The sequence below is a fragment of the Melanaphis sacchari genome, unplaced genomic scaffold (genome assembly GCF_002803265.2).
Source record: "Melanaphis sacchari strain LSU unplaced genomic scaffold, SCAv2.0 Contig11_pilon_pilon, whole genome shotgun sequence".
Lineage (NCBI taxonomy): Eukaryota > Metazoa > Arthropoda > Insecta > Hemiptera > Aphididae > Melanaphis > Melanaphis sacchari.
In genome coordinates this window covers 2114207-2175079 of record NW_020270469.1, presented here as the reverse complement: position 1 = coordinate 2175079, position 60873 = coordinate 2114207, and the positions used below count along the sequence as shown (strand labels likewise).

Sequence of the window (60873 nt, the reverse complement as noted above, 5' to 3'; positions counted from 1 at the left end):
AAACGATGTCCTACCGAGACGAAATGATATTTTCGATGTCTTCGCGGCGCCGCTGGTCTATATACAATATATTAATACATGGACACGCGATTTCGTCGTTATTTGATTTTTTCAACCAGGTAGATGAATATCGCACAGTGACCCGCAATTTATAATATAGTAAAATGAAGTATCTGTATAGGTAATATAATATATTTTGCACTATATACCTATATTATACGACATTCATCAAAATCGCATAAAAACTAATTGTGGTACTATACGATTTTTATTATTGTTGCTACTTGTAAAAAAATATTTAAAAAAATACATGTGTTTGTATACAAAACGCATCAAAATGATTGAACCGGCCTTGACGTGCTCTGCACCCCGCTACGTGTACCAGTACCTATCTACATATAATATACCTTATACACAATAATAAGTATTCTGCCGCGGGAATTAAACCTATCGGTGGCACATAAGTGTATAAAAATAAAAATACCCGTTCAGGACTCCAGCACGCAATGTATATTTTTTTTTCTGAATGCAGAGATACCATCGATACTATCGATCTCATTAGAATCTTTTCTAAATCCTATATTATGTATCGTACAACTTCAAAAAGCGAATGTTGTGATAGAAAACGTGACATTTTAACAGCGTGTTTATCATTACGATTAGTTCCAGGATTGTAACCAATTTTTGAACAATTGCAGCATAAATCATTTTATGAATACTACTGAATAATAAATATGTACAAAGCGGTACCTATAAAGAATTCAGACAGAAAAAATCTATTCATATTGTCAATTTGCTGTTTATTGGCGAGTTTTCGCAGTAGTGAACATAACTTTATGTAGGTAATACATGTTATATAGGTATAATACAAGCATATTAAAAAATATGATATTACTTTGCTATAATATAATATATTGTTTTTACAAAACTATGTAAATTATATGCATTTTATTAAATTTTATAATAATGTATTAATTACAGTAGTATATTATCTATCTATATTGTAATAATTAGAACTATATTAGAAATAGCGGTTTATTTAATTTAAACAAATAAAACCTCACCTTGTAATGTTTGACAAGAAAATGCTCTTATCAATACTTATAAAATACACATTAAAAAAAATATTGTATTAGGCTTTTTATTGCGATTTATACATTTATTAGACATTAGTACTAACCAACAAAACTTCAACAGACGTCATTATTTTACTTATTGTATTAATAATCCACATAGTTGACTTTTATCTTTTCCAAAACACTACCCACTTAGCTTACTTATAAAAATTGTATCCGGTATCATTTTTATATTCTAATATCATGGTGAATGGTGATTATACATTTTAAAAATTAAAACCAAATTTATTTTATAAACACGGGTAACTTAAGTTAGCCTTTAATATTATATTATAATTGCCAAGGTGTTATTAGTTTTGTCGAAATGAAAAGTATTTTCTGTTGAAATTTTAATAAAAAAAATCAAGTTATTATTTAAACACGATGATCTAAATATTTTTAATAGGGTCCATTATTTTTTTTGTAATCAACAATATAAAAAAAAATCCCGTGATTGTTTTATTTTTATTTGAATTCACTTAATAAAAATTAAATTATTAATAAATTTATATGGGTGAAAATATTTTTTTCGTTATAAGTCATTAATTGATATTTGATTAATGATTGTTCCTTAAAATTTATAGTCATCTAGACATTTTAGAGTCTAGACTTAAGAGCATTAAGACATGGATAACTGGACGAATGTAGTAAAAATCAAACACTGTTCCACGAAAATTATCTACGTAATTAATATAATATATTAAAATATTTATAATTAATTCATATATCTAGGAACTTATATATTTTATTCCATATGTACATATATATATATATATATAATTTGATTAATAATATATGTTATATCAGGTATAATAGTTAGTTATAACGTTATAAGACTCGCCTTTTTTAATTATTTAAAACTACTTGTTTAAAGAAAAAAAGTATTTTACGTGTGTTCATGACATATACTCACGATAAGTAGGTAACTATATTATTACTAGCTATTTAAAAGCGACGCTTAAAATTGTTATTGAAACATTGTAATTCTCTAACAACGGAAACCAATTGAAAATTAAAGTATTAAAAAAATATAACAATGATATTATATATATATTATATTATTATATTAGGTAAATCATAATAATAATTAACTGGAAACTTCTAGAACTTATATGTAATTTATTATATCGTTTTTCGATAAGCTTAATCTTGGAGACTAGAGTTTATTTTACTGCGTATCAAAGTAATTATATTTTACATCATTCACATTTCATAGACGACCAAAAACGAACAAACTCTTCGTTAATATATGATATAATAGTTATCTGTTAAGATAAGAGTTAGGTAAATGACTTCGATGAATAACATTTGAATTCCTCAGAACGTGAAACTGAATGACATAGGGCTTAGGTAAATATATTATGTATTATTTAAAATATATTTGATTTATATCTTATTCTTAGGGTTAGAAAAAATATTCTTTTGAAATTATACTAAAAAATCAGAATATTATTATGCACATGACGTTATACTTATAAATTATAATTAATTATTATGATTAAATAATTTAAGCTTAAGTACTAGTTTTTGAGTGTAACAGAGTTATGATAAAATATTTGATATATATTATCGGATTCAAAACGATAGTGTTTTAGGTTTCGACATCACTATATTTTATTGCACGGACATGAGAAGTAATGAATGCGAAAATAATGGGGTCTTTAAATTAACAACATTAAAATTTCGAAACGCAAAATCCTTCGATTTCAAATAAAAACATTTGCGAATGATATGTATTAATATTCATCTGATGTTTGTGCGCTTAATACATTAATTAATTGTTTTTACATGTACACAACCAATGGTATATTTGGTATTCACGTAAGATGATTTTATAAGGACGGTGTCAAGTACGTATTTTTGCATTGTAACAACACTGCTAGAAGAATCGTACCTACAATATACATTGACAGTTATAATTATTATTGTTATAATATTTTATTCATAAGTATAATATCATTGAGCATAGATATCTTATATGGTCTTATAATTAATAAATTAAGTTGGCACATATCCATAGCCTATACTCATTTAGTGATAATATCTTCCTGTCGTATATGTGTATTGTAAGTATAATTTACATGGGTATCTATAGGTGTAAACAATAGACATGATTTGTATGATAGAAAATAATTCTTATAAAATGCTTGCTTTGGCATTTGATCTAGGGATTAGATATTTGGTTATTATTTAATTTAAACTCGAGGAGGGTGTAGCTTCCCTAATTATTTCATAGCAAATATTTACCATTTTAATTTTTATAATATTTTTATCTGTATTTTGTAATATTTAGCGCAGATAAAGCATATAATTTTATTTGTTGAGTATTTTATTATTACTTATTACCTATATTATATTAAATACTATTTGTCATTTATTTAAGATACCTATACTTATTGAAAAATAAAATCTTTTAAGCAAATATCAGTCAACAATATCATATTATGATTCAATTATTGTGTCTATTGAAGAGATATTAAATATTTGCTAACAAGAACAAATTATTATCGTTTAACTAATAAGAGTTGGTCAACACTTCATAAGTGTTTTATTTATTAATTAAGTATAATGTAATTAGTTTAATTTTTATATAACATAGCTATAGTACTTAACTGTATAATTGATATTATAATACATGGTTTTATGCATTTTAAATAAAACCGAATAATTATTGTGAACATATGACTATAAATAGGTAATATATTATAATATTAGTCTTAAATCTTAATACAAAATTCCAATTTAAAATTAATTATATTATATCTATATAAGTTATTGATTATTATTTATCATATTATATAGTTATACTATAATTTGAATTTATTCCCTACAATGAAAAATGTCATGTTTTATTTAAATAGTGTTCTATAATTCTAGAAATATTATTCATAAATTGATTCCAGATTTTGTAAATCATTTTTATTAACATTAAAATTATTTACATTTTACAGTTAATTTTGGATTTATGAATATTGTATAACAATTAATGAAACGAACCAGAAAATATTATGTGACCTAAACTGTCTAAAATACAACAAATAGTTTTTTAGATACTTTTGTGTTACTTAAATATTGTTGGTGGGTAGAAAATATAGAAGATAAATACCATCATAACAATACCTACTCGTGTAAAAATTTGAACTCATTTTTATTTAAAACATTTTAAAAATTATTAAAAATGTAATCAGATCCAATTCATTTAAAAAAATGTTTAATGTTAAAAACATATTATCTACTGGTTAATAATTTAAAAAAAAATAATAAATATCATTTATAAATATTAACATAATTTTAATATTAAGAAGACATTCGCATGCATTTGTGCTCCATATTATAGACGTAGAACACACAAATTTTCATTCAGCAGTTCCAATTTTGTGTTATTATAAGCTTTTGAGATTATTTATTAATATTCAAATTAACTGAACTGAAGAACTTATTATCATCTACTTATTTTTTTGGTTGTTTCGATAATTTAATTTTATAGCAAGATATGAGCATTTTTAAGTTGAGTTATTTCACACGTTTAAAAAATAAAATATCGTAAAAACCCAAGTATGTAAAAACCAGATAATGTTCTTACATTTAATTTTAATAATAGGTCAATTCACTATTAATACTATTAACACAAAATTGGAACTGCTGAACTCAAATTCGTTTTTTGTTCATTTGTAAAAAAGAGACAGCACAATAATAGGGCAGTATGCAAATCTACTTTACTTAAAATAAAAATATAGGCTAGTTTATAGGACTATTTATAATATTAACTTATTATGGAACTAGTAAAATTTTATTAGTTGGATTTATGTATTTATTATAATGTAAATAAATGTGTATAATCTTATAACTGTATACGCTAATGACGTTGAGTAAAATAGTGATATTCTTTCCTAATTGTGACTCACATTCAAAAATTATCTTATTTACGTATAAAAGAATGTTCAGGTATTCGTGAACTATAACATATAAACTTATATACTATTTCAATATATGCAGTACAAACTACATTACCTAATTTATATTATAGGTACCTTCGATAGGGACATAGGTAAACACTGTATTTTAACATTTAAACTAAATATTGGTATCTATATACGTTAACTTTTATTATAAATTATACACCCAGCATGCAGTACTTTGTTATTAGATGGCTTATAATATAATGTGTACTTATATAGTATTTGGACGAATATTAAAATTACGTACATAGATATAATTATATGTTTTTATTAGCTGTTGTTTTGATTATTAAATATTATTTTTTTGCTTATCATTTTTTATTTAAACATATATAAACTATTACGTGTATTGCTGTGAAGTTTGAGTTATAAGTATCGTGTTATATTATAAGTTTTGAAAGATGATTTAGATACATACAAAAATTCGAATTTCGAACCATTTGTTTTAGTCTAGGTACCTATATGTGTTGTATTATATGAAGAGGGTTTTTAATTGAATTTATAATTGTTAATATATAACATGATTACAATGTGTTATGCTTATTTACTAAAAACCATTTAGAAAAAGCTAGATATCTATCTGTAATAAAGTTTTCATTTTAGAGAAACAATATAGATGGAACAATAACTTCGAATTTATAACGACGACATTGAGTATCAACATAAGTACCAGGTAATAAAATTACGTATTATTTGAGTAAATACGTTCTAGACTTCTAGACATAGTTTTGTATGTAATAAAACGTAATTTGAAAATGTATATACTATATTAAGTAAGTGTATATATAACATATATATGTTGTTGTTTTTTATTATTCATTTAGGCAATATTATTAGCCGAAGTTTATATTATAAACTGTCCCGATAAATAATTGATTGAGTGCTTTAAGATTTAAGTAAAAATGCGCAGTACGATATTTTTGATGCATACTTAAACTTAATTCAAGGAAATAATACAGGTAAAAATGTTGCCTATATATATATTTTAAAAGATATTAAAATTTTGAAGCAGGTATATAATGCTTAATGTCCTTTTTAAAATAAATTTATGTTGTGGTCTTTCCGTGTACAGATTTTAGTTTATGTATATAATATATATAAGGCGAACGGCCTCGAATGGCACTCAGTTTATGATAATGAAAATAACATAATATCCTTGTTATTCGATCCTTAGGTACTCATATAGTCTCATCCTATAATAGTTTCTTATTTTAACAATTTAATAGTTGAATATGGTGTTTTTTTTTATTTAGGTATTATGAGTTATACGTCAAGTTAAACATCTATGTCTACGGGCATTCAATATAAACCAAACCGTATCAAGGCCTTTATTTTACTTATAATATAGTATAATATGTATTTAAGCTGCTGTTTGTCAATTTGTATACTGCTTGGAACAAATTTAATTGAAATTAAACGTAAATATGATTCATTAATGAATAAAAATAATAGTTTTATAATCTTAGTTATAAGCGATTATCATTTTCTGTTGAGTAAATAATACAATACACAATATACATGTTACTAATTATTATTATTGTTTTATAAAAACTATAATGCCGGAGTATTAGCGGAGATATATCTCGATGTATAATTAAAAATGACGAATATATTATTTAAATTTTTATTTTTATCACGACTAATTACAACCCAATTTATATCATGATATGTTTAAACAATTTCACATAGACTTCATCATGTTAGTGTAAATGTTTTAATGTTTTGTTTTAAATCAGCTTAATAAAGAGTTTCTAAAAAAGAAATATAAGTGTTTAGTTATAGATAATTTATTTGATTAAATATTTAGACCAATATTTATAAATTATGTATTAGTGTCCAGAATATAATTTATGGAAACTCGTAAATAGTAACTCTGGCACGACAATCTTCAATTTCGTTAATTTGAATAGTAATTTATTGTAAATACACTAGTTAATTTCGTCGATTATAATTTATAACTATATTAAATAAATTATTAACAATTATTCAGTGATTAATATTTCAGTGTGATAATTAAAATAATCTGCATATATAGTACACATATACTAACTACATTATGATATAAAACCTTCCTGAAATTAGAATATTATACTAATGTTATACTAAAAGGATACTTAAAAAAAAAAATATTATAACTATCAAAGTTGTAAAAAGTAAATTACACTTAAATATTTAACTCTATGCTTATAAATTAATTAGTAATAAAAGAAAAAAACAATAAAATAATAAATATATTAACAATTTAGTTACTAAGTTAAAACCTCTCCACCATTCAATACAGTACATCACTAACAAAAGTAATTGAAATATTTTGTATTTAGTAAGTTGGTTTGTAAATTTGTAGAAATCATTGTTTTTTTCATCGTAATTTTATCAAGAAAATTAGGACAAATCGTGTATGCTATTTGATTACTTTAAAAGACTTGTATTGGAAAGTTTTACCTACAGATAAAGAAATACAAAAAATAGCTTTATTTTCTATTTTATTTTAATTGAAAATATAAATTATTGTAGATAATTTATAGTGTTCAACCTGCAAAAAACAAATGTTGTCTAAATATTATATTATTGAATAGTGTAGAATGTGTAGATGCACAGGCACATAAAATATACACATGAATTAATAGAAATATTTTGTTAAAAATATATAAAAGTTCAATACTTGCTTATTTGAAAATTGTATAACTGATATATTACTCATATATCATATAGTTTATAGATATTATAATAGCATAATTGTATATGAAGTAATTATTATATTGACTGCGTAAAATGTACATATAACTTTTTTATATAATATGAATTACAATAATTTGGTGATTATCATTAACAGTCTAAACTGTTTATGTATTTTTTTCACTTTAATTCTATATAACTATATACATGTTTGAAAAGTGCAAGTATTAAATATCTTGTATAATTATACATGGATAATTAGAAATTTAAATACAAGCTATTATTGATTTTCAGTTAAATAACGTATATGTTCATAAAACTACAACAAAACAAATATGTGTGTACGTTTATTGTATATTATTCAAAGGTTCATAGTAAAACTTAGAATATTGAACCGTTTAATTTTGTTTAGAACTAAATTGATGATCGGATCTAATTGTAATAACCGCGGAAGTCATTACACAAATTAAGCCGAACGAATGCCTACATAAACGTAATATTTATATTTTATACATCAATCATCGCGTATATGAGAAACTCAGTTAACCACATGGTCTAAGGAATTCTTTTAACTGATTTTTTTAATTAAATTAATAATCAAAATACACATCATTACACGTAGACACGTCGTTACTTGTAATCGAAATTTACCTGGAACGGCTGGAACTATATTGATACATGTTGACTAAGCAACCATCGGTCAATTCATTCAGTTAAAAAATATTATAGAGCGATAATTTTAATTTGAAAATATATACATAAGTACACAGTAGGAGCTAATCTCTCTTCGTTAGCAGGGGGTATATTGTTGGGAATCAATGGTATAAAAACTTTTTAAAAAACCAGCTGAATTCTTTATGTGTAAGTATACAAATTACAACAGACACAACCGAACGCTTCTTCAGGAGGTATCTAATACAAGTAGAATAAATCACGAATAAAATAATAAATTGTACAGTATTAGAAAATATTACAATACTGAAACAAAATTAATATCAAACTATTGAAAAAAATCACGATTTTACTTGTGGAAAAACTTTGAATAATGGCTTAGACTTGTATACATACGAGTACATAAAAAAATAACGCCTAATTTGGAATTCATCTTACTGAAATGTATAATTGTATTAAAATAATAAATAATCAAAATTATGTATTCCGTAATTATTAGTAGCTATTTTAATACAAAATTAAAATCAGTAAGAAACTGGGCTGTCCACTTATATATATAGTTAATACTCCCTGGTTCATACAGTCAGAAATACATACTAATATACTATATACATAAGGTAGGTACATAATATATTTAGATTATATCTTAGGGTGACTTGTAACTACGAACATAATTTAGTGTGAGATACAAGCAGCCGAATGATAATAGCCGGTTAAATAATATTCTGTAATTCAATTTTCTGTATTGCCAGCTCGACTACAACGCCAATATTATAGCATTGTGTGAAATAAAATTAGCTAAAGTTTAAATTAATTACTTAACAAATAATAAAATAATATAGTACATGATTTGCATTAATATTATATTATATAGTACTTAATTAGCATAATATTATAAAAAAAAGTATATCGTTTATATTGTGCACTTGACAATGCACCTTGCAATGATGTTCAGAAATTTATTTTCATTTTTATAACAATTTTTGGTTTAATATAGGAAAACAATTATTTATTTTAAAAGTTTCTAGTTATTTATTACCGACTTATTATATACACATATAATATCTATATTAAAGAGAAGTTTTACTGTCAAAACTGAGAAGTTGTCGCTTCGTATTCTATTTTTACTATTCCTGATGCTTATATATTTGAATAACGAAAAAATAACAAAAACATCAAAGTTTATTATACCTACTTATAATAAACCATAAACTAATAATTAATTTAAATAACGAAACCATTAAATAATTTAAATATAAATATTACATCACAAATCTATTTAATACAAACAAATCAATCATGATATTTATATGTTGATTGTGTTCTTATATTAATTAGTCGCAGTTATAATGTATTATGTATTAAGATTTAAGATGTTAGACGACTATACTTGACGACAATAATTTTATTTAGTATAATATATAGGACAACCCCTACATTACTAAATACTATACCATTTCCCAAATTACAATAGGTATTCCACTGAATTATAATCACATTAATTTGTGATATAATATTATATACGTGCTTACAGAGTTACAGTACCTATTATATTTCACATCATAATATGCGTATCGGCGTATTATTATACACTTGTATATTATGCAGGGATATTATAATATCAATAATTTCCCCGATAAACACTATTCATCCTTGGACTTGATCATCTACTATATATATTATAATATATATATATATATATATATATACATCATGCCTTAATCCCGTTTATGAAATAGCTTACCGCTCAAATCCACACTTCAATGAAATCACGCTAGTTGATTTATCTGTGTGTGTAACCGATTATTTTTAAATATTTTTATTTGTAGAACACGTGCCCGGCACGTATGATGTACACTTTAGTATCATGTGCGTCGTTCGTATAGGTAATAACATATATACACATAATATAATAATATATATGTTTATGTGGCAGAGACAATGACAAATCAAGGAATGCAATATTATTGTGGGTTAGGCGCATTTCATATGGAAGTAACTATGTACCTAAGTAATAAAATATTGAACGTCTATTTAAAAAAATGTATGTATCTATGCATCTAATATTGTTATATTGTACTGTTTGGTTGATGCGGCTATCGTTATACTGCCGTGGTGTCGTGATATAATGACATGACATTACTGCAAACGACGAGTGACGATTAAGCACATAATAATAATAACAATAATAAAAACAATAATAATAATAATTATTATTATTATTGATATTATTATATTACATGTGTTATGTACAAATGAAAAACGTGCAGCAAGAAGGATAACCGCAATGGAGGAAACGAAATAAAGTAAAATATATAATTTTAAATGTACAATGCACAGTGTACACCAATAAAACACAATATATGATATATATATATCTTTAATTAAATATTATATTATACATATCAAAATGTTTCCAAATTCGTCCACTAAAATCTCTAAACGCGAGTCGCGATGTTATAATGAATAATACAATCAGTGAGTTGTGACGTCAAAAAAATTAAAGTGTTTATGATATAATATCGTAGATATCTATCGCATTATTTAAAGAAAATATTACACTCAAATAGTAAAAAAAAAGTTACCTAATGGCAGTGATGCGCATGCAAATATCGTATTATAAATATTATTACAGCCATTTGAATGTATCTATAAAAAATATTATTATTATTATTATTAATTTGAAAACAATTGCGTTAGGTTTCTAGTCTGTCAAATATAAAATTAATATTTGAGAGAGAAACGTAAAAACTTTTTTTTCTATTAAGAAAAATACAAAAATTATTGTTTATCTTAGTAGGAGGTGACTTACTAAAACTATCGATTTTCTTGCTAAACCATAATAATTAAAAAATCGAAAGTTTCTCATAATATTTTTCAAACGTACGTATTTATCATTCTAATATTATTAAATATTTACACGTCTGTAAACTACATGCAAGTATTGAGCATTCAATTTAATAATATATTATAAAAAATATTATTGTAATATTGCTATGTATTATCAATTTTCATGTTATTAAATAGCGTCTATAAATATCATTGAAACATCGATAAATCTATCCACGTGTATTCACTCAACATAATAACAATAATTAATAGATATTGATATGAATAACGTTTTAAAATTTATGATGGTAGTATACTATACAGTATATGTTATAATATATGTTATACTCTATGTGTATACTGTATATACATTTATAATTTACTAATTTTAAATGATTGAATCACAAAAGATTAACTGCAGTAGTATTTAAGACGGATAAACTTATACGCGTGTTAGATTTAAATACTTCATGATCAATTATAACTTATGAGCAGAAATAAATATTATAAATTTACTGACATCTTATTATATCTTAAAATTGCTATTTATTTTATCAATACTTGTGTAAAATTAAACAATGAACTCACACGTATGTATATATACATTCGTATAATCTATAATATATTAATAAATTATAAATTAATTACATTTTTATTAGTACATTCAAATTGTTGAAGTTTTTACGATATTGCGACGTATTTATAGTTTGAAATGGAGGTGAACTGGAATATATATATGTTCATTTACATAGGTATTCTTATAAACCAGAAAAAAATACGAGACCGTAGAAGATAGCTCGTGCTCTAATATTTTAATGGTAAGAGAAGTTTGTGATGAATGTTAAAATAGTAAAAATAATGAAATTTCTTTATTTTTAATTCTAACAAAATAAACAGGGGGAAAACTAAAAAAATTATATACTAAATAGGTGCAATAATTACAGGTACTTTAATTATAAAATCTTTAAGTTATTGGTTTTCCAGGCCGAAATATTAAAATTATGTCAAATAATTAATCATAACTCATTGATGAGTTAGAGAAAGTAATTATAATTTTTGCTATAAATATTAATGACTATGAGTTTTAATATTTATTTATAGATTATATAATAAAGTAATCATGTTTAAATGCCATATATTTTTTATGATAAGTATTGTTTTTTATCAAACAATATTTCACTTCTCTGGTACCTAATGATCTGTATAAAATTTTGGTATCACATCGTGTAATTATAATAATCCACAATCATTCAGACTCATATGAACCCTTAATCAAAAAATTTTCTTCCGCTACAATACCAAGTATCCCCCCTCAATAGGCCAAGACATTTAAAGCCCAAATAATGCAATGATTTATTATAAGATTTGATAGAAAATAATTTTAAAAAAGCAATACATTAAAAAGTATTATTAATGGTAGCTCCTTTAAATAAAAATCTTATCATCGTGTCATATTTGTTACTTATTTTAGTCTAAATGTTTCTTATATTTAACAAAAAAATATTATTTGCTGCACATAAAAAAAAAAAAATATTGATAAAAATAATAATTATATTATTACATTTTTAAATCAACTACATATTGAGAATGATAGAGATTCCATTCTACCCTCCCTACAATACAAAATTCTAAATACTTCACGATATACCAAATATATTATAAAAAATTAGATATACTTACCTATACACACAGTTGTATAAAAATATTTCCAAAAATACATTTTAGTGTTCCCAATATCGCGTTATTTTTTATTTACCTTACTGTAGATAATGTTAACAATTTGCTTACTACTAAAAAAATGTAATTATTTTTATTTTACTTAACTGTGTTCAACTATAAGTACATGTGATATTTATACAACAAAAAAATAGTTAACAATAATAAAATTACTTTAAAATACCTCATGCAGTAATAAATATTTTATATATTCTGTTATCTCAATTTCCAGTTAGATAATTAAAATATTGCAACATGTAGATAATATAAATCATTAATTAGTTATCTGTATACTATGAATTTCTATGATATGTTTTAATGATATAAAAAATCAATTTTTAATAAGTTAAATAGTGTAAAAAAATAAATATTTTATAATCAGAAGTAGGTACTTAGTATAGATCTTGAAGGTTAAATTAAAAAACCCCTTAAATGCGATATAATGGTTATTGCATATAGACGTAATTCCAATTTTTCTTATAAAGAGCTGTAAATAATCATATCCTATCACCGTGGTGGGATCTCCTAACTTAAATTAAGTAATACAAATATCACCATTTAACAATTATTGTTTAGAACTTAAAAGATTTGTTTATCACATTTTATTATTACATTGCCATTATGGGGACCATAAAGTTATTCTGTAATTAACCTTGAGTTTCATTTCACCTGAGTATACAGTATATTATAAACAGACCCCCGCAAAATAAATTACAATACCAATTAAGAAACAATTAGAGAATAATGCTAGCTAAAATCGAAAAAATAACTGCCAATGGACGACATCACGAATCAATACATTTAGTAGGTACTTATTAAATTAATACATTTTACACATTTTTAACGATTTATATAAATAATAGACTGTAACAGATAACCTCTATATATTTAATTTACAATAGCTGTGTTTGAAATTTGGTTAGGTTTTAATGATGTTGACCTAACCGGCTCTTTAAATTGTGTTTATGAGCTATTGTCTATTATAGTACCTTAAAAGTATAGATTCACCTTCAAAGTGTGTACTAAACTTTAATTTTTTTTCTTTTACAGATTAGATGCTATTCATTGCTTGAGAATCGAAACCAGAAGGCGAAAACTCAGATAGATATACGATTTTCGTAAAAGAAGAGGATTCATTTTTTTATTTAATATGAATGTTATTAATTTTATTAGAATAAGAAAATAAAAAACGTTTTTCATTGAAAATTTTTTGTTTGATTATCAATACTTTTGTCTGTTGATATACTATAATATTTTAATGAATTTTTATGTTTGTGAATTCTAAATAAACCTTTTCTATTGTGTTTGGAAATGTGTTATGTAGTTTGTTCTCTTTATTAAATATATCAGTAATGGTTATAATAGTTTTAAATATCTAAAATATAATAAACTAGAAATTTTGCAAGTCATAGACCCCTTATTTAATTAAATTTTTTAACAAAATTCCTTGAAATCACGAAAATATGTAAATTATTTTTGATTAAAAATATATAAGATGACAGTTTTTATATTTAAGGATTGAAAATTTAATAAAATATTGTTCATAAGTAGTTTATGCTAAAACAAAAATATCTTAATAATATGTTTAATATGTATATATAAACATAATTTTTATTTATAGACATTTGAAGTAAAAATTTAAACTAAATTATATATTTTAAATTTTAAACAAAGTACAATAATAATTTTAGTTATTACATTATTACGTAATTATGTTACGTACATAATGATTGCATATTTGCATCCAAATTTAATATATACATTACAGTGGCTTACTGAATGATGAAGTACATGCACACGACATCTACTATACAGCATAGCGGTTACTTACTTCCACTTTTTTTGTAGTAAGTAATTATACAATGTATAGTTATTCAATACATGTTGTTAATGTTGATTCTACGGATTATCTGTTTATATTACTAAACTATATTTTCTTAAACATTTAAATATCTAATCATCAAACTATAACGTTTTTGATAATCCGTTTTATGGCACTCCGGTTATTCAAATAATGAATAGTTTTTAATTTAAATTAATAATACGACATTATTATTATAGTTTTAGTATAGTGTTAATAATCACGGCAATGTACTATGTTTTAAAAATAGGGATATTATAAATTTATAAGCATCTAGATTAAAATTTACGGTATAATATGGTTATAACTTATATAAACACTAATAACATGTTAATATGTTATAAAACTATAAGTATATAGTTTGCTTCTATAACAAAAATATTATTTGTTTTGGTTGTGAATATGTTTATGATAATAATATATAGATAAATTCAGTATTTACTAGTTACTTCGTGTACTTTGTTTTTGTTTACAACCATTTAACCAAATGTAGGGTATTGCGTTTCAAAATAATAGCTGGAAATAAATCTGTTTTTTTATAAAAACTATTTCCATAACTTAAGTAAGCTTATATTATAGATAATTAAATTTTTACCTGCAATGAATCGCAGAATGACTGTAAGCGTTAGGTATTCTGGTTTTTCCTTTAACAGATGTCTTTATGTTGGTGCTGACAGATGATGAGTTAGTACATAATATAGATACTTTAGATTCGAATCAAGAGGTGACAAAATCAGAAAAGCAATCGATGTTCTACGAATCCGTAATTAATGCACTAGTAAATAAAACGGGTTTGTGAAAATAATATATTTATTGAAAATGATATTCATGTGTACGAGCTGCGTAATATGACGTTTACAATAATGTACACAGATAATATAGAATAATGATTGATGAACAATTTAAATTAAATTTTTTTCTTGTTTTTTCTTTGCTTGACTATCCTACCACGTATGAACATAATATTGTAGAGGTTTATATTATGTTGTAGTTCAGTAATTGTATGAATACGAGATCAACCGATAAGCAGAAAACAAATACCGGTAATTGTTTAATCGGAATAAGGAGGCGAACAAAGTTTACCGGATCGATCTCATAATAATCTAATAATCTATAAACAATCGCGTGAAAAGAGAAAATATAATTGCTGTACATAAAACGGTATTGTGTGCATTAGATAGGTTAAGCACTTATCGGTATATACTTTTTAGCTTTAAAATAAATTAATAAGCTAGGCACTACTATATAGGATGATCTATTATTAATTTAACGTAAGACATTCAAACATAATTTTAAGTCATTATAAAACAATAATTTTAGAAAAAAATTATATTACTATTTTTTTATCATCACTGTTAAAGATTTTTACTCTTGAATGACAATATGTATTTTTAATTTCGTATTTCGAAGAAGAATATTATTTGAAGTATTTCGATCAAAAAAACTTAAAACGTTATCTTTGTATTATTATTTATTTTTAAACCTTACTTAAGTAAAAGATTATTTATTTTACAGTTAGATTTGGATCAGAATATTCTTATATACTTCACATTTTATTTTCCAAGAAGCGGTTGCTTCTCTCTTGCTTTGAGTAATGTTTATGCAGCAGATCAACCTACGCATTTAGTGCAATAGTTGTTTAACACGCAGATGACAGAGGAATATTTTGCAATGTAGTCTCTCTATAGTACTCCCGTTGGCGTGTTAAAATAAACAAAAACAAATCAATTCATACAACTTTCACACTTTGGAAACAACAACCCTCACCAGTCACTAGTCACACTAAATTATACACTTAATTATTCCTCATTTTAGTACTGTTCAGTACTTAAGCTTACTATTTGATAAAATACTAAAAACCTTGGTAAAACACATACACCACGAGTAAACTATATCTTGGTCGAAGACTGCTCTCTCTTCTTTGTCACATATCCTAAACAAATCATCTAAACTCAACCTAAAATTAAAAAATATCTATACTTACTCTTCAAATCAATCTGATCCTACGGGATTCAAGCGATTCAGCTATGGGTTGTAGGCGTTGTAGCAAAATTATCAAATACTAAAAAGATCCGAATTTTTCAACCAAAATCACCAACGCTCTTTAGTATGTCTCAAACTATTCCTAAATATTGACCTTCACGTAACCTTAATAAATAAATAATAAACAATACATATTCTACCGAAAATCCCACAACTACACACCCAACCACTCACAATCACTTTTTTTAAATTTCTGTCACTCCCTGATTATCCTGCAAAAAGACTTAAGCACTAATGGCTAAGAGATTTTTCTATATCTTCAAATAAAATATAAAATATGATAAATATAAACACCTTCCAAAATGCTGTTACTATATGGTTCCTTTATCAAATGTACATTTATTATTCATCTAGCATTCATTTTATTGTATCTACCGCCAATGGTTAGTGTAAAAATAGCATGGTTAAAAAAAAGATGAGTAGTGTAGTGGAGTAGTGGAAAAACATTTTGCAGGGTGTGAGTGTTCCTGTTCCATCTCACTTTGATAATCTAAATGACTAAATACTAAATGTAAATAATTAATCGCCCTGTTTGTTTTATCTCTCTGACTCACGAGCAATATTAGAAATTTTATGTTCAGCTGAAACAATTTTGTGTTCTTAGCTTTAGTACCTATTCGAGTAAGTTGACCTATTATCAAACTTAAATTTAAGAATATTAACTGTCTTCTTACATGATTTTCGCGATATTTCAATTTTAATACAAACTATATAAGCTGATAAAATATTGTAAATTAAAAAATACTTATAATATCTCGTTTTAAAATTGAAATATCTTAAAAATAGCAATTTAAGAACAGACTGAACAAAGATAATATTCTTAAATTTAAATTTAATAATAACCCAATTCACTGTATATAAAATATTAAATCTATAATAGCACAAGGTTGGTTCTGTTAAATAAATTAAATAAAGTTGTTAAACACAAATTTGATATGTTGCGTGTGGGTCATACAAAGAACACAAATAATGCACTGACATCCTCTAAAAGTTCATAACTACTCATTCAAAATTCAATTTGTACAGCAAACAATATTTTGGTATAGAATAAAAAATAAAAAATGCATGTTGTAACTAAAAAAAAAAGATGATAAAAATCGTTAAAAAATGCATTTTTTTTTATATAACCTTTGTTATTAAACAATGTGAAATTATGTAAAAAAATATTTTTAAAAATCATGAATATTTTTGAAATAATGAATATCTTACAAAGTTAAATCGATCATTTTAGTATACACCTAGGCTATTATAATAGAGTCTATTAAATAGCCTGATATTTATATAATGTCCTCATGATGCATAATATACTCAATAATACCAACACAATAAAAATAACTATTATTTTGTAACCATAAATACATTATATAGTTATATATTGTGCTTTTACGTTGTACGCTATTATTATTTATTATTATTGTTATTATTGTTATGATAGATTAGGCATTATTATTATACATAAATGCGCTGCGTGCCCGGTAAGTCAGAATAATGCATTTACCATTCAAAGAGGAAAAACGAGTAGCCTTAGGGTGCCCATAAAATTGACAAAATTTTGAAATTTAATACAACATGCAATATACGCTATACAGTATACACACATAATGAATATAAATATTTATCACATATATATATATAGGTAAGGCTCTATCAGTTATGCTATATATCATGCATGTATTTAAGTATTAAGTATGTAACAAGTAAGTACCTATACGTATTTTTAAGTTTACGTAATAATGTCCGACTTGCATTTTTTTTTTTTTTAATTATGCAATTTGCACGATGTGGCGAAAACGTATAACAACAAGTAATAACGTTTTAATTAATTATATAAAAATTATAATTAATTATAATAATAAATTAATATAATAGCCTCTTGACTCTTACCTTTATAGTTATCTACATAAAGGCGGCATTCCACTACCATCGTTATTTGCATAGAACGTGTGGTCCGTGCTATACACAATTTTCTTTCCATTCACCAAATTAAATTGCATTGTTTAAGACTTAAGATATAACAATTTCTCTAGTTACATATTAATATCCACCTATCTAGCTATCCGCACAGTGAAGTAGATGAATATTTTCAAATTTAAATGTTTTGATGTAGCCGTCGTAGGTACCTATTCTAATATTCAATAGGTATTTTAGTAATTATAAACATACAAAAATATTCATGAATATAATAATATAATAGTGATCAGATGTACTTATTTTATAAGGATAGTTTTTTTTTTTTTTTCGTATACGTTTATACCTATTCTACTTTTCTAAAGAAATAGTTTACAAATGTAATAATTAGTAATTAGTTATAAAATACATATAAATGTACTCATTTTAAATTATGTAATGATTACTAATTTATTAATAAAATAATGTTTTTAAATTTCAAAATGCACCATTATTTCATCAAGCAATTTTAAAGATTGAAGATAACAAAATATATGCTAATAAAGTTTTTTTTTTTATTTCTTTGTTTGAAATAAACAATTTATACTTTAGAAGTACAATTAGATTATATAATTAAAGCAGAAAACATACTTATTAATTTTATTAGGTAATATAATCACATACACTATTAATAATAAAAATAAAATAGGTATATATACAGGAGGAACTTTGATGTGAGAAATCATCTATTAATGACACTCAATCATATCAACACACTGTTGACTATTTTTTTTTTTTATTTTACTCTATTCTAGTAGAGTATCTATCCTAGTTTTGAAAGATTGGAGGAGAAGAGAAGGTCATGATACAGCTTTCTTTTCAAACGTCTGGGTAGGTTTCTAGGAAGTAGGAATAGAAGGGATTGCGAAGTTTCGTAATTTCGTATTAATGGGTTACTGTTGGAGGTAATGCTGTTGTGGAAGCATTGAAAATGAATTTTAACTTCTTCATGACGTATTAATTTCATTTTGAGATCAGAATAGATAATGTAGTCTGAGACGTAAGAGGGAGCATTTAAAAGTTTTCTGAGCGCTATATTTTTAAAAGTTTGGATTTTATTTAGGTTTGATTTTTTTTTTCATTGCCCCATAGCTGTTGGTATAGTGTATATCATACGTCTAGACTTATTTGATTATAGATTTATAAGTGTTACTATGTTATTGTGTTTATTATCGTTAAGAAATGTTTTAAGAAAGCGTAATCAAGAATTTAGATGTAATTGTTTAGATTTTATATACTGGGCTCAGGTTAGTCTACGGTCTAAAGTAAGTTGAAGATATTTTACTGTTTGAGGGACTGGAATTTGAGTACTATAGCCCACAGATAAAGATAACTGGACTAGGCGCCGCAAGTCTAAGGGTAAATGTAAATGTGGTATTATTGGATTTAAATTGATTTATTTTAGCCTTCATTTTGTATACTAGTCTTCCATGAGGGAAAGGTGATTTTGAAGGTTTCGAAAAGCAGTTACGGGGTCAGAATTTATTGATATAATAGCCTTATCATACACATAGTCGGCGACCAGCGAGTAAAGCTATGTGGGTTGATCAAAAGCATAGATATTCAGAGTATGGGGGATAGAATTCCACCTTAATGAATACCCGCCAAGATTTTAGATATACTGAAAAGCTCTTTACAGAAACAAATGAAAAAATATCTGTTAGAGAGATAAGATTTAATAATTAAGAATTAGACTAGATGTAAAAATTGATTCAGTTTGAATATGACCCTTGAAATTTCTTTAGAATATTTTAAACTATTTTAAATTATAATTCGTAAGAAGGAAGAATCATTTTTACCCGAAAAAGTTATAGTAAGTATATTTATTGAAACTTCAGGCTTAAAATACAAGTATAGATTATTCTGGTCAATTTTTATTGAAAGCTAAGAAATATGATTTTAACTGTAATGATTATTTAAACTAGTGGTTAGGTTGTAAAATTACAAATAAAGATCAAATATTTGATGAAATTAGTCAGTCAAAGTTGTATTTGACAATAAAAAAAAATGTTTGATTAAAATAAAAATAATATTTATTAATTATTAAATTGGCCGAAGGTTTGGCTAGAATTTTTTTGTTTCATGAAAAGAAAATCTATTTTAGTTAATAGTTGGATACTAATTTACAAAAGTTGTGTGAATTAAATTTAAGCTTTCCAAAAATAAGCGCACCAATTGAAAAATTCTTTTAACAAATCAAAAAAATATTAGAATTCTGAAAAAAACATTACTAGAAATTTCTTCATTCAAATCATAAATAGAGGTTCATATCAATTTTGATGAAATGTGTCATTAAATATCTTATGTTGAAAAATGATTAAACATTACTTGAAGAAATTCATGGGTCTCAAAAATATTTAAAATATTTATGTTTTTTTTAAATTGATTTCTCATTACAAATTGAATAAGTTAAATGTTTGGCCTTCAAGATAATATATCAAAATACTTGTTATTAATTTTTTTTTACATTAAAAATTGATTATTAATTAAATTTTATTTATCATGAAAGTCGTGTGATTTATGTAAGAAATAATAATATTTTTTTTGTTGATCATCAATAAAATTAAAAATCTATGATAGCTAATGTTGTTTCAAAATAATTAAAAGCTGTTTAATTTTTTATTATATTGTATTAATTTATAAAAATAATATTTACTTATTTTTTATTTTTTAAATCTGGTCACCATAAATATTATTAATATTAATAGTATTGTGGTAACGTGCAACTGTACAATATACCACTGCTTGTAATCACTCGCTGACTACCGCGGCGGGGAATCCACCTACATAGCTAGAGTAGTGATATGATATCTTATCAATTTTTTTTAAGATTTAAAGTTTAATCGCTGAAAAATTGAGATTGTATAATTTTCATTTTCGTATTTATACTTACTTAATTTTTTTTAGTACTTAAAATTAAAATACTTAATTATTTACAACACATTTTATTTAATCAAATACAGGAAACCACTCATAGTGGTGCGTACCAAATATTTAATTTTATAATTTTGATAATATTTTATAGTATATAGTACCTACTCAATTTACAATTTAAAGTATTATGTTTTGTAAATAATAATTATTATTTGTAACAAATTATAAATTATATTATCATTTAAGTTGTCTTGTATATTTATCTGAGTTGGGAATTTTTATTAAAAATGTAGGTACTATTGTTTCTATCCAAAATAATTAATTGTCATAGACTTTTTGAGTCTATGGTTATTGTAATTTCTATAATTTTAAAATTTATGACTTGTTATACTTATCTATATTGATTCTGTATTATGTTATAACAGGTCATGGTAAAATAAAGTATTGATTAAATCCAATAATTTTGTAATTATTATTATAATCACATACTCTAAATACAGAATGATTAGTTTGTTGATTACATTCTAAATGAAAAAATAAATATTATTTAATGTTGAAGTCATTGGAAAATAAAATTTCAATACAATTCAATTTTTTTTTTTTTTAATTTATGTTAAAAAATATTTGAATTAACAGTTAGGTTTTTTTTATCAAATTACTCAAATAAAAGTATTTTAATTATTTCTGTTAGTAAGGTAATTCTAACACTTTTTTTTACTTGATAAAAAATTATTTTACAAATTATGTACTTGTATTATAGTCATCTGTTACATAAATTATTATAATTATTAATTTTTAACCATTGTATTAATCAATACCTACTAACATATACATTTATTTAAGAAAAACTAGTATAATATGTCTTATACTTCTTTTTTGATGTCAAGAATGTAATGTTTATAAAATCATTCTTATTGATTTGCAAGCCTACATTAACATTAAAAAATTTCATTTCATTGCATTTGAGTTATAATAAAAAGAAAATGAGTACTTTGGAAAATGTTATTGATGGTTTAAATGATGTTAAACATCGAATTAAAGTTGTATCACAAAAACAAAAGGAGGTAATCATTCACTTTTAATTTATTTATATAAAAAGAGTTTTTTTTTTTTTTAATAAAATAATTAACTTATTATATTGTATATATAGTGCTATGGAGAACCAAGGCTAGTTGCTGTTAGTAAAACAAAACCTATAGAACACATAATTGGTATTTACGAGAATGGTCAAAGGCATTTTGGAGAAAACTATGTTCAAGAATTGATCTCTAAATCAACTGATGTCGAAGTAAGTATACTATTTGACATTGATTTGATTTTTAAGTAATTATCATGATTTATTAATTATTTATAAAGATATTAAATAAATGTCCAGACATCAAATGGCATTTTATTGGTCACATACAAAAAAACAAAGTTCCGAAACTATTAATGGTTCCCGGTTTACATGTTATTGAGACAATTGATAGTGAAAAATTAGCAAGTGCTGTTAATGATGGATGGAAAAAACTTAACAAAGAAAGTAAATTAAAAATAATGGTTCAAGTCAACACTAGTAATGAAAAAGGTAAGTAAAAATAAAAAACTTAATATTATTAGTTGTTAAATTATTTTATTTAATTTACTGTCTAATTAATTAAATTTAATAATAAATATACCTACAAATTAAAAATCAATCAAGCTGTATAGGTAATTAAAACTATATAAATTTAAAAGTATCTACATAATTAATTTTGAATAATAATATAAATATTTTAAGCAACTGCAAAGTTGAACAACATAAGTTTAGCACAAACTGATAAACATGGGTATAGAATGGCATTTTAATTTAACTTCAATACTAAAAAACTACTACTAATAATAATAACTAAATATACTAGATCTAATATTATAATAAAAACATACATTGAGATACATATGTTATTTTGCAGAAAAATTTGGCACTACAACTGATTCAGTAGTAGATTTATATAAATTTATTATTGAGAAATGTGACTATTTAGAACTGATTGGTTTAATGACAATAGGCCAGTATGGTTATGATTGTTCTCAAGGACCAAATCCAGATTTTTTGGTATTTACATATTTTTATACAATATATTGAACATTATTTATGGTTTTTTTATATTTTTAGACTCTGATTGACTGTAAAAGAAATGTTTGCGATAAATTACAATTAAATCCATCCAAAATGGAATTATCTATGGGCATGTCTGATGATTTTGAACATGCTGTAAGTATATTATTTAACACTAATATCAATGTATATAACATATTAAACATTTTTATTTTAATAATATTTATGGGCAAAAGTTTTTTAAACAATTTTTTTATTAATAACAATAAATTAATAATATTAAATAACATAAAAGAACAAAAAATGTTTATTTTTTAAAACATATTTACAATCTGTTATATTAAAACGATAAGTATGTTAGAAGATTATATAATTTACTTCTTATTAATTACTTAAGGAGGAAAATAGTTCAATAACAACAACTCCTCGGAATATTTATTATTATTTTTATCTATAATTATATTATGTGTATTAAAGCAAATTTCTAGACTAATTTTGTTTTAAGCAACATTTAATATTACCAGGAAGAAATAAAGAAAATATATTTTGGATGAGAGGATTTGAGTAATTTATTAACTAAGTGTGGAAACGTTTAAAATTAATTTTTGCGAATTCTTTGACAATGAGTATTTTAAGGTACTTGTAAAATGATTTGTTTATAATAAGCTATGGAGCTCCAGATATAAATCTAAGACTAATAAACTGGAATGTTTGAATAAGATATATGTTAAATGGTTTTGTATAAATTTTTATGCCATATGACCAGACTGGTCTAACTATGGCATTATATTATATAAAAAGAGTATTAAATTTGAGTTAAATTTTAAATTTTTAGAAATGGTCTAAGTAAATTAAGTTGTGTTTTTGTATGTGTTTGGACTTAGTTTGATGGGCCTATGTGAAAAGCTCATTGAGAATAATTTATATAGATGAAAGTTAGATTGGAATTAGTTAGTTTTTTATTTCAACTAGAAAAAAAATTTAATAACTGAAAACAACGTGTCTTTATTGGTAATAGTTATCACTCATTTTATAAGTTAGTTCATCTAGTCATTTGAGTAGTACAATATTGTTTTTTAAATTGTTCTAATATTATTATTGTTATTTTACCTTTAAAATATAACAGTAAAATTATAAATATATATCATTATTTATATATTTTTGATATTTTAGATTGAATTAGGAAGTACAAATGTTCGAGTTGGAAGTAGTATTTTTGGTTTTCGCCCAAGAAAAGAAAAGCAATGATTTATTTATAATAGTAATTCATTAAAAAATATATTTGATTTATCTTATATTCATTTAATTTAAATAAGATACTTTTTTATTGTGAACTAAACATCTTAGTATAATGTTACCCAAGAAATTTAGAAATACCTATATAATTATAAATGTACTTAAAAATACTCATACAACTTACAATTTGGTCAACTGGTTTTCACATATAAAGTGTTTATGAATAAAATAAAAAAAATGTTAAATATTATATAGACAAATTTACTGTAAGCTTATTATCAATTATTTTAATGTTTTTATTTTTTAAGAAGTGAAAGTTATTTTTTTTTAAATATGCATGGCTTATAAAATTTTTGTATATTTTACTGTTGAAAAATAACTTTATTGAAAAAAAATTCACCTTGTAAGTAATTGCTCTATTATATATTAGTAATTAAACTGTTAAATGTATCTTGTTAATCACTAGTTGACTGTACCTAAAGTAATAAAATTGAATTCAATGATAAATAAACAAAAAGATTTTGAATGAAGACAATTTTTTTCAGACTTAATTAATGAAAATATTTTTTTTATAAATTTATATTGTTATTATATTAATTTATTTTACTATTAGGTAATCTATTAATACGTAGGTTGAATAAAATTTTGACAAGAGTATAAAATTTCTTACATCATTGTTAATTACTGTCAATATTGACTTTTCATAGAATGGTATGAATAAGTAAATGGCATAAATGAGAAATGCCTTAAAATTAATCTAAGCATTTTAAAAATGTCATTTTATATAGAAAGATACCTATATAATAATACATGTAAAAGTTTCAATTACTCAATATTTTAAAATTATACCAAAATAACTAAAATCACTATTTTTAGTTTAAATATATATTATTGTTAAAAGTTGATCTTCAAATGTCTATCAAAACATATTATGCTTGCATGTTTTAAGATTTTTGATTTTCAGTAAGAATTACTTATAAGAAATCTTTTAATAATTTTTCGATCATCATCTAGAAATTTTATCAAATTTGAACTTCCAAGATTATAAAAAAAATTGTATTAGTGTATTTTCAATATTTTTAAATTGCGATTAAAATAATTAATATGAAATCTTGTATTAAATTTTCAAGCTTATTTATCAAGCTAATGAATTTTTAACAACACAAAAAATTAAAAAAATATATATGCCTATACTTAGACATTTGTCTAAATATTTTTAAAGTTTCTTTAAAAAGTATAGTGTATAAAAATTAATTGTTGAATGTTTCAAGTTAATACGATTAATATTTTTTGGATAATAAGTAAACTAGTAACAATAATTGGCTGAGGATAAATTGTTATTAGGTATTTGTTTAAATATCTAATATGTATCGTAAAAATTTAAACTTCAATAATTACTCATAAAAAATTTTTATGACTGCTCTTTAACTTTTTTTTTAATTTTCATCAAATAAACTTAAAAGTAATTGAAGTACTAATAAATTTTTAACATTGATTTCCTAAAAGTACCAACCATATCAAGTTTGCTACAAAAAACAACCATGAAGTTGAAATTTAAAGCAGTTTTTCTTTTGTAAAATGTGTACACATAAAAAAAAAAAACATTTCAAAATTTATATATTCATCACTTTGTTCATAATATAGAAGTATATATAAACGTAAAAAGAATATCCATTTATTTAAAATTATAAACAGTAGAATAATTCTACTGTAGACTATTCTATTATTCTATAGACTACTACTATCTATAAATTTATAATTAATGACAGTGCCTAGTAATAGAGGTTTTATTAGATAATGGATTTGCTTCTTTTGAAAAATACTAGATAGTACTTTGACTTTTTACAAAATATTATCTTAATAGCTATAAGATTTTAGTATATATTCATATAATAATTCATAAATACATTTTTATAATCGCTTAGATGATTTCTAATCATATTTTATAGACCTTAGACCTAATTCCAATAAGAAGTTCATTTTTAACAATTGAAAGTATATGGTCTACAATCAGTTATTATCTCTATAGGTATTAAATATCAATAGATTTAAAAAATTAATTCTTAGAATTACAAGACAATTAATCCATCAATTAAAAGTATTAATATAGTATTAAGCATTTGTAATACATTAATTGTAATATATTCTTTATTTTATAGGTAGATAATTTTTTTTGTTTTTATCGTAAGTGTGACAGCAATTGAACTTTATCTTAAGTTATCAAATTTACTTATTGTATTATTATGCAGACTGAAAATTGTCTTTGTTTTTGATTTAAAGACAAATCCGAAGTTGAGACTAAGTATGAATAAAGCATAATTATAATTTTTAACAATTACTAAAAATTTACTTATAATTAATTATTAAAAGGGGCATTTACTTAAGTCATAATGGAATATTATGGTAATAATACGATTAAGTATAAAGAAAGAAAAATAAAATAAACATGAAACATTTAAATCACAAAAGTAAGAAATTCCCAAGCTTAGTGAAAAATTGGATAAAATATAATCATTTTAATTTGTAAAACAGTTTACACTGAACTATTTAACAATTTGAAAAAGTTATTTTTCTAATCAATATATCTTTTTTTTTTATCGATATAAATATGTAATTATATTATTATCTATTATCTTGTATCAAATTTTACTCTTACAGTCTTACAACTTTATAAGTAACTGGTACATTAATAAAAATGTACTTTTAAATTATATGAGTATAAATGTCTTTAGTTGATTAAAATTTATATCAAAGTGAATAATATTTTTTTAAACATACTTATATTAACACATATGAGTACATGACATATTCTAGTATAGGTAATCATAATCCTTTCAAGTTACTTATAGGAGTTAAGATAATATGTACCTATATATGTATAAAATATTATGTTTCATGAATAAGTATTGCTTTGATATTTTTTTTGAAATTATTTTTTTATAATTTGTTATTGTTAAATAGAGTTGAAAAGAGCACACAATAATCTGAATAATCTATTTCAACATTTGTAGAAGCAAGACTGTACCCAGAATAAATTAAAATATAACAATAAACATTTTACTGGCTTTATTTACTTTTTTCAAATTAGAATTAAATTTAAAAAAAAATTGATATCAATCAAGGTAATAATAAAATTTACTCTAACAAACAATAAACATTTTAGATTTAAGTACCTATTTTATTTTTACTAGCTGTTTTTAATTGTTTTAATTTATAACTCATAAATTAATAATTATGTTAAAACGAGGTTAAATAGTATAATAATATGGCAATGGCACTTTATTAATATCTAATAATGATAATATTTATAATACTTAACAAATATCATTTTTATATAAATAATAAATTAAAATAGATAAAAACATTAATAAAATATGTACATGTGTGGTATGGTATGGTATGCAATAAAAATTACACAAATAAATAAATAATTAAATTAAGAGTGTTATAATAGAAAAATACATAAAATGTTTTAGTAAGCACCAACGATATATTTTTGAATGCTTAGTTCCAACGATTAACTATATTTTTATAAGGAATTAAATATGATTGTAGTGATATTGAGCATATTGTTATGTAATAATAAATTTGTTTTAATAAAGTGTGACTAGAATATAACATAAAAATGATTTCAAGTCATTTGACAAGTTTGTTTGTTTTGATATATAAATATAATAGTAATTATTTAAATGTAATAATAAAAAAAATTAAGAAAATGATTTTCGTGTGAAGAATACAATAATGATGATAATTACAATAAATGTATAGGCAGTCTCAAGAGTTCAACAAAAGCACATAAAAATTAGTATTATTGCACAATAAATTATCAATTATTCATTGCAAAAATTGAAAAATATGATTAGATTGTACATTTGTACATTTTTTTAGTATGTTTTAAGAATTATTAATTTAAATTTTCAGGAATAATATTACGACTTTTCATGTATCCAACAAGTTGTGCTGGTATTTCAGCTAAAACTTCCTGGGCAAGGTATGATTTGGCATTCATTGGATTTTCAATTTGCTGAAAATTTTTAAACGGCACAAATTGCACAATATCTCTGGCCGCATAGACTCCATTGACTTCTAGTTTAACTGTGTCACCATCCAATTCTTCCATCGATTGAAAATCAGCATTTCCCACTCCTACAATGATAATGGACAGCGGCAGTGTGGATGCTTTGATTATGGCCTATAGAATATAATCTAATTTATCAATCTAGTTTTCCAATTGTAATGCTAACTATAGAAGATATTCAATATTTTTAGTGAAAATAGTTCTGTATTTATTGAACTCACAATGAATCAAAAATGAATTTTGATCCCTTAAGTAATCAATTTGAATAAATTATAATATATAGTTATGTAATAATATTATTTATCATATATAAATATTGACTATGTACACACAAATAGTTTTTAATGATCTTTATTAGCATTCATAAGTAGATACAATGAACATCACAATATAAACTAAAAAATGTATAGCAAACAACAAATAGGTAATAATTATTAAAATTAACAATAGTAAATTGATTGTGCTCAAAAATATATATCATAAAAAAAACATTTTTCAATCAACCTTTGATTCAATTATTTTTAAGTAAATCAAATAGCATGATTGGCTTTGAGAGTGAAAATGTTTAAAACTAAAATACATTTATAATGTAGATCAACATCTTATATTTATGTGTAATTCAATCAATAAATATGTGATTATAATTATTTTAAGATGGTCCCATTAATATAGTAAATATTTAAGCCAAGAATGAATAAGTATGAGCAATTTGATTACTTTTATAATGTGTGATTAAATGATTATAGTTTTTACAATAGCTTATAAAAAGTACTCTTATGGAAAGTTTTTATTAAACTGCATTAATGTTTATTTAATTATTATAATTTAAAATAAAATACAATTATTTTACTAATATAAAATTGTCAAAACTTTTCAAAATTAATGATAATAGCGTTAATTTTTAAAAACTAAATACTGGGTGGATTCTTGATGTACAAAAACAGTATTAAAACTTTTGAAAATATTTTTGACATAATTCAAAGTCATGACAAAACAACATATTTGAAAAATAATAGTAAATTTTATTTTAATTGTTATAGTTCTTATTTCAAGTTATGAGAGATATTTTTCTAACAATTTTTAAAGAGTAGCTAATTTATTTTTAATATTTAGTTATAAAATTTAGTTGAAAATAGTAGTCAACTTAGATTTTGCATTTTACCTTTGAGTAATAGGACACTTAATTTATTTTTAAATACTTGAAATTGGTAACTAATGAATTATTATTTGTTCAAAATTCAATTTGTATACAAAAAAATACTTAAAAAAATAGTCTGATTTAGAAGACCAAATAATATATATATATATTATATTGTTATTGAAAAAAACTGAACAATAAAAAATAAATGAAATTGTTTAAAAAAAAATGTTAATACTTGAATTTTGGAAAAAATAATGAGTGTTTGATGTTAAAAGAATCAATCGGTATAATAGATACTAATTTTTTAAGCTTGCAAATTGTATTAAACAAATTTAAAATACTAACCTACTTTTAATAATAAAATATAATTTTTAAATTCAAGTTATAGAGAAAGTTCTGACATACTTCTATAATTTTTTTAAATTATAATCTAGATATTATTGATCAAAAAACAGCTAACAGAAATTACATGTATCATTATTAATATATTTTGTATTAAAAATAAGAAAATTGTTTGAACGAATTCATAGATTTATCATAAAAATACATTAGTTCTGTATGAATAAACCATATTCAACATTATTTTTTTTTTAAATTCTTATTTCTAAAAATTGATAGAATTTAATTTATAAAATAATATTTACCAAACTTTTTACAATAAACAATTTTAAGAAAATATAAATCTATTTAAGTCAATACATTTAAATGAAATACTTATCCAATATTTTTAAATTGTATTCTTTTAATATTAAGTAAATGCATTCAACATCTCAATTTTATGTTTTACATAACTACTTTTTATACAATTTTTGAAAAACCATTAATCATAAGAATTAATACTTGAAATTTTTATAAGTAACAATCAAATAAAAATAATTCTACAATAAAGGTAATTATTTAATATTCATTTAGATTGAATTTAATAAAAAAATTTTAATATGAGAAATATTTTTAATTGTAGCACAGAATGTAATTATTCAATTGTTAAAAAATAAATAAATAAAACAAATAAATTAAAAGAAAAATGTTAAAAATAAAACTATATAATATAATAATGGAATGCCAGTTTGCATAAACAACAATCATTAACTATTTAATGTTCTATTTAAAAATCATGAAATGTATCAATTTTTTATGCAATCGGCATAAGAACATTAAATAAACTAATTAATAAAATAATTGAATAACAATAAAAAAAAAAAAAAAAAAAAAAAAAAAAAAATGGAGAGATATCTAAATAATTAGATGCTATATAATAGTAAAATTATAAATATTTCCTTGGAATAAATATATATTAAGTCAAAAAAATTTTTATTTTCACTTATTAAAAATACCAATAAACAATTAACATATAATATTTTGTAAGTAAATAGCACAAACGTAAAAAAACTTAATTAATTAATTGAGTATAAAACAAATGTATAGTTGCATAATTAATTGAAATAGAATAAATATGGTATATTGTGGCACACAATTTAAAGACTAGTGATCTATAATAAATATTAAAAACTTTATTTTTTTATATTCTTTGGAATAATATTTTTAGACTTCATGTAGCCTACAATCTGAATTGGTATTTCAGCAAGTACCTCTCGGGCTAAATTTGCCTTAGCTAAAGTTGGATTATCACATGACTGAAAATCTTTAAATGATACAAATTGTGTAATGTCTCTAGTTGCGCGAACACCATTGACTTCTAATGGGACCGTATCAGCATCCAGTTCTTCCATTGCATCAAAATCTGCATTACCTACCCCCACTATGATAATTGACATAGGCAAAGACGATGCATTGATTATGGCCTAAATAATATTAGTTAAAAATGAGCAAAACCCCTTTAATCTACATTTAGAGCACTTATATTAATCATTTCTATAACTTAAGACATATCATAATAAGCATTTATGATCATAAATACCTGTTTAGTGTGGAACATATCAGTTATAACACCATCAGTAATGATTAGCAGAATAAAATACTGTGTTCCATCTTGATATGCTTGGGCAAATTTTGCAACATGATTGATTACAGGACTAAAGTTTGTAGGACCAAATAACTGAACGCTTCTAATGCAATGATGGTATGCATTGATAACACCTAAAAAGTTATCATCAATTCAAATTAGATTTAAAAATATCTAAAAAAAAAAATTATATTAACATGGGGTAATGAGCACCTTCATCTGTTTTATTACCTATACTGTTTTGTTTTTAAATTATACTCTTACTTAACCATATTTCTAAGTTTAATATTAATGTTTATTGAATATATTAACTATATTGTACAAACTGGGCTTATTATTAAATTAATATTTTATATATTTACCTTCAATTCCAGCACAGTATGGATCACTAGCTTGTAAATTCAAGAAAAACTCATGAGACACTTCACCATGTGGAGGAATGCGGGCACCAAAACCCAAAGCTGGAAACACTTTATCACTATCATAGTCTTGAATAATATCTCCCACAGCTAATAATGCTTGTTCATATTGATTAGGTCTATTACTAAGGTAATGTAATGAATTATAATCTTTTGGATCTCCATTAGATGCTGTTAAATTAAATATCATAAAGATTATATTAAACAGATAAATAATATGACATAAATATTAATTATGTTTAAGTATTTAAGTTAAAATCAGTTAAAAATCTATAAATTTCTACAAATATATAGATCTAAATTTGTTTTAATTTCATTATTTAAATTTAATAGGTTTAGTATGGTACCTTACCTGTAAAGTCTATAGCAAATGTACAATTTATCTGTGTACCATTCATTATGTAATCAAGGAATGTGAATGTTTTTTTTAATTCAAAATGATTCAGACGTATGCTTCCATAAATTTTCTGAAACATTATAAAAATTGATATACGTGGTCAACATCAGAATCCATTATTAGTTTACTGTAGCATATTTCTACTAATTTAACTTCTTTAAATTAATAAATGTAAGCATAGATAGTATCAAAACAATAGATGAATAATGCAAAAAATTTGAAGATAAGTGAAAAATTTTTTTTTTAACAGCTTTTATTATTAAGGGGAGGGTTTAAAAAGTAAAGGTATGTTATCCTAAACTTATTTATTTTACATAATTTTAAACTAATTTGTTTGATAAAAATTATCACAAAATTTATCCATTTTATTTAATAACATAATTAAATTATCATAATTTTTATCTTAAAAGTAGTATTTAGAAAACAATGTTTTATTATTATTAAAATTGAATTTAAGATACCAACGTTTTGGATAATTACACTGTATAAAATATATTAGTTTTTTTAACAAATGTTTATAATCAAACATGCTGAATAACAATTTGTTACTATAGTATGGTTTATTTTATAATTTATATTTTTGATAATAATATTTATCTTAAATTATTTAATTGATTTATTAAACTATAGTTATTAATGTATTAATAACATAATTTTACTTACTGATGACTTGGGTTTGACACATTTATGATCATTTTCTGGTCCCGGGCCTTTTTTTAATTGATTCATTGTAACATGGAATTCTCCTGCAATATTATACTTTAAATATTATGTTGTTTTAAATGAAAGATAAAAATATTTAAATAATAATTTTAGTATTATTTTAACACATATGTTTTAGAACTGGATATTTCTAATCGATTTTATGACATCATCTAAATTTGGTATTTAGATCATCTAACTACTATTATTATTTTTTTAATCAGAATTTTCATAAGGGTTACATCAAATAACCAATAATGAATATAATAACTTATAAATTTAATAAAAAATATAAAAAATAAAAACATATCAATGATTCAATGATTTTGCTTGCAGTGCATAAAATATAAAGTCATTAGTTTTTATTCCAGACAAAAAGAATTAACAGTCATTAGTAAGTGGAATTAAAATATACAAAAAAAAAGCAAAATTTATAAATTATTATGACATTATCAATATTTAAAAGTAATTACAATTGTTTATATATTTAAGAAACTAAACATAATATTTTAAATCTTAAGCTAAATAACTTTTAATTTTACTTAATACTAAATAGTAAATACTTGTAAAACCCAAATTTACCTATTAACGAATGATTTCCATTGTTTCTGAAATGATAACATGATACTTTAATATCTCTATCAAAATCAGTACCACACAAAGAACGAACAGGTAAAATGATTGGTTTCCAAGTAGGATTGTTTGTCCAATTATCAACTTCAGTTCTATACACTAATTGATACTGTCCATCTTCACCAACTTTATATAATTCTAAAAATGAGTAAGCTTTTGCAAACCAAGAAAAAAATCTGAAAAAATTAAGAATAAATATTAAATTGAAAATTAAACAATATTTCAATACACATAGGTACTTTGATATCCAATCACTTCGCACTAAATCTTTTCCATTGAAATGTAAGGAAACTTCATCATGACATGCTGGGAGTTCTTCTGCCTTTACAATCACTTGACCTTTATTATTTGATTTTGCTCCTTTAAGAGGTAGAGTAAGTGTTACTGAAGACACAATCTAAAAAAATGAAAAGATAAGAATCCAGTTAATGACTAATTAATTTAGTATATTACATGTCCTAAAGTAGTTTCACATGATCCTAAAAAATCTTGAGATTTCAGATCATGCAGGTTTGAATCTATATCATATACTTCAAATTTTATCAACTGCTGAACTTCAAAACGATATAACACATGAACCTAGGTAAAGACAAATTTATTATTATGTACACTTTTATTAATACATTTATCATATTACTTTAGTAACAAAATTAGGATTTAGAGAATTATTAATACATTCAGTACGACAAATTTCCATCCATTTGGTAGTTTCTGGTGTTTTCATATACACAACACACATTGGATCAGATTTTGAAAACACATCACAGTCCAATAAATTTCTAAAAAAAAATAACCGGCATTATTACATAATAAAATTTCAATCTTAAAATAATTTATTATTGGAAAAGTTTTTAGAGGTTTTTAATGTGTTATATTTTTATAATTAGTTAATTATTAATTATTATTAACAATTTTTATATCTGTTCTAAAATGAGAACTTCAGATTTTTAGAACTAAAATTGTATATAAATTATTTTAGTATCAATAAAAGAAAAATTATTTTTATATAAAAACATTGTTTGTTATATTTTAAGTTTATCATAGTTTAAGTTATTAAATATTTTTAAATTTTAAACAACAAATTACAAGTTAAAAATAAATTTTAAATTTGAATAATTAAATGTTAAAACCATTTTGTTATCATTATAAGAATGTATTTAAAAAAATCTAAAATTAGTTATTATAGAATGAAATTAAAAAAATTAATGGATAGTACTAAATTATAAATTTTAACAATTATATTTAATGTTTTAGATTAAAAAGATAATGTAGATTTACCTATCTAATACTTAGAATGTTTTTTTTTTTTAATCGCTACAAAAAAAGAAAATTAAGATGAATCATTATTTATTAGTTTACTTATTAATAGAATATTACATTTATGTTTTGCATATTTTATTTCTGTATTACTCATTAGAGATAAGTGTTTTAATCTTAGTTATAATAGACCTTTAAATTTCTCAATGAGTCATATTAATCGTAATTCTATCTTTGACAAACAGAAAAATTCATTCTTGCAAAAACTTACTTAACTATTAAATAAAATATTGTAACAAATATTTTAAATATTTAAATCATTTACCATATATTAAAACTAAAATTAAACTCAATACACAGATTACAAACTATGGTTTTCAAATTTATTAAATAACATAACATACAATAATTTTCTACACACGTTTACTTCAGTAAATATACTATTTTTAATATAAAACTAAAATATATATTTTGATGATATAATGCTCAATCAGTGGCATTTAGAATACATAGAATAAAATAAAACAAATACCTTTACCTCATGTTATAAAAATTATATTTTTAATATGTTTTAAATACTCTATAAAATTGTATGTATTGTAGCATTTATTAAATATATTATAAGAACATATTTAATTTATAAGTATGATCTAGTTGTAATAATAAATTCATAAAGTCTTCCTTTGAGACCTTGTTAGTGAAGCTCCTCCTTGCTCTCTTCTCAAGTTTTTCATGTTTTTTATTTTTTCCAACAATCAAATTTGCTCATTGTTTTAATTTAACAGATTGTAAATAACATTGAATAATAAAATAATGAAAAAAAAATGTCTTCCTAGACTTATGATACGTAAATCTTGAATAATTCTATTAAAATTTAGCATTTTAATGTAAAAATTGATATTTTTCTAGAAGATTTAACAAACAGAATATGTACATACATCCTCATAACTATATAAATGTAAGGATTTATTTTAATAAAATCATTTTATTGTATTAACAACACTATATATATATACACACACACATTGAGTACTTTTGGAGTATTTTTATTATCTTTCTGTAAGCTCTGCAGGCATGACCTGAAGTGGATGCATGAATTTAGAATTAATGTTCCTAAATTGTTATAATATAGGTATTTCTTGGAGTATTTTAACACATCATGAAATAATTTTTTGAGCTTAAAATTTAAATATAATTTTATTCAAGATCATCCTAAAATTGGTTGCATTATTTTCATCAAAATCTGGACCATAATCAATAAATATTTTTCTTTTCCTTGGTATTTTAAGAATCATAAAAATTATATTTTTTAATAGCCTGTTATTAAAAATATTTCTATTGTTGATTAGTTTGTAGATAATTTATATAAAATATCACTAAGTACTAGTAAATTCCACTAACAATATTCAAATATTTTTGCTTAAACGCCAAAAGTTCTCAAATACTAGAGACCCAAACAAATTTTATAAAACCAATAATATCAACAGTGAACAATTCATTAATCAAAACAGAACAACAACAGAATGCTATAATCAAAGGGTATGATAATTTGTTAACGGAAGTAGCAACAGAAAAATTAGGATTAGGTATCATGCAATTCGAGACTGCTATTATGGAAAGATTAACGATTGTGAATTTGATTATAGCTCAGTTTGCATATGAAACAGAAAACTTAGTTAATGTAGTAAATTCAGCCCGGCAAGGTTCAATTCATCCCAGTTTAATAGATTTTAAAATGTTTACAGAACAATTAAAAGAAATAAAAATCATACTACCAATAGACCTAGGTATACCAGTAGACTTGTCTAATAAAGGTATGTCGTAATTACTACAGATAGGCGAAATAAATGTAGTTTATGTAGAAGATGTATTAACATTTATAATAGAAATACTATTAATTGATAACTTTAAGTTTGTAATGTATAAATCTATACCTTTACCTATTAAGATACATGATAATATTTACATAATTATAGAACCCACGTCAGATTATGTAGCAATAGATAAGTCACGTTTGCATTATATAAAGCTAAGTTCTCAGTAATTATCAAATTGTAAAACCATAACAAATGCAATTATTTGTAACCACGATCAACCTATTCAAAATTTAAAAGACTCATGTGAAGCAATGTTATTTTGTAATTCAAAAACAATCCCTAAATTATGTAATGTCAAGTATGTTCAATTTAATCATAATATATGGCATAAGTTAGAAAATAAGAATACTTGGATATATGTAACAAATAATGAAAATATTTTAATCACTTGTCAAAATATGACAAACCCAATAATAGAAAAAGTAAATGGTATAGGAATGTTAAGCTTAGATAATTATTGTGAAACTAACACAGTCGATGACAAAGTTAAATTGAAACCAAATAGGAAAATAATTTCGAAGATGCTTGTAAATTACGTTCTTAGTTTGAACATTTCAATGGACTTGAGCAAATGGGAAAATTTAATTGATAACGAAATGCTAAACTCTCAATCTCCTAAACAAATCCCAATTACAAAAAACAATTTAAATAAATTAACAGAAATTTCTAAATCATTAAGTTTACTTCAAAATTAATTTACAAAAACCCCTGAGGAAGCAATAAGCATTCAAAAAGTTATATCAAATATATTTTAATAATGATAACAGTTATCACCGTAAGCTCTATTTTATTATTATTATATTATATTTAAGAAAGAAAAATATATTTTGTATTAAGTTAAGACAATTAGAAATGGAAATAGCATCAAAAATAAATGAGGACATATTATTAGAAACATGCTCGGAATCCCATGGAAAATCACCACCCAAAATCGTGTAAATGTAGGGCGATGATCTTCCATCTTACCCCGAGGGTGTTAAGAACCCCTTAGTCAGTAATAAGAATATAGTATGTAAGCAATTTCGATGTGTATGCGACATCCATTGCCAGCATATTTTCTTAAGTCAGTCATTCACAAGCCGTAGTATTAACAAGACGTTTGTCTTTCAGTGTAAAATTTAAGGTTATTCATTAAATAAATTAATAAAAGTAATTTAACAACCAAAACTGTATTTGTGATTTCTTTCCTCAAGAAGACCCACTACCAAACAAACAACCGAACCAAAAACTAAATTGGAACAGGATATAACAAGGAAAAGGAACTTCCGTCGATATTACTTCCAATTTATGAACTGGAGAAGGGGGTAAGACGTTAACAAATCCATATTATAATTATTTTGATAAATAATTAACTAATTTCCTTGTTAACCTTAGAAGAATGGTATTACATTTTTTACTAAATAAAAATTCATAACTTAATATTAAGTCTAAACTAATTCTGTTTAAATTATTAATGCCTAATTGGGCTTTTGATATGTATTATTATAAATTGTATTTTATATAAAAAACATATTTGTATATATTTACATGAGTATAAAAATTAAACTAAGAAAAATAATATTGGCCCAAAAAAATCACTGCTAAATGACTTCTTTTAACTGCATACCATTCTTATATTGACTATTAAAATAATATGTGTATTATAGATTGTTTTTTATTACTTAGTATATATTATTATAGTTTTAATGTAAACAAAAATTCAAATTTTCATATTTTTGTAAATAAATGGTACTTTATATGAACAATTTTTAAAAATTATGAAATAAAAAAATGTACATATTAATTAAATAATATTTGTAACCAAAAATGTATTGTATAAATATTATTAATTGTAATTATGAATACATATTTTAAATTTTAATGACAATTACAAGACAAAATAATTATCAGATATCAATAATGTATGACTAGAATTAAAAATACAGGCAAAACACTGTCTACAATATTAATTACAGATATAGCTACTATATTTTTAAATACTTAAAATTTAATAATAATTGGTATGAAATAGATATTGTATTGAACATTAGTTTTTTTTTTTTTAATGAAAGTAACTAATGAAATCACTGTTATGTTCTCAAACTAATTTAAACTTAAGACATCAAACTAATAATAAAAAAATATATATGTATAATTTAAATAAAAATATTTTATTATTGTTTTTTTCTATAGTAAACATTACATCACAAATTTACTACTGAAGAACCTTTTTTTTTTGTCTTTATCTCTTATAAATCATACCTTAACCTATGTTAATTAGTAGTTGTTTATAGCCTACTAATATTTATGAAGGATTTGAATTATACATTTTGTTATAAAGGTATAACATACGCATTTTTAATTGAGTTTTAAATTATAATAATGTTTAAATTGTACTGCAACAACATAACTGCTCTTAACTCATATTATATAACTAAGGCTCGGAACTTAAGGTATTTCTATATTTGTTTAAAAAGTGCATATTGTATTTCTGGTTTGATACAATACAATCTGTATTATGTTTATTTCAAATACAAAAAATTTTGTCGTGAAATTAAGAACTTTTAAATGCATATTTCATAGATTTAATGAAAATAATTTTTTTATTTATAAGTTCATAGTTCAACAAAATAAATAAATTCATCAACGGCTATTTTTTGTGATCACTGAACAATAATATTAAAATCTCTATAGTACTGATTACTGTTAATGTGACTTATTGGTTGGTAAACAATTAAACAAGAATAATACATGTATGTGGGAAATATTGATTGAATAAACTATTATTGATTTTTATAATCTTAAGTAATAAATATTCAATATATTAAATGAGGGGAATTTTTATATTTAGGTTATATCATATCTGAAAATGAGTAATATTTTAAATTTAAACTTGAAAAAACAATGAGAATTTATCGAGAAGTATTACAGCAAAAACAAACTGAATTCTTGTCTTAACACCAGAATTTTAATTAATTAAATATAAAAGACTAAAAAGTTTTCATTAGTTAAAAAACATTATGAGAGAAAACATGTAAAAACTAAACTTAAATTAAGTATTTTGAATACATTGTTGTAATATACAAATTAATAAAGTCTAAATATTAATATTTTTTATATTTTAAAGTTGATGTCAATTTATCTAAATAAAATACTGAATATTTTTCTATAGGTTTAATACAGTTTTTTAGTTTATCAACATTGAATATTTATAAAACATCCTATAAACGAGCTTACATATAAATATAATTTTTCTAACAGTATATTTGAATAAACCATTAAACCATATTACCAAAATACTATCAGCACGGCAACAGTTACAGGTTTCTGTTTTAAGCTATTTATTACACTTTTTACTGAGACACTAATTATGAAAATAATAATCAAAACAATCACCTGCAGGACAATGTCAGTTCGATTTCAGACGTTGGTTCGGTGGACGAACCAGGCTTAAACACGGCCATAGTTTCGATATTTTGGAGATGAGATCTTTGCTTTTGGAGTGAACAACAGACGATGATTGTTTATAATGAATGGCACATAGAAAAATGTAAAAATTATACCACGGTTAACTCGGCCATGACTCAGGTGTGATGTAGGTTCTAAAGTAAGGGGTAATTGACTGAATTTGAAACAGATTTGAGTATGAGTATATTGAAATTAATTATAGCGCGTGATTCAATGAGTTACAGGCGTTATAGCATAGATAAAATGTGAGAGTATAATTAGTACGAGAAATACGCCTTATAAGTATTACAACTAACAAGTGCTCCCTGTATTATCACGAATAAAACGTTATCAACAGAAACGTCGACTTAAAATAATAATAATAATAATAACATGGTTATTTTCTAACGAAAACAAGAATGTATTATTAGGAGAGGACGAAAAAACACGGACTAGTGGACCACTACAACAACAACACGATGTCTGATAACGTGAAAATACGGGTTGGGCGGGTGATAACGCAGTTTCGGCGGCAGCGGTCCGGTCCAAGGAGAATGGGTTTCGTGTTACGTCCACTATAGTCCAGGCTGCGGAGGAACAAATCGGACTGTGAAAATGACTTTGTCATTGAAATTTTGAAGACGAGCAAACCATCATTTTATTGTCAGAGGCCGTGTGACGATCGGACTGTTCATCGAGGTGCGGTGCCATTCGTTAGTTTTGGCGCTCCAGGTTCCAAGGACGTTGTATACTAGTCTACGTTGATCGTCCCCGTGCGTTTCGCCCGATTGGCGATTTCCCTCCTGTCATCGCCTCCGCCACTCATTGCTCGCACGTACTTCTACACCGCGCTCGCGTTAAAGGCGGATGTCTACTCATCAGCGTTTCGCCCGTTTCTTACAAGTCAGTCGTGTGTAAATTATTAAAGCCTCGTACGTTTGGACGAGTGTAAAAAGAACGATTAAAGGCCCCATACATCGTTTTCACGTTTTTTGTTTTCGGATTTACGCCGTTCGTACTCGGCTCGCGTCCGCCCGTGTGTGTTATTAATAATAATAATATTAACACACGCACACGCTCACGCATATATATATATATATTTAAGTATATAAGGTCAATGGTATTCGGTGACGATATCGTGACCACACAGCAGGCTTAAATGTTGCAAACAGAAAGGATGCCCGACCTGGTGGAAGTGATGAGAATGGGCAAGGACCATCGGCTCAAGCATAGGCAATTGCCTCTACAAGTCGACGAGAACTTGACTGTGAGTCCATCCCCCATGGTCCCACTATTGGTTTTTTTTTTTTAAATTCTAATATCCCTCTTGTGAGATCATCCAATGACCAATTCCCATTATCAAACCCTGCTGGCTAACTGTCTCAACAGTTTTGTTTCAAACTCCTTTGATGTTCCTCTTGAAGTCATTACCATTTTTAATTGTCTTTTATCTAATACAATGTTTATATTTCTGGAATTTTAATTAATGTGCTTATCCATGCTATTTTTAGTTGGTTTTTAGTTTTATAATGTACTGGATTAATTTACGATACTTATAATACTTGCATTGTTGCTTTATGCCTTTTGCCTATGATTACATTGACTGTCTTTTGTTTTACAGTTGGTGATGGATCTTAGCAATGAAGATTTGGTACAAGAAGTAAAACAAGTACCGCCATTAAAAGTTCAATCATTGGATAGTTTTATAAAAAAATATCGCATGTTAAACAAACGCGAACTGCAAGATGTATTAAAAGTATCCATTAAAGAAATATTAGATATAATGAGTGAAAGTATTGACTGTGTTGGATGTCGTAGAAGGTAAGTTTTATATTTTGTTGTTAATTAATCTTAATTGTTAGTTACTGAAATGATCATTATTAGTAAAATTATGAAGTTGACCTTTTTCATCTTAAATAACTCTGATCTTAAGACATTTTTTTTTAAAGACAGTACTTTATTTATATTGTCAATATTTCTGTTTTAAGAAATTAAAATTCATCAACTTTTAAAGCATTTATTTACACTCATTATGAAATCTAAATTTTCTAATAATATCTGAGTTTAATAAATTAATTTAAATAGGTATTTCATTTATTTACTTAGGTTTATTTTTTCAACACATTTATTCAATTATAATTAGTCTTAATTTATTTAATTTATAATAGTTGCTCAACTATTTTATTTTTAATTAAAATATTGATTTTAGTCTTAAACCAAATGTTATCATTTATTTGTATTCAATTACTTAATTATTCCACATCTTAATATTCATTTTTTCATTTCAAGGTTTATTCTAAATTCCATTTTTACACAATTTTAAAGGTATATATTATGTTTTAATTTTTTAATTGTTTTATTTTTTCTATTACCTTGTTTTTGTAATATATTGACATTACTTATTAGGTATTTAACCTATGTATATGACTATACATTTAATGAAAATAATAAAATATGTAATTATGAATATGATTATTTTTCAGTGCTGAAAAATTATTTGGCGAAATGGCCAAACTTGGTCAAAATGCATTATTTCCTCTTGTTGTAGTTAATAACAACTTTATATCTATAAGATATGAATTTTATGACGAAGAAAGGTGCATGTATAATTTACTTCAGAATACCAATGGGTAATTTAATTATATTTTAATATCATTTATTTTTGATATTTAATTGTCAAAATATTTTTTAAAGGAATCGTTTATCATCAATAGCATCTAGTCGAAGGCAATCAAAAAAAAGTAAAAGATGTGTCTACCATTCCCTTGAGTCCCAAAGACTTGTCCGTCCAATGGCAAGTGGATGGCAAGATATATGGAGACATATGACTGAACCATGCAGAGATGAAATAGTGCTTATAGAAGCTAGTAGTTTATTAAGCACATTGGATAATTACCTCAGAAAACATAGGTTATTATAATTTTTTTATTATTGGGCTAGAAACCTTAAAATCTTACAGCTAGATATCTTTTTTTGTTGAAGTATCCTATAAGGCATTTCAAATGTTCAAAATGTCATATTTTTGCTATTTGTTAATAGGTAATAATAAACATTTTTTTGTAAGTTAAGTATAAAATCATTAATATTTGTCATATTTAAAATATGTTTTTATAGTATCTTCTTATATTATATAAGAATTTCTAAAATGTCAATTAATTGTCTCTAATTAAAATTCACGCCAAAGCCTGTTATATTATTGTATATATATAATATAACAAAAATCAACATAGCATTATTTCTAAGGGCATTTTATTAAATTTAGTATTACAAATCTGTATACAATTTTTTAACCACTTAAAAATAATAATTTAGAAGATATTTTAATTACTTAAAATTTTTATTATAATTTATAGTTTTAGGCAATATGTTTTATAGAGTCAAAGTTAACAAAACTTATTTTTTGTCTTTTTAATTTTGAAAAAAAAAACAAATAAATTAATTTATGTAGTTAACATAAATTTTAAATATCATACATAAAAAGTTATTAATATCATCAACTTGTCTTTTTCAGAAATAAAAATGAACATCTTTTAAATAATAATTAAAATACAATTTATGATAAATGTAAAAATTTCATTATTGATATTAGCAATAATATGTGCCAAATTTTCACTTTTACACATTATATAATTTAAGTATTCACATTTAATTTAAATGTTGCTTATTAGATTTTGTGGGGACTGTCGTACTAAAGTGATGAAAGCATATGCATTACTTATTGAAGAAGAAGATCCGTCCAAAGAAAAAGGTTATATAGAAGAACTCTATGCAGGTATTAAAAGATGTGTCGGGGACAAACACGTCCATTTGGACACTGATATTAATTATATTGGTGCATTAATCAGCCGCGCTGAACCTGAATTAATGGGAAAGTAAGTTGTATACTAATAAAATATTTGTCAAAATATTTATGAAGTAACATTAGTCGTAGGGAACGACATGCTAAAACTATCGAGATTGCTCAAGAAGAGGTTTTAACATGTCTGGGTATTTGTGTATATGAACGATTACACAGAATACAATTAAGGATTAGAGAAGAACAATATACTTGCCAAGTTCTGGCAGCAGCAGCCATTGATGGTCTTGCCAGAAGATTTGAAGTACGTAATAACTATTTAAATTTTTCCCTTGGTATTGTAAAATAGATTCATTATGAAATGTATTATTTTGTAGACTGCTATTGAAGTAAAACAAGGATTTACCAAGTTAGATCAGTTTTACAATGAATTTTCAAAAAAAGAGAAAAAGACACAAAAAAGAAAACGGCTTAGGAAACAAAAAAGATCACAAAAAAAAGAAATCATACCAATAATGTTGGTAACAAGATTATCATCACCTTGTTGTGATGTAAGTACCCATCATATATTGTGTTATATTTATAGAAATTAAATTTAGGTAGGCATAAATTTTATATGATATAATAAAATATTGAATATAACAAAATAAAAAAAGTAAACAAATATACAGTTTTATATAATAGTGATAATTATTTTTCTATTCATTTTTTAATAATTATATTTAACATCATGAATTTATTTTAAGATTAATAACTTCATACTAACATTGAAAAACATTGTTCTTGGTTATACAAGTAATACACAATACTAATAAAAATCTTAAATCATAATATAATTAATCTCTAAAAAAAAAAGCATAATCTCTTATTCAGTTTACTATGATTATCAAACTTATAATTTATAAAATTGCTTAGTTTATAAGCTAGTATTTATTTGTACTCAAATTTTGTTATTTTCATTCAATTTAAAATATCTTAAAATTGCTATGAAAAATTTTAATGTATTAATTATACTCTTGGATGCTGTAACTTTGTTATGCCATAGATAATTACAATTCTACCAAATAGTTTGAAAATTTTATTATTTAATCATCTAAATGCTATAAGCTTTCTTTTAGTTCTTTAGTTCAAAAACTCTTAACCTTTATGTTAAATATTATCTAATAAAATTGTTATTAGAGTATCACAAAGCAAAGTCAAAATTAATATAATTGTATTAACGCACAAAAATCTGAAATTACAAATCTCTATTGATAATTGAAAATTTTTAAATCATTAAATAACCATTTATACATATATTACCTGTCATTTGGAGGTAACTAGTATCTAGACTCTATTTATAATACATCAGGATGCAACTCACGTATTGTGTATTGTTAAGAGACAATTCATAAAAAAAATTATTTTTCTTTTTTGTCTTTAGTAGGTAATTAGTATGCGCAAATAAATTTTTTTTTTTTTTATCTTAAATGGATTAAATTCATATTATATATCTATTTTTATTTTTATATAGAAAGATGATTGTTCATGTGTTGATGAAGATGAAGAAGAAATTGATTTTGGTGAAGATGATATTGATTTTGTGGATGATGTTGATGACGAAGATGATGTTTATGACGGTGTACAGTCGAATGTGAGTTTTTTACATTTTAAATCTATTATTAAATTATTAACTTATGTTGATAATTTTTTTTTTTTTTTTCAGGAAAGAGAAGATTCTGATGAAAATTTTTTTTATGTTTATGAAGAATATAAATGTACGTGTGAGCTTCATAAAAGATTGAGAAAAGTATGTATTTACTATGTATTGAGTTGTGTAAAATAACTGTTTTTAACAGTGAATAATTTATAATTTTTCAGCAACTTAAACTGTCTGGTGATCGAAAAAAAAGTGTTTCGACTCCAGTTAAACCATGCAGCTGTGTTGACTGTAATTCTAAAGGGACAAGGAAATCAAAAAAGAAAAAAAATAGCGGAGAAAAAGAAAAACGTAATAAAAAGAAACAAACAAAAAGCAGCAGAAAAAATACAAAAAAAATTAAGAATCCCCCAGTTCAATTACAAAGTGAAGCAGAAGAAGAAGTTATAAGTGCTTATAATATGATTGTTGAAGAAGATGATGATATTGAAATTGAAGATATGACTGACCGTCATTCTGCTGATGAGCATCAATCAGAAGGTGGTGACTGTAAGTCTAGTGTAACCAATCATGATCTACCTGGTAGCTGTAGTTCGTGTCCATCGTTATGCGATCATTCACAAGACTATGGTTATGCATCAGCTGAAAATAACAACCATAGTAATAGTACCAGCTCACCTGATGGTTCAGATGTGGCGTGCTCTGAAGGATTTTGTAATCACTCAGGTAATTCAGTGATATTTATAGAGCTCATATATTATGATTGGATAATTTATTTTTGCACCATCATAATTAGTTCTAAGTAATTTATAAAATACAATTTGGAATATTTACAAATTAAATTTTTACCTATATCCCACATATTGCAATTGCTTATTTCATAATTTTTAGTTTAAATTAATTAAATTAAAATTGCAGTATCTTAAACAAATAACAAATATATGTTTTTGATTCTTTTTTTTTTACCAACATAAGATTTTCAAAAGTATTATCTAATAATAATAATATTTTTTACTATGCCAGTATAATTTCTGTGTTTGAAATTTAATCAAAATTACATTTAATTGTTTTTTTTTTAATATACAGCATGGGGCAATGGCACTATTAATTTTCAGTTTTATAATTAAATAAAAAAAAATGTTCATTTTTTAAAAATAACTTCCTTATAGTAAGCATCATCTTTTTTTTAAAACTTGAAGTTTTCCATATGAATTTTATATAGTGTATTATTTCCAAAAGTATACTGAAAATTTAGCATAAATGTTGTTTTTTAAATCATCAATATTGAGCATGTTGACGAACAGTCATAAATACCATTTTGTTCTACAGGCATACTTTAAAATATAACTTTTTCATTACTGCTATAGCAGTGTTCACAATTTTTACCCTTTATATTTACTAAAACCTGTCAGAATAAATCCTGTAATTAATTACATTAGGATTTTATTGACATGATAAATAATAAAATAATATATAAAATTAAAAAAATATCTTTACACTCTGATTTTGTGTTCAAAATACAAAAATTATGACAAAAATATTTAATTTATAAAATTCTTCAAAACATTTTCTTGCATGTAATAGGTTGATACAACATTAAAATTGAAGATATGTTTGTCTTCTGCGTTTGATGTTCAGATTTAACAACATAGACTTTTTATAATATTTTTTTCTCTTGTAACCCGTTGAAATTTATATAAGTTCTTGAAAATGAGAATTTCTAGTTTTTTCTTTTATTATTTTTATTTACTATAAAAAGTTTTGGTTAAAAAAATAAATATAATTTGAAGATAGAGAAATCAAATCTTTGGTAAGTGTTTTCCTGAATTTATATATACATAATAAGTGTTCCTGACAGTAATATTTAAAAATTAAGTATAACTTTCTTTACCATTTACATATTTTTCTGGGTGCATAATTATAGTTTACTGTTAACAATTTGGTCAAATCTATCAACTTCGATCATTTTTACATTATATTTTACAATCTTAATAGGTTTTAACTTTTGTCGCTCATATTTATTGGTTAATGTGACAATATTTGTAAATGATATTTAGTAGTGATGTTGTGACATCGTATTTATCTTTTTATTTTAAAATGTAACTTTCATTTTGTCTCCTCCACTCGTGATACCCTTTTTTAATTCCTTTTTTTTTAGTTACCTCTTCAGGATTTCTTTTTTAGTTGCTTCTCAAAGTTCCCATAAAATGTATTTTATTTTTTAATAATAATAATTTAGAAAGTGTAGTAATTATCCATGAAAAATTGCCTTTACTTAAATATGAATCTTTAAGTGAATGGATTAAGCTATTTGTTTTCGAATTTTTTGATTGGAATAAATGATTATTTTTACTATTTTATACTTCAATATTTAAAACGTATCCATTAGAATCACATAACTTAAAAAACTTTATCCCATATTTTGCTTTCTTGCCCTTTATATATTACCTAAAGCTTCTTCCTTGATGTAACAGTAGTGACTCACCAAAGATAAATCTTCCAGGTTAAATGATTTTTGAAAATTTGCTATTAGTATTTTAAATACTGAATTTAATTTGCTTTAAATTGACAGTGCTCAAGTATGTAATATGTTTAATATGGGCAACATAACTTCCTCTTTCATAAAACATTTTTTGAATTATTACAGTAATACTACTTAGGTAGAAGGTTTTTAGAGTACTGTTATAGCAATAAAACTGATCAACTGTCTGTCAACATGTTAAATGTTTATGAGTATATACTTCTCTTTTTAAATATCCTTAAGGCTGTACATCTTTACACTTATATAATTAAAAGTTCATTGATAGAAACCACTTATACTCTTAAATACATTCTTAAATTTTTCTTTTAATATCAGAAAGGTGACAGAAATTATACCCATAAATCTCCCTTTCATGCATACTTGTTTAAAGGGCTATCCAATAAAAAATAGACAAAAGCTAAATTATTAGTATTTAATTTAATTAAAAGTTAGGTTTCATTAAAAATATTATCCCTCACTTCATTCGATCATTATCATTATTATAAAATGACACATAATGTTACAGGTTCCATCAATTAGTTGCCCTCCTATTTTAATACACACATTTCCTCAACGCCACTTCATTAATTTACTTTATATATTAACTTAAAATACTAAAAATGAAAAATGATTTTTGTTCTATAAAAGCTTATATATTTTCCTAAAATCTGATACCATCCTATTTAAATAATAATTATTGAATGTTAGGAATGAAATATTATTTTTACTCAAATTCATAATTTTTTCTGTTCTACAGTATTTCATAAAAATAATTTTTTTTACATGTTTTTGTTTTCAATTCTTTTAAGTAAAACAAGAAGATATTTTTATTTGATTTCTCGCCATCTTTTCGTTTATTATTTTATAATATATTTTTGTATGGCAACCCATGTAACTTTTTTTTTTTACAATTTTTCATTGTAATTCATTTTGACTTAATTGTATAGACTACTTACTCCATTTATGTTATAATGTTAATTCTGTTACAGGAGATGTACCTTCATTAAAAATAAAATGTTATTCTAACACGGGGACATTATCCTGCAAGTCATTGCCACTTCAACAATTGTTAATAGAAGAACTGGTAAGTAAAAAATAAATCAAAATTATATTGATTTGTCTTTATTAATGATTGTATTCTTTTTTTGTTTTTTTAGGAAAAAGATGCTATTGTTGTAGATGATACATTAATACCGTCAGAAGAGGTGGAGATGTATAAAGTCTGTGCAATGTTAGTAAATGAGAAACGTCTAAAACTTAGGGAAACGCTTAAAAATGGTTTCGCTAATTTAAAAGACCCTCAGACCTTATGAGTCATTGTTGGAGTGTCATTCTCACTTCCCTTATTCCAAAACATTTTTAATAAAACCGTTTTAGTTAATTTTTTCATTATACTTATATAATAATATAGAAACATTTTTTCTTTATTTGCATTCATATACACAATATTGCGTTAGTTAATACTTGTGAATAATTTGTTCTGACATTTTTTGATTAGATCAATACAAATTTATTTAAGAATATTTTTTATATTATAAAATTAAATTTATTAGAGGAATATAATAGTTAATTTGATAACCATTATTAAAAAAAAAACTGAAAAAGTATGTCCCAATGTTTTTGTGTTTAAATGTTTTGTTTCCTACTTATAATTAATAAGGTATCATTTGGGTCAGTAGTAAATAAATTTGATTATTATCTCAGCTCATTATATTATAATGTTAAGTTAAATTATTACGTGCCACTGTATAATTATTTGTTTTTAAATTATACATTTTGGTTAAATAGAGGAATTTTGATATGAAAACCTTGATAATTTTTGGATAGAAACCCGATTGAGATATTATAGGGTTGACGGTATTGAAAATAATTTTCGGTATTACGGTATTGATTTCAATACCGGTTTGAAACGGTATACCGAAAAAACTGAAAAGTTTCGGTATACCAAAAAACCGATATGGTACAGTATACTGAAATAATAAATAAAATCTAACTAATATCAATATTTTTTACTTTAATATTGTTTCACAGTATATACTTTATATTATACTATATATAATATTATAATCTGTATTGCCATTGATACTGGAAAACAGCAAGCACTAACATGGCTAAATGAATAGATATTTTATATCTCTATACCATAGCAGATGTTATATCTACTTGTCCAAATTATTATTTTCTGCAAATTTAATATGTTATAATAAAAAAATTTCAATAACTTATTTTAAATTTAATTAATATTGCACTAAATTACTCAAGATATACCGATTCAAAATTCATTTTAATTTTTGATTGCAAAAAAAGATGAACATAGTAAATATTTTAATCCAAGAACAGTTCACTTATTACTAAATCATGGTAAAATAGTATATTGTTATGATTAATAAAAAATGAAACTGTTTCAAGTCTCATCGAAGTTATTTTATAAATAGAAAAATTTCCTCGTTGATACGGTATACTGAAAATACCGTCAGCCCTAAGATATGGTAAACTTAATTCAAATATAAGTGCTCATATTACCTCTGCACGCCATCAATGTCTATATAACCAATTACAGAGTGGATTACCATTACGGATGGTATGTTTAATACCACATTTATTATGTGCAAAAGCTGCCTACTTTATTTAGTCTAATCTATTAATTCACCAAGGTGGTCAAAGTTTTGTAGTTGGTAAGCCTATTTTTTCACGTACTTATAGCATATATACTTTATTTGCGATACAATATATTATCACTGTCTCCTGTTGTAAACATTTGAGTTTACTGTGGAGGCTATAAATACAACACTTACATATGCTACATCTCACTTGCAAATTTTAAAATAATATCCTTGGTTTATAAATAATAGGTCTAAATACTTGTAAAAATTATGAGTCTGATAGTTAAAGTCAAATAAATGAATTACAAAATATTAAGACAAATATCAATCAAATTTCACTTTAATGGAAAAAATATCTAAATGTGTTGTTAATGCACAAATAATCAATGTTTTTAAACAAAGAAAATAAACATAGTTTGTTGTACAAATGAAATAAAACAATATTTTAGTTATACAATATTATGCATTTAATATTCATATTATGACCTACTTTTGGAATTAGAAAATTGGGGATGTATAGGACATACATAGATTAGTAATTTATTCACATAATACGCAAAAAACAAATTAAAATATTTTAAACAATCATATAATTTTTTATACAGTCTGGTACATTGAACTTGTTTACATTTTGTTCTAACAAACATCCTAGCAATACATTAGTGTCTACCATTTTCCCGTTAACAATGTTCAAAAAATTGTTTTTGTCTTTGCCAGACCAGTATATTCTCAAACGTTTGCTAATAAAATCCCCAGATAAAGATAATGAAGCAACGGCAACATAATTTTTACTACTCACAGAGTACAATTCCACTTGAGCTCTTAAACTCTCCCAGTTTTCTAACTTGGAAACAGGTGAATAAACTATACGATAATCTAAACCAATATTTTCATATACTTGTCTATAAACGGTCAGCATTTTGTCAAATTGGTCTTTGGATTCACATTCATCAGTCGAACCAATTAAAACTTCAACAGCATTTGTTTGTACAGCAGAGAAAAGTCCAATGTTTTTGATAAAGGGTTTATACAGTCGACCAGTTGAATACAATTTCAGAGGTAGTTTGTTTCCTCCAACACACGCTTTGGTGAGAAATGCGCAGAATGATTGAAGACTTGCACCACCCATCAAATGCAGGTTTTTTTCACTTAAAATAAATGTTTGATCTGCGTTATCAACATCTGCACCACATCCTTCAATAATTACACTTTTAATGAGATCTGAATTACAAAAGGGTATAAAATCAGACTTTTCTAAAAACTCGTTGAAATAAGTCATTATTGCTTGTTCACAGAGAGACGCTTCATTCTTAATATAAACAATTACATGATTTATATAATCCAAACATTCTAAAACTGAGCCAATTTTTAAATGATCTACACAGTCTTCATTATCAATTTTCATTTTTCCAAAGCGTTGAAATAAAATTTTGTTTTCAGTTAAAGGGCAATCGGGATGTAAGCTATTGGGTATGCTAAGACTAGGAATAACCACTTCCGTTTCTAATATAGAAATATTATCTCTCAAAGATTTTAACTTTGTCATTACTTTTGATCTACTTTCTTTAAGCCTCTGTATCTCATTACTATCATCCTTTTTGATTTTTTTAAATTGCTCAGCAATTTTTTGTTTTTCAACATTTAAATGGACAATTTCGTCTCGCACACTAATGAAACTTGACCAATTATCACATATTTTATCTATATCGATATTTAAACCCCTTAAAGTAATATTATCTTTTAAAATATTTTTATCTTTAAAACGATTCTCCAAATCCAAATATGGTTCAACAATGACATATGTATCAGATGTCTGGTTATACGGAATGTACAGTTTTGATGTACTATAATTTTTAGTTACCTTTAAAAGAGAATTAATAGAAAATAATTTTTTAATCATTGTAAATCTATATTTAATGAACAAATATCAGCAACTTGTTCAGGTTCTTTGTATTCTTCCACATTAATTGGTTGTGTGACAATGACTCTTTCTTTTGGAGCTATATAACTGCCAAAACCAGCCGCTCTTTCAGCCTCTTCAATTGTATATGGTTCAAGTCTAAGTTCTTTAATTCGTTTCTTATGCAATTTTGTACGGAAATGATCTTGTAAGACTTGATCACTTAAAAAATAACGTCTAAAATATTGAATTGATATTAGTTTTATAATAACTAAGACTCAGTATGATTTATCTATTTAGGACATGGTACTTACGCGCAATGTATACAGTAGTGTTGTCCTTCACCAGGTTTATCAAAATCAAGAGCTTGTTTCAACAAACGGTCTGCATTTTCTTTCTTTAAGTCATTATCGACCTGAGATACAAATATGATAATCAGTTCAATAAACACTTATGGAAAATGATTATACATTAAAATTAATAATCATACTTTATATTATAATAATTTAAAGTGTTGGTATTTTATTTATTTTACAAGATAACATATTTTAATAAAAATATGTTATTTAATTAATTCATGAAATCATTAGTTACAATTAAACATAAAATTAAATATTTAGCATTTTAGTGCAATTCTTAACATTTGTCAATGACTAGATCATTAAGAGAAAACCAAAATTGAATTTTTACATTTTTATTGCAAAAACTCATGCAAGTTATTGGTTACCATGTTGCCAACAGTATAAATAATGTATTTAATTTAATATGTAAAATCAAAAGTTAAAACATTTACATATTGAAGAGTGAAATAGTAAAAATATGATAAGAATGGAATTAATTGTTAAAAATTAAAAAAGTATATACCAAAAAGAACCGATAGCATTATAGACTAAAATAATATCTCAACATAGTCTTAGTGGAAGAGGTGAAAATAATATTAATTTAAAAATTTTGTATAGACACAATGAATGTCTGCATTGTGCAGTTTTACACATTTAAATGATTTATACCAGATTATCATTAATCAATAAAATAAACTTATTATGTATAAATGAATGGATTATCCGTACTATAGTGGTGTTATTCATTTAATACAGACCATCTACATTGTGCTCTTCATTTGCACACAATTATTTATTGATATTATATTATAATGGTTTAAAAAAATATCGCCTTTTAAATATTTTCAAATAGCTTTTTTTTTTTATGGTCAATAAAACAAAACAAATAAACCTGTATACATATACTTTTCTTGCAAGCGCGGGCGCATCGGGTACAAAAATCCGAGCAATTAATCGTTCAACCGTAAAAAATCTCGTTTACCTCGTCAATGTCTCTGGCTCTATGTTTGGTCTTGTATTTCCGTTTGTAGAATGTATCGCCTACATGGTGTTTTTTCTTCTTCTGCGGTCCGGTCATCTGCAAGGATAAACGTGTTATCAATCGTAGTTTGGAGATTACGCTCGAGTGGCGTGTTAATAACTGTTAAACAACTTAAAAATTGTATTTGTTGGCGACAATCGACGCAGTCAAAGATTCAACATAAGTAGTTCGTACACCAGAAAACCACTTACATACTTACATTTTCTTTCAACAGGAAGTGACTATTGCTACACACCGTACAGGACTAAACACTTGTAAATAGTTACAGATTTGTTTTTTAATAAATGGCAATGCATGAATGTCACATGGGTACGCACTACGCACATATGACGTGAGTTTTATCACAATGTTTTTCCGAAATTCGAATTTAGATAACCAAGAAATGGAAGAACCTATGGTCCAGTGTTACCGGACGTGCACGAAGTTGGCAATTGGCTCAGACATTGATAAGGAAATCATAACGCCCGTGGTCGATTTGTATGATCAGTTGCCTATAGTATACTCCTTATCAAAATTAAATATTACTGAGACGAGATGCACCATTAAAATTAGGTATTCGGTGACAATGTAGGTACTAGTTTAGTGGAAAAATATTGTTTTACATTTATTTTTATAATTATCATTTATTAGTACTTTTTATCAAACCTTATTGGATGCAGTGATCGTTATCCAAGTTTTTTCTTATTTTATGTATGATTTTCTAAGTATAGAACTAGTTCATCAAAATCAGAGTTAATACTTCTGAATTATGATATTACAGCATAGTAGATTTACTTAGTTATTATTTTTTTGATTTTCCCTACAATGAATTCAAAAAAGATTCAAAATAGGTAGTAATTTTTTTAGCTTTTTATCTATACTACTACTGTATAAAATTGAAAGGGGTTTTCAACGACCGCCCTAACCGAGAAAACTACTGAACCGATTTGGCTGAATTTTTTTTCTGTTATACCTGGTAGTCTGTTGAAGGTTTTAGTAGGTACCACTTTTGTTGATAAAATAAATAAAATAAACCAATAAAGTGGAAATTTTCCTGCATATCCAATATTATTATTAATATTATTGTTTTGTAACAATGGTTACCATTAAAACACATAATTATACGTAATGAAGTTTTAAAAACATCTTAATTTATTTAAAGATATAATCTAACTAATTAAACCATGAATTTATTTACACTGTTTTATAATAAGATTTAATTAACTCAAAAGTTAATACATAATAAAGTTCTTGATAAATTAAAAAACAAAGCTAATATTTGAGGCCTCTCTGCGAGGTCCACAAAAACAGGCCTTTTTTATGTTCCCATTTTGTGACAACACTATTTATCTTTTTTCTATTTTTTTTTCGCAGAGCTATTCCAAATACCCTCCTAAATGTCGCAACATTACCCGATTTTTAATTTGTTTTGTCTGGAGAGGTATATTGTATTTATATGTTCCAATTATCTGACGACAATATTTAACATTTTTCCAATTTTTTTTTTTAAAGGTTATACCAAATACTTAATACCGCTAGAAATATTTTAATATGTTTTCAATACCGTTTTTTATATTTAATTGCCAATCAAAAATTAAACGATAAAATTTGAATAATAAATTCTACATCATCTTCAAAGGCAAAATAAACAACCAATCACAGGCGAAGCCCGTCACGGGTCGGCTATCCTCTTATATTATTTAAACAATTATCAATCTAAAAACAGAAAATAAATACATTTATAAATAATAATTAATAAGCTAAAAATAACATTTTAATGATCTATCATTTTTTCAATGATTATTCGATAAAAAATTTTAATTTTATTTCGAAGCCGATCGACAAACCAATTTTCCATTAACCATTTCAGATTTTAGAAAAAACACTCTGTAAAAAGGAAATTTATTAATTTTTTATTAAATTATCACCACAGCACTACACGTACATACCATACATAGTAATTGTTAACTTTAATTTTTTTTAAATAATTCAAAATACTTTCTAAAATGCATCCTATATTATTCATTTTAATAATATGCTAACAGTCCACCACTTAGGTAAATGAGGTAAAATCGAAATAATACTTGATAAATTTCGCAGAATTAAAATTTGATACGATATTTCATTGAAAATTTTTCGAGCTGCAAGAATATCATTTTGAGGTATCTACCTACATCTATTATGTAAAATTCGTACTTTTATTTTAAATTGTTATTATTTTTAAATAGTTAATAAATATTCATACGTATTAATTTATGTTAATTATATCAGACTATGACTCCAGTACATAATTTAATCATTATAATCTTGTTGCATTCAGAAAGACATTAAAAATTCGACACGCAGTAATAACAATATAGGTACCTAAAAATGCGTTTCACAACAAATGTTCATAAATACCAACGCGGCAGGTGGTAATTTTTCGTTATGGGTACATAAAATGCATAATCGCTCCTGATCATAATTTTAAAAATTTTAAATAATGTTCTTTATTTTCTTGTTTTAACTACAGTGGACTTCTAGTTTGACGAAAAATCGCCACATGGCGCGTTAGTATCGAAGGACATTTATTGTGAAACGCTTTATAGTAGGTACCTACTGGCTACTATCTTCCATGCATTTTACCGTATAATATATTATTATATAATATAACTTAATATTATTGTATCACTTTATTGTTGAGAAATAATGAAACATTAAATCACTATTTTAATTTTAATAATTTAAAAATGTTCAGAGGGTATTTACTAATTTACTACAAACCTTTAGGTTGTACCTAGTCATAATTAAACATAACCTATACCTGTACAATGATGTCGGCACAATTGCGGTCAACACCTTTTTAGTGACCCTTGCCATCACTTTTTTTATACCTGTAAACTGGTTTTACAATACTGACATAATAATAATAATAAAGAAAAACTAATACTGGAGTAAAATCAAATTTTTTTACTTTTATGTTATTTTTATGTACACATTTGTACAATTTACCCACCGTAATTATGTATAATATATACCCACTTAACGTTTATTTTGATACTGTTAAATGTTAATAATATACCTACTTAATACTTATACAAATTATAATTCTGCTATAGTCGGCGACACGAAAACTGGCGGGTAAATACAATGATCCTAACGAATTTTTTGTGTTAGTGGTCATTAAACCATTTGCTACCTTTTTGAAAATATTTCGTATTCATATATACAATTTTTTTTTATTATTTATTAAACATACTTTTTAATATTACATATTTTTCTTATAATATGCTCTTAATATACTAGAAAAAACGTAAAAAAAAATGAGAACCACTGTTTACTGACTGGGTGAGGTGTGAGGTACGACGACGGCCACCTGACAAATTTTATGTCGCCAACCATAGTTTTTACTACCAGATATAATAACCTCAAGGTTAATAATAATAATAATACCCACAATGCTTTATTTATTTGTAAATACATAAAATATATGTTTGGTGAGTATATGTGAAAATAATTATAATCAGTATCAAATTTGGCGGAAGTGAAAGGGAAACACGGAATTGTTTCAAGCCAATGTCCTGGATTTTCTAATTTTTTAAGACTATAGTGAAATTATTGTTAAGGAAAAGTATTTAAAAAAATGAACTCATCTTTTGATTATTAACTATTACAAGGATTATGTTAATTTCTGTCTTTAAACTTGACTGGGACTAAGTTCATGGAATTCATGAATCGTGAAGTTTACAATTCTTCTAATAATATTGATTTTATTCGTGATATGTGGGTCGATCCCGGAGGTACTGCAACTCCGGGCCAACCCGCGGTGGAAAGCATGAAAAATATAATTAAATAATAAATTCAAAAAAAATTTACAGTGTTATGTGGATTACTGTAAAACATATTAATTTGATTAGCGATATTAAAAGATGAATTGTGAGTTATACGACGTTTCTTCTTTATACCAACGCGCATTACGACACGGGTTAGATAACAAACAAGTTGCTCAAAAACTATCGATAGAAAAAGTAAAACACGCAGAGGAGCTATATTGTCTGCAGATGCCGAATAAGAGAGCATAAATATTTAAATTAATTGCTGATTTCGATGTCAATTAGTGATATGTGGGTCGATCCCGGAAGTACTGCAACTCCGGGCCAACCCGCGGTGGAGCAGGAGCAAGCCCCTCATCTCCACCAAAATTTTAAAAATTAGTTTAACATTTGAACCACTTTGTAAGTGGTTTATCAGATGTTAAGCTGATAAGAACAGATACTACACTTTTGATCTTAGCCATTAGGCCGAGAAGCGATACTTGGAAAATTCCACACATGAAAGTATATACTGGATTATATTCGACTGATATGTGGAGGTGCATACAAATCTCTAGTCGTTAATGTCTGATTATTTGCCTTTTTTTAAGATACGCATAAAAATTACAACTTTTTTAATTAGTACGGTACTAATTAATTTTAATAACTATGTTGTAATGTCGTTAACTTTTTTATAGTATATATATATGTCGATCTTCGTGGTACGTACGAAACTGATAGGTTTGTACGCGCTATCTACTGGTTTTATCACGCAACAAACTTAAGTGTGAATACTAAATAACATACACTATGTACAAGCATCGTGCATGTGAGTAGTATGCGTGCCAATGGACAATTTTCAAACTTTTGGTGGTGTGTAAATAAATGAAAAATGAATTAATCAAAATAGTTTTTATCTATGGAATTAATTCACATATAGGCATTTATAATTAATATAATTAAATACAATAATATAATAATCAATGTAATACGTATAACATATTTATTTACCCATTCTCAGTCGTTAAAGTAAAAACTGTCATCCGTTATACTATTCATATTAATATATATTTTATTTTATTTTATATTACAGACAATTTAAAAATATATTAAACACTATTTTTCATAACAAAACACTATTATCTAACGTCTTGGGATGTTATTGATATGGTAATTAATAAACAACAAACATACTATTGTACATAATTATACACTATGTTCAATAATAATTATTAATAAATACAATTTTTATAGCATACAGTCACATTGTACGCTGCACAATAGTGTACCATCAAAACTTAGATTTTTTCCACCATACGCGTTTCGTAGGATTCATATCAAATATCAATTGTACAGAGCTTAAAACCTTTTTAATATATTTTTTCTTTTATTCTAATATCTAGAAATGTTTGCGCAATTTTTAATTCGTTCAATATAAAATGACTTTTAATATTCCGTATACTGACCCCACTTACTAGTCCGGCACTCATAAAATACTTTAGGTTAGGTTAGCAATGGTTATCGGTAAAGCCACTTAGTATATTGTTCAGTGTGTAACGTTGATTATAATATAGGAACTTTTACCTAGGACTATATAATTTGAATTTTATTTATTTTTTCGTTATTGGTAGTATTGTTGTACATTTTTGCTTTGTTAAATTTTTATGAATTTTTTATTGTGCTTATATATAATACACTACATATATTAGTTAGGTAATTTGTATTTTTTGTTAATCGTATCTGTGATATAAACTTATCCCGTATGTGTAATGTATAGCTGTGAAATAATTATGCCATATTCACCAACAGTCTTACACTGAACAGTTTGCTTGTAAATACTAAATTATGTCCATTCAAATACATTTAATATTGGTAAAATAGTAACAACAGTGACAAAACAAAAACTCTACATGATTTTTGGAAAAGTTAAATGTTTAAATTTGATTTCCAACCTTTATACTTATGTAATATTTATAAATTGTTAATAATTTTATAAGAAAACAAGTCTATAAATATTAATCTAAAATAAGTTATATAAAGTAAAGTAATAAATTAAGCTTATAATTATTAGTCTTCTAACTCAAAAAAAAAAAATTATAAATGTTGTTAACTAATTTTTTAAAGTGAAAAACTGATACGAATTTATAATTTAGAATTTTTCAGTTTTATTCAATAAAGTGGAATTTTTGATTGATCTCATGCTATTCCACATTACACAGTTTTTACTTTTTACCGTAATACTTTATAGCAGCGGTTTTTTAACTTTTTATAGATCGAAAAACCTGATCAAAGGTTTTTAGAAATTGGGGACCCCTGAACCCCTCACACTATTAACAGTATTACATTTATAAGTTGTTGGTTTT

At 24.4% G+C, this 60873-nt stretch overlaps 5 protein-coding genes and 1 non-coding gene across 11 annotated transcripts; 2 read left to right on the top strand and 4 right to left on the bottom strand.

Annotated features, from left to right (window-relative positions):
- Positions 1-21707: 21707 nt before the first annotated feature.
- Positions 21708-25234, top strand: LOC112604254 (pyridoxal phosphate homeostasis protein). 3 transcript variants are annotated; one of them, XM_025353208.1, is made up of 7 exons: positions 21708-21797; positions 22580-22756; positions 22843-22980; positions 23049-23259; positions 23624-23766; positions 23827-23925; positions 24943-25234. In XM_025353208.1, the coding sequence occupies exons 2-7, from the start codon at positions 22586-22588 to the stop codon at positions 25015-25017; spliced, it is 837 nt and encodes a 278-aa protein (XP_025208993.1). In that variant the 5' UTR covers positions 21708-21797; positions 22580-22585; the 3' UTR covers positions 25018-25234. The 3 variants fall into 3 exon arrangements, with proteins under 3 accessions (XP_025208993.1, XP_025208995.1, XP_025208992.1); XM_025353210.1 differs by having other exon boundaries at positions 21711-21797; positions 22619-22756; positions 24943-25230; XM_025353207.1 differs by lacking the exon at positions 21708-21797 and having other exon boundaries at positions 22512-22756.
- Positions 25235-28721: 3487 nt separating this feature from the next.
- On the bottom strand, positions 28722-41257 carry LOC112604120 (copine-8-like). Of its 2 annotated transcripts, none has more exons than XM_025353002.1 (10): positions 40848-41256; positions 34976-35117; positions 34792-34917; positions 34578-34735; positions 34288-34514; positions 33667-33749; positions 32959-33073; positions 32550-32777; positions 32143-32321; positions 28722-29197 (listed from the first exon to the last, which is right to left on the bottom strand). In XM_025353002.1, the coding sequence occupies exons 1-10, from the start codon at positions 40913-40915 to the stop codon at positions 28910-28912; spliced, it is 1614 nt and encodes a 537-aa protein (XP_025208787.1). In that variant the 5' UTR covers positions 40916-41256; the 3' UTR covers positions 28722-28909. The 2 variants fall into 2 exon arrangements, with proteins under 2 accessions (XP_025208787.1, XP_025208786.1); XM_025353001.1 differs by lacking the exon at positions 28722-29197 and adding an exon at positions 31604-32026 and having other exon boundaries at positions 40848-41257.
- Positions 41258-41652: 395 nt separating this feature from the next.
- LOC112604119 (gametogenetin-binding protein 2-like) lies at positions 41653-50405 on the top strand. Of its 2 annotated transcripts, none has more exons than XM_025352999.1 (12): positions 41653-42165; positions 42520-42719; positions 43382-43528; positions 43593-43808; positions 44567-44770; positions 44815-44998; positions 45072-45245; positions 46208-46327; positions 46400-46483; positions 46555-47059; positions 49844-49938; positions 50012-50405. In XM_025352999.1, the coding sequence occupies exons 1-12, from the start codon at positions 42058-42060 to the stop codon at positions 50165-50167; spliced, it is 2193 nt and encodes a 730-aa protein (XP_025208784.1). In that variant the 5' UTR covers positions 41653-42057; the 3' UTR covers positions 50168-50405. The 2 variants fall into 2 exon arrangements, with proteins under 2 accessions (XP_025208784.1, XP_025208785.1); XM_025353000.1 differs by having other exon boundaries at positions 42058-42165; positions 44824-44998; positions 50012-50167.
- Positions 50406-51900: 1495 nt separating this feature from the next.
- Positions 51901-53376, bottom strand: LOC112604365 (serine--tRNA synthetase-like protein Slimp). Its single transcript, XM_025353356.1, has one exon. The coding sequence runs from the start codon at positions 53355-53357 to the stop codon at positions 52035-52037; it is 1323 nt and encodes a 440-aa protein (XP_025209141.1). The 5' UTR covers positions 53358-53376; the 3' UTR covers positions 51901-52034.
- On the bottom strand, positions 53332-55077 carry LOC112604366 (zinc finger protein 593). Of its 2 annotated transcripts, none has more exons than XM_025353358.1 (4): positions 54932-55077; positions 54681-54776; positions 53672-53772; positions 53332-53594 (listed from the first exon to the last, which is right to left on the bottom strand). In XM_025353358.1, exons 2-4 carry the CDS (start codon positions 54774-54776, stop codon positions 53354-53356), a joined length of 438 nt encoding a protein of 145 aa, XP_025209143.1. In that variant the 5' UTR covers positions 54932-55077; the 3' UTR covers positions 53332-53353. The 2 variants fall into 2 exon arrangements, with proteins under 2 accessions (XP_025209143.1, XP_025209142.1); XM_025353357.1 differs by having other exon boundaries at positions 54940-55077.
- A 3740-nt stretch (positions 55078-58817) lies between these two features.
- LOC112604435 lies at positions 58818-59011 on the bottom strand. The gene has a single exon (XR_003115227.1). It is a non-coding gene; the product is annotated as a U2 spliceosomal RNA (small nuclear RNA).
- Between the last annotated feature and the right edge of the window lie 1862 nt (positions 59012-60873).

Excerpts from the sequence above, each read along its gene's own strand:
- LOC112604254 (XM_025353208.1), top strand. The coding sequence starts at position 22,586 with ATGTTTATAAAATCATTCTTATTGATTTGCAAGCCTACATTAACATTA. Across the intron at positions 23,767-23,826 it reads GACCAAATCCAGATTTTTTG|ACTCTGATTGACTGTAAAAG; the intron begins GTATTTACATAT and ends TTATATTTTTAG. Across the intron at positions 23,926-24,942 it reads CTGATGATTTTGAACATGCT|ATTGAATTAGGAAGTACAAA; the intron begins GTAAGTATATTA and ends TTGATATTTTAG.
- LOC112604120 (XM_025353001.1), bottom strand. The coding sequence starts at position 40,915 with ATGGCCGTGTTTAAGCCTGGTTCGTCCACCGAACCAACGTCTGAAATC. Across the intron at positions 33,074-33,666 it reads GTGTCAAACCCAAGTCATCA|AAAATTTATGGAAGCATACG; the intron begins GTAAGTAAAATT and ends ATAATGTTTCAG. Across the intron at positions 32,027-32,142 it reads ATATGTTCCACACTAAACAG|GCCATAATCAATGCATCGTC; the intron begins GTATTTATGATC and ends AATATTATTTAG.
- LOC112604119 (XM_025352999.1), top strand. The coding sequence starts at position 42,058 with ATGTTGCAAACAGAAAGGATGCCCGACCTGGTGGAAGTGATGAGAATG. Across the intron at positions 42,720-43,381 it reads TGTGTTGGATGTCGTAGAAG|TGCTGAAAAATTATTTGGCG; the intron begins GTAAGTTTTATA and ends ATTATTTTTCAG. Across the intron at positions 43,529-43,592 it reads TTACTTCAGAATACCAATGG|GAATCGTTTATCATCAATAG; the intron begins GTAATTTAATTA and ends TATTTTTTAAAG.
- LOC112604365 (XM_025353356.1), bottom strand. The coding sequence starts at position 53,357 with ATGATTAAAAAATTATTTTCTATTAATTCTCTTTTAAAGGTAACTAAA.
- LOC112604366 (XM_025353358.1), bottom strand. The coding sequence starts at position 54,776 with ATGACCGGACCGCAGAAGAAGAAAAAACACCATGTAGGCGATACATTC. Across the intron at positions 53,773-54,680 it reads GAGCCAGAGACATTGACGAG|GTCGATAATGACTTAAAGAA; the intron begins GTAAACGAGATT and ends TTTGTATCTCAG. Across the intron at positions 53,595-53,671 it reads CACTACTGTATACATTGCGC|ACGTTATTTTTTAAGTGATC; the intron begins GTAAGTACCATG and ends TCAATATTTTAG.